This window comes from Manacus vitellinus, unplaced genomic scaffold, assembly GCF_001715985.3.
Source record: "Manacus vitellinus isolate BGI_N305 unplaced genomic scaffold, ASM171598v3 scaffold_5_pilon, whole genome shotgun sequence".
Lineage (NCBI taxonomy): Eukaryota > Metazoa > Chordata > Aves > Passeriformes > Pipridae > Manacus > Manacus vitellinus.
Genome location: NW_021940682.1, coordinates 14741646 through 14813734, shown reverse-complemented (window position 1 = coordinate 14813734; position 72089 = coordinate 14741646). Strand labels below are relative to the sequence as shown.

Below are 72089 nucleotides of genomic sequence, written 5' to 3'. Positions count from 1 at the left end.
GTATAGCTGTATTCAGTGACCCTTTCACTCTCCTGGTCACTCCATCTCCCTTCTGTTTGGACTGTTGTAGGAAAGCATCACATTTCCAGCATCACATTGCTGGAAAGCACACTCATTCCAGCCCTGGAAAAAAGAGCAGCTTATGTTTCCAACACAAACCTTGCCCCTGAGGGCTTGGCTTGCTGTAGTCAGGTCATGCACTGACATTGGGCTTGCTTGAGCTGAAATGCCATGAGGGTTGACCTGAACACCATCATCAGAGAAGAATTAATACCAGGTTCAACAGAAACATCAAGAGCCCAGGCAGCTGGTGCATGGTCATTATGCTGGGAATGATGTTTTGGTGCCAGAAGGAGGTACTGCAGGATCTTCTTCAAGATCTTGACCTCACGTACACTAAATCTCATTCAAAAGGCAACATCTTCCATGATGTAATCCCGTTTAAAGAGCAGACAACACTGGGGTATCTCCAGGGGAGAAATGCATCAGACAGTAATGGACTGTGTGATCCATGAGCTCTAAGGCTGTTGCAAGAGCGTTAAGAAACAAATCTTAACTATGTTGAAAGGGTGTTATTGCACACCAAGGCACTGGTGTTTCTTGGGCATCCCATGCCTGCTCCTCCCAAACTGCCAGTCCTGCTCCACCTATGCCACTTGTTGAGATGTGCAACCTCAGACACCTTGCTGGTAGCACCTACAAAGCTGATAGAAGTAAAAACCTAACCCTGGCCTGCTGGTTCCATGCAGAGCTCCCAGCATAAATAAACATGCTTGTCTACAGATACTCATCACGTCTTTTTTTCCATGAAGCCTGCTAGGGCAGTAAAGAAACGCACAGGGAAAAAAAGCGGTTTTTAAAAATAACTTAAGAAAATTTATCACATATAGGTGGTCAAAATTCCAATGCTACTCACAAGGAATAGTTAAGTATCTCTGAAAACCTCTAAGAAATTAAGAACTGCCAAGAAATACATGCCTTTTAACTCATATACCTATGGTCAATTGTTGCCATAGTTATATCAGACAGCAATTCACACTCTGTCCTGAGCTCTCAGCTCCACTCCAGGCTCTGGGCGGACCTCTGAGATGACCAAGGCAGTCACAGCAAGTCATTTAGCAAGGAGTGCAACACTTCCCCTTCTCAAGAAAAAGGGCTGAATGAACAGAGGGGCCTTTGTTGCACCGGCCCCTGTGTTCCAATATGCACTGTTTGTGAGGACACCATGCAAATCTCAGAGCCAAAGCCTGCCCAGAAATGCAGAGACTGTCATTTCATTACTTCAGTCTGAGCAAGACTGATTTCATGCTACATTACCTTTCTACATGCTGTAGATGTAATTCTAAATACCTGTGCCGTTTGCTCTGCACTACGTGCTACACACGTGTTGGAAAGTAGGTTATTTTGCTGACAGTTTTGAGAAGGCTGTAGTTACAGCAGTGCTCCCGTTTGAGTAGCACCTAGTGAATAGGGTACAATATATGATCAAACAGCCTTGGCAATCCCTTTTCATTAGTGGGAGTAAATGTTTGACACTGCATCAATCTTCTGCTCCCTCTCCTCTTCCTCTAGGAGTGCCAAGTCATTTTAAAGACGCATTAAATTGCCAGAAGACTCCTAAAGAAAGCCAGTCAGCTCGCTGCTCGTTTGGATAAAGTTAATTACAGTGAAAATTAAAATCTACGGTTCTTGATTGGTGTTGTTGAGACTTACAGAATCACATTGTCCTTGGGGAGCTGCCTGCCAGCTCTCCTTCCTCCCTCCCTCTTCCTTTCTTTGTTGTTCTTTGTAATTGTTTTGTCACCTTTGCTGAAGGTATCTGACCAGGGGCTGAGCTGCCAGGGGCGTGATGTGCTGCTGCCGTGCACTGCTGACTGAGAGCAATGTGGAAATGCCCAGCCTTCATCACCATTGGCATGGCATCTTGTCTCAGTTGCTGCCTTGAGATAGGACAGGGGGATTTTACAAGGAGAGAGAGAAAGTATGTCCTGGGACTGATGGTAGTGCACGGAAGGGGAAGGAAGAGCCTCCACAGACATCAGTGTTGCTTATGAGCCACACTTGCATAGGTGGCTTCTGGCCAGTCCCAGGACTGCTCTGGAAGAGTGGTCTAGCTACAGACTTCATTATTTATTTATTATGGTACTTTTTTATTTTTTTATGGTACCTAACACCTGCATTTCCCCAGCCAAGGTTTCCATTCATAAGAACAAGATCAATTACAAATGATTAATAAAAAGGACTTGTGATGCCAAAGAATGCTGACTGTCATGTGGACTAGTAGTGTGTGCTCTCTCACTGTTTCTTTAGCATCTCTCCCAGGTGGAATCGAAGCATTCTGGGGAAATGCTTGGAGGGGAGGAGAGAGAATAAGCTTGCTCTGTGCTGACATGGTGTCCTCGGCCCTTTCCTGGACTGCTGAGGCCAATGCGCTCAGCATCAGGGTACTTTTAGAGAGGGCTGGTGTGAGAGGTGTCAGAAAGGTGAAAGCAATACAGCACTGCAGAGAGACATGAAGGCCCCAGCATATGTGTCTGATGCTGGACCTTAGCAATGCCTAGATAAGTCAGAGAAAGTAAAATTTCCTCTGTTTTAAAAGCATAATAATTCAATACCTTCATAAAAGATCACAAAAAGATGACTGCTTATCAAGTGGAGAATACAAGAACACAGTCACAAATGCATTTTGGCTTAATTGGGTGAAAGAATGTTAATGACTGGTTTTGATTGAACAGCAAGAATAATTGATTTAAAAAACACATAGAACATTCAAAATTCTGGAGCAGAAATTTCTGAAAAATTAATAGCTGGGCATATCCCTTAAAACTCCTGACCAGGGCTGGCTGTCTTAGGAGCATATGGGATTTGTCATCCCATCTATGGAGTTTAGGATACTGGGTCATACGAAGAAAATGGGGATCAGTGTGCTGACACATATGTAACATATCTGGTGGATTTACACATTCTGAGAAAGTTAGTTTAAAGTATATTCTTGACTTAATACAGCCTTGCCCAGAAGTGCCATTCTTTTTATTTAAGGCTATTGCATGGAGGTGGCATGCAGACATTAGCTGCCTGAAAGCTCTTCATCTCTGCATTTCCCTGAGCCATATCTAAACTCTGACTCTTATGAGGTAACTCCATGCCATGAAGAGAAGGTATGTGCCTCAATGTGTATGTGTATGAGAGTGGGGCTGCTCAGGGCCAGGTGGTAAGAAGGCGAGAAAGAAAAAACAATACTAAATTCAGAATCAATTTCATGCTGCCTAAAGCCAAGCTTGTTTTCCAATGGATAAGAACACATCAGGGGATACAGAATATTTGTTTGGCATGTGTCTCCAACCAGTAGATAAAGGCAGAGCTGCTCAGAATCACTGTATTGTAGATTTTCAAAGGGAAAAGCAATGTCTAAAAGTGCAAGGAGAGAGCAACACAAGATTTCTTTAAAGGGAACTTAAAGCAACCAACATGAAAGCAAGTACTTAAACTAAAAGCAGTTTCCTCTGCCAACTGGCTTGCTCTTTTCTCCTTGAAATTCCATTCAGAGACTTAAAAATCACTGCTGACATTTTGCAGAACATCTCCACTCCCCTTCTTGCCCACCGTGGCCCTCCCTTGTGCATTAGGACATGTAAGAATTAAACTGACACAAAAAAAAATAGCACCTTGAGCAGCTTCCAGGCACTTCAGGGGCTGTATCCTGACATGGTGACTTTAAACTGTGCGTAGTGGAGGGAGGAAACAACTCGGCAGTAACGAAAAGCCATTGGAATAGAGGGTGATTGCTGACTCAGAAATGATTTTGTGCATGCAGGGACAGAGGTGACAGCCAGAAATGCTACACGAACTTGACCGAGTGGTCACACCAGGCCTGCTCTTGAGGAGCAGGTTTTTGCTGTGTCTGTCTGTTCTTTTTCTTGGTATTTGACTTCTAGCACCGAATTCTGTAGACTCCTCCACTGCTTACTCTGACTGAAAGTGTTCCTGGAGTAAAGCCGTTTAATGAGCCTCTGTCCTGTCTTCTTTGCTCCTTTCTCTGAGGGTTCATGCCCTGAGCGGACTAAAACCAAGCAGTTATCCACCTTACCAAGCCCCCCTGGGACACAGCCCTACACACTGTGGCGAGCATCCTGACTAGCATAGTTATCTTGCTCCTGCTTTGCTGGAGATGACCTGATGTCAGCCCACAGAAGCAATGTAGACACCCCCTCGTCTTCTCCAGGTAGGATAACCCATATAGGCAGCAACATATTGGGCTTTTGGTAAGCCTGGACTAAGAGGGTCCTTGGTACCTATGGCTACCCCTTCATTTCAGGTGTGGCCTTAGGGGCTTTAAAATCATCCCGGGCTTATAAAATCAGAGACTCAAAGGGAGCTGCTGTTCCCTAGTCAATGAAGCTGGCTTGTGAATGGGAGCCTTTCACTCTGTGCTTCCTCTCTCCCCCTGCGAGAAGTGAAGATGATAATAAAATGTGAACATCAAACCTTGCTTTGTGGAGTTCTTTGATCCACAGATGGAAGGTTATATAAATGCAAAGTGCTATCATTATTTATAAGGAACACACAGTCTACAGCTCCTTGCAATCTGGTGCGGTGGAAATAAACAGGAAGGCACAAATTTAGCATGATGACTTCACTGCTGGATCTAATAAGATGCAAAGACAGGCTGGGAAGATGTAAGTTTGTTTGAACACATGATGCTGTTTTACCAGTAATTGACAAATACAAATTATGAAAAAAGAATCTGATGTGCTGGATTCACAGGTGGTGAGAACTGATCTGACCCCTCTTAGTGCAGCAATCTCTGAGAGTTTGCATCAGTTTCATTTCCCCTGTTATCAAAGCCTTACTTCCAGAGAAATCTATGTTTTAGAAGCTGACTGCTTTCCTTCCAGGTATAAATTAATGTGGTTAAAATGACTGTCTTAAACCTGCTGACTTAAAATGCTGGTATTTTGTGCAGTTGCAACAGGAATGCATTTTAACTAATAGCAGGCTGACAGCTTCAGAAACTGAAATCCAGGAGTTATGCTTAAGAGGAACAGGTGGGAAGACAGCTGTTCATCTTCTGCTAGAAATGAAAGAGCCAATTCCTGAGCTTCTGCCTGGCTTTAGGGAGTATCTCTCCCCCTCTGTCTGTCTGGTGCTGTGGGATCCCTCTTTTCCCTGTTTTGACCTTTTTTTTTTTGTTTCCAGTGTGTAGGCGCAATACAGGAAAGGAAATACGAGCTCTCTGGCAATGTGCCTCAGCTCTTCTTTGGGGGTATGCCAAGCTGGTGGAGGAGGGGACCAAAGGCTCACCTCTTGGTTCCTCTGGGACCCAGATGCTGCTGAGATTTCTCATACCTGGTGATCGGTAATTTGGTGCAGAGACTGAAGGGTGAAGGCTATGGGTCGCCTCGCTGGCTTTGCTTTGGATGCTGTGAAATCCCTATTAGGCAACCGGGAAGGTAATGCTGCCCAGAGTGTTCTGTGGCCCACCTGTCTCCCTCCTCACTGCTCTGGACAGAACCACTCCCAGCAGTGCAACCCAGGCTGCTCAAATCACCTGCCCCAGGGAGGCTCTGGCTGAGGGCTCCCTCTCCCTGCAGAGCTCTTTCTAAGCCCCAAATCAAATTAAAACACAATGCTCTTTGCTCAGTGCTGCCCAGGGATCGGGAGCTGCACAGGCTGGGTTTGGAGCTGTAAGTGGACTTTGGCAGCTGCTGTGAGTTGACCTGGTTATGGGGCTGTTTTACAGCGCGATCACACCAAGCCCATTTGGACCAGCGCTGCCTGGAGAGACAAGGTGAAACAGAGGCAGGCACATTCCCAGCATGGCAGTATTTTAGCATCTGTCTCCAACCCCCCACAGAGCACATTCAGGGATTTTAGGCAGCAAGTCAAAGTACAGGGGCTAAGGGACCTTGGTTTTCATAGCATATCTTTGCTTAGGATTGAGAGACAAATGACAGGTAAGAGGGACCTGCTCAGGCTTACCAATTGGCCAGGCAGGCAGTGGCTATCTTATTTTAAAATCTTGTTCTCTAACGCTGTACTGTTTGCCCTTTGGACATTAGGCAAAGCCTTGCTATCTGCACGCTTTTCTGAGCACCTGCCTTACTCCCTCCTGTTGCAGGGATTTACTTGTGTTGAGCTCTGCAGAACCAGGCAACCACTGATGCTCACCACTGCCACCAAGGGCTCTGGCTGGAGCTGAGACTGGGAGGAGGAGATGCCTTTACCTGTCTCATCCACCCCTCCAAACGGAGGTGCAGGAATGAGTTTTCATGCTAGGCTTCCACAGGTGGGAGAAAGAGTAGGAAGTTCAGCAAAATTTGTAACTTTGCCTGCTGTTATCAACACTGAGAGAGGGAATGCATTCAGAGACGGATTGAACATCAGGTTTGCTCAAGGAATGTCATAGATGCAGAATGAGGTATTTCCCAGAAACTGAGGAACACTTGGACTCAGGGCATTTGAAGGACTTCTGACCAGCCCCACATATCTTCTATGCCAAGGCCACTCATATAAGGGATAAGTAGTGGCATGCTTGGACTATGCTTGAGCTGGATGGATACTACGGGTTTTGTGAAGTGATACTCTTGTCTTTTATGGAAGTGTATGTTCTCTGGATTTTGTGTTGTACTCTGGAGGAACAAATGAGTCATATATCCAGAAAACAGACACTTTGCTTAGTGCTTTGATGCGCAGTGTTTCGGGATATATTATGTGGAAAAAAACCTTGTCTGATCTTTCAATGTTCATTCTTTATCTCTCCCCCTGTGTCTCCTGTTCAGTGAATAAGTACTAATACTTTTCCTGAGTATAGGACTGTCAGTATTCCTCAGAGTTTCTCATATATTATGTGCTTTGCACTGTACATACGTTGCATTTCCTGTGGTGGTGTTTTTGCTTCTTCAAGCCCTTTCGATGGGCAGATAGATACTACAATTTCAGTGAAACATGAGCTCTTGTCTCTTATGGCCTCCTGGATGGCTTCCGAAGTCATTGCTCTGGTTAACTTCTCCACTTCCCTCAGTGCTGAATGATGCCACAGTACTTGGGCTGGGAAAGGACATTGCCGGCTATAGCTGCCTGGAGATATCTTTGTGTACAACAGAAAGGATCTGCCAAAAGGTCCTCCCTTAATCCAGAAGTGGATGTCTGTAATGGCAGAGACCAGAGCAGGGTGCTGAGTGCCTCTTATGGGTGAGGGATAACCTGGGCTATACCTATTATATATTCACCCCACTATCCATAAATCCCGTTTCCAGCTCAGTGTTCTCAAACAACCACATGCTTTTTCAAAAGGAGAGAGTATATATAACACAATGGGCAGAATCACAAATACTTCTGCTGTTCTGTGAGAGCTGTGATGTGACTGGAAAGTGTGTACAAAGTGAGTATAGCAGTCCTCTCCTGCTGTTATATTTTTGTTTGCTGTTCAGCTGGACTGAAATCTGGGAACATCATCAAGCAGAGGAGGGTGGAAGTGTCACAGAAGCTACTTTCATGCTTCATTGGGCATCAGCTTGTGGAGAAGCACCTGTGGAAAGTGGTATCTAGCATGCTTTTGCCTGCTTGCTTGCTTGTTCTTGCCAACAAGCAGCAAGTTGAAATGAGCAATATCTGCATTCGGAATTGCTTCTTGTTGCCAGTTAGCAGGTCCAGCAATAGAGGGGACTGGGAAAAAGTGGAATATATCTCCATGTCCTCTGGTGTACACAACAGTTGAATATGCAGCAGGGTAAGCAAACCCGTGGAACAGCTTTTGTATTGTTATATCTGGGCAAACTGCTTTATTATATGCTAAGAGCAGGCTTGTAGACACATGGCATCAGTTGTAGCACCTTGCACTGGGGCCAATTAACCCAGAATGCCACATGATGCTCCTCCAGAAGCATGTTCTGGGCAACTTTCCCTGGAGTCCAGGAGTCTCAACAAGCCATTTCTGCAGTGGGATGACAATTGTAAGGTTGCTAGTATTGGCACAGTCAGAAGAGGGGTGCGTTTTACTGCTGCAACATTATGTAACTACCTTCGCCTCACAGGATGAATCCCTGAAGAAGTTCTGGTGAAGTCAGTGGCTTTATAGGAATTGCCCATAGCGTCAATTCAGAGGAGGAATGACCCTCTTCCTCTGTTGGGAGGGGACACCCTTGTTTAGAAGTGGTAGTGGCATGGCAACCTCCCACAGCAGATGGGGATGACAGCAGCTCATCTGTGTCAGGCAGGGCCAGTGGTTGCCTTCTCTGGGTTTGTAGCCATCTCTAGTGGAGATTCTCAGTCTGGGTTATTCTCCGTCTGCTACTACCAGTGAAAGCCTCTTGGTCAAGCAGCGGTGCCTCTTCCCCTCCCTCTCCACCCCTCATATCCCTCTTTGTTAACTGCATCCATTCAATCTTTTTCAGTTATCTGCTAATCTCCTCACAGTCACTGTTGAGCCAAGATAAACATATATTCTTTAATTTTTCCCTTGTAAATCAACTCTTCTGCCCCTTTCATCATGTTTTACTGCTCTTCTCTGAACTCTGTTCACTTTAGGCACATGTTTCTGTCTGTAGGATACTAAAAGCAGAATATAACCCCTCAGCTCTGGGTGTTGTGTGGCTGGAAAGGGCTATTACCTCCTGCAACACCTCAGGGACATGAAGGTGACCTGCTGATGAAGGACCTGTAAACTGCTGGTTGTCAGCTCTGGCTGTTGCTAGTCAGGCAGCTACCTTCATCCTCCTGTGCTAGCCGGTGCTCTCAGCCTAAGAGGTCTCCTTTCTCCACCTGAGGCAGTTCACTACAGACAGAGCAAAACTGCTTTGCCCACTGCTGCTGCACAAGGTTTTCACCAGAGCCTGTCGCAGCACTGGTGCTCAGCCCTGTCCCACTGCCAGCGCTGGCAAGGGAGGCTGCAAGAGAGAACAAGCCTGCATTTCATAGCAGTGACTGGCTGTGGAGGCAAGTTCCTCCAGCTTTTTGTCATTGTCATAATTCATGGCCAGCTTGCATATGAATTTATTATGTGTCACTGCCAAGCCTCCTTCAGTTTCACTGTTTTCTGAATTTTCCTTCCTCCCTTTAAATATCTGTTGTGAATCACTTATTTTTTCCCCATTCCACATTCCCTTGCATTTTCTTTTTCATTTCAGAACAGTCTCTCAGGGTGTGTTGGTCTTCCTTCCACCTCCTGCTTTTCTGCTACTTGCAACAGCTGTCACTTCAGGACCTAAAGAGCAGAAATACAAGTAAGGGAGAATCCCCGAGAGAGCAGTAAGACATGGCCAAAGTAATGAAGCTAAAAGGCTGGCTTTGTACACTGGGCAGCATCAGCACAGGGTGCAGCCTTGGCTCCTGAGGTACCATCACGGTCTGTTGATGATGGGATTGTAATGATGTCTCTTTCTGTGGGGCTGCTCCACTGTAGCTTGTCTGCTTAAGCTCTGTGAAATGCTTTTCTTCATAAAAATAAATGTTTCTAGTTAAAGGCCTTTGTGAGAGGACACAGAAATTCTACCAAGTCAGTTGCACTGTTTGAACCATATCTTTAGAGAAATCCAGGGCAAGGGGTTGGAGGTGCTGGGCAGCTGTTTGAAAGCTTAGTGTTCTGACTAAATGCATCTGCTGATGATGTTTTGACAGCTTTCAAAATAAGATGGCGCTTGCAAATATCCTTGTCTCTTAATGCAAAATCTTTATGGATGGCTGTATCTGAAGGAAATATTCCCTGCAGGTTATGGTTGCAAATGATTGCTGATTTGTGAAACTCACGCTCCTGATAAAAAGTGGTGGGTAGGTGGGGCTCTTTCAAGTCTTTCTCCATGGAAATTTGAAACGATTCATTTTGTAGTCCAAATGTTTGTCCCTGAGCCTTCCGCTACATTACAGCTGCATTCCAGCTAATGCCAGCAAACTCCCACCAGTGCCTCCTGGGCACAAGGTCTCCCAGCCAACATAAAAAAATATCATGTCTGCTGCCTTCAGAGGGTTTAAGTTGTGCTGCCTGGCAGGTGACACCACACCTGAGACACAGCTGGTGTAGTGATTTAACACCAGCTGGCAAATAGGCACCATGCAGCCCCTTGCTTACCCCTCCCCAGGTGAGATGGAAAATCAGAAAGAAAAGATAAACCTTGTGGGTTGAAATAAGAACAATTTAATAACTGGGGGGAAAATAATAATACTACTAATAAATACTTATAATACCAGTACTAATTGTAATGAAAAGGAGAGAGGAATAAACTCCAAGAGAAACAAGTGATGCACAACCCAATTGCTCACTACCTGCTGATCGAAGCACAGACCTTCCCTGAGCAGCCATCAGCCCCTCTTGGCCAACTTGCCCCACTATATATACTGAGCACGATGTTCTGTGGTATGGAATACTTCTTTGGCCAGTTCAGATCAGCTGTCCTGGTCGTGCTCCCCCTGAGCTGCTTGTGCAGCTCCTCACTGTCAGATCTTGGGAAACTGAAAAATCTTTGGCTTACAGTAAGCGCTACTTAGCAACAACTAGAACATCAGTGTGTTATCAACATTACTCTCATACTAAATCCAAAATACAGCAGTGTACCACCTACTAGGAAGAAAATTAACTCTATCCCAGCTGAAACCAGGACACTGTCCTTTGGAGAGGGAACAGTACAGCTGCCTCTGAGATCAGGATGTCTCCAAGTTAGTGTCATGGTCAACAGGCTGATGAAATAAGAGATGAACAGTGCCTGAAAAAGTGGTATAGTGGGAAAAGTAGGAGGAATTGCTTATTGGCAGTCACAGCAGCTGTCAGGTGTCATACACAGGACTGAGCTCCACAGACCAGACTAGTGTTGAAGTAATGTGAGGTAGTTTATCTTTGAACTGGTGTCCTCCTGCAGGACTCTTAGTACCTTGATGGGCCCTCACTGGCAATGTAAATGGACATGTGTGCAACAGGCAATGCACACATGCAAAATTACACACCTGCAAAACTATGACCACGTATGCTCATATGTGAGGCATTGCACAACTGATCAGATTGTTGATGGAAAGTAGAGGTCTCTGCTCCACTGTTTCCATTACACACCAAAGAGGTGTCTGCAACGCTTGGGTGACTTGATACTCTTCTGTGATCTCAAGGATTTGGGTCATATTAAGCAACTTGCCTCAGTAAGTGACAGTAAGCAGGGCAGGCTTTGTGGGAAGATAGTTTTGAGTAGCAGAGCCTGTACAGGACAACACATATTACAGTTTCTGGTGCTCTAACTATTCTGTACATTTTTAGAAATGCAAAATGAGACTTTAAGATTTTATCAAAGCACTTATTTGTGCTTTATAAAGAGTCAAGATAGAGCTGTATTTTGTGTTTTGTGGCTATACACTAATTATTTGCTACTTATTTGCAATGCTGCTGTGGATACCTTTGCTGTTGTCCCAGGTACTCTTCAAAGGCAACATCAAAGATGGGACCTGGCCATTGAAGCACCAGCACATCCTTAAAATGGCCCTGAGGATTCTCCCATTTTTCTGATGACAGTGATATTGCATATTAGATCATGTGCTGTACCCACAGTCCTATTAGCAGAATGGGGCTTAATTTGTTTCTCTTGGCAGCAAGTCAGAGCTACCAGAGTGCCAGAGTTAATGCTAAGCTAATGCCGAGTTCCCCACTCTGTCTGTGACAAAGTACCTAGTTGCTACTGAATTTCCAGAGAAAGATGAAAAAAATGTGATGAGTAGGGGGAGAAAAGATGAAGAGAAAAGGAAATGTAGCTCATATTTCCTGCATGAAGTTCAGATCACTGCATTTGAAAAAATAAATCTACCTGCTACAAAAGCATGCAATCCCCTGTGAAATGAGGTATGTATGTGTGTGGCTCCACATTCCTGGGTTGGTTTAAGAGATTTCTCTCTAGCATCAGTGCCTAGCACACATTGGTAACAGGTTAGGCATGTCCTTTCCTTTCAGAACTGGAGCTGTCTGGGGAAGACTGAATGGAATAATTGATTTTTTTATCAGACACAATAATTGAGGAATAGTGGAAAAGGAAAGCTCAGAGGAAGAAGCGCCTGGGAATTGTGGTAATACAAAGGTGAGGAATCCCTTGGGGACAGATCATATCAACTGAAGTGAAAGAAATATATAGGCTTTTCTGTCCTTCTGGCCTCTTGTAGTAGCAAAATGAAGAGGAGAGCAGGGAGTAAGAAGGGAAGAATAAAGCCAGCTTCTTCTCTCATTCATTCCACTTTCACTTTAACCCTCTGCTGTCTTGTGCAATTGAAAGCAAACTGGGATGTCCTGCCCCTTTTCCTCTAATCGATGGGTTAGGAAACTGTAATGATCCTGAAGAAAATAGCAGTTCAGCATGTTCAAGGCTGATGGGGAAAAGGCAGACCTGGTGAGCCTGGATTTGGGGTTTGGAGGATGCCAGTTGAAGAATGTCTAGTAAGAATAAGCTCATGCCACCTCCTGAGAAGCATTTGAAGAAAGTTTGGATGGTCTGCACCAAGCAAAAAAACCTCACAAGCCTAGATAAATGTCTACAAAACATCAGGAAAACTTAGCAAAAGCAACTGTCAATTTGCCTGTGCTCTGCTGCCTACAAAACCCTTCTAGTGATTTATGGCACCTTACAGTATCCCAGATCATAAAGATGCATTGCCTTCCCTTGGGGAAACTTGTCACACCAAGCAGCACACTATCATTGCCTGGAAAAGTTTTCTAAGACTTTATAAATTAATTTCTTTCTTTATCCCTTCTTATGTTTCTCTTCCAGTAATTTTGCTGTCCCTCTTTTTGTCTGCTTGTCAGCAATTATCCTACTTATTTTTAGCCATTGCTTAGTGAACTGATACAAACTTTGCTCTTTCCAGCTTTTCTTGTAATTAGATGTCTCTGTTCAGGTAATCAATTATATATTACTGTGTCAATATCTTTTGAGTATTGAAGTGTCCAGAACAGAAAACAATAGTTTAGGTGTGATGTCCATAGAGAAAGAAGAACATGGCTTGCTGCTGCATAATGTACACAGTGCTTCTGTGCACAAACGAGGGGGTTGCATTGTCTTGCCAAAGTCATATGCAATTTGCCCTCTATTATAGCCCTTAATGTTCCAGTGTTGCAGTCCTCTAGTTCCCATTAAGCACCTGTGGTTTGGGTTATTTTCCTCCTCCCTCCCTGATCTCCTCAGATAATTTTTTTTTTTTTTTTTTTTTTTTTTGCCAAGCTTAATGTTTCATTTGGGTAATTTCTTCGTGTTGTTCCAATTTCTCCAGCTCCCAGTTTGTTATTTCTCCTCCTTGGCTGCCTTTGAAAGCAAACTCTCACATCCTCTCTGCTCTTTCCTCCAAACTGTTCCAGATCTTTAATGAAGATATTATTAAAACCAGAATAAACAATGGAACAATAACAGTCTTGCTGCAACACCCCTCCTGATGCTCCCCTTACTGGGCACATACCACCAGGCATGGCTTGCAGCCAGTACTCATGCTTTGTCATGCCCACATCTATGCCCTTGTGAATTTGTTTTGCCACTGTAAGAATTCGCAAGTTTCTCTACAAAATTCTCACCTTACCAAGGTGGGAAGAATTGCATCTGGTGCATTTCCTTTCTCCATCATAATAATTTTAGCAAGTGTGTCAGGAAAGCAAGCCAGCATGATGTGCTCAATCATTTCCCATCACTCTTAGACCACAGTGCTACTGTATTCCTTGTTTGGCAGTCCACTCACTTTGCTTGTGCTCCTTAGCTTTGCTTCAGAGCATTTATCTCCAAAACTTTTCCCTGTTCCCCACAGACCAATATACATCCTTAACCTATGGTGTATGCAACCTTTTGCAGTTCCCTTCCAAGCTCATTGCAGTTTATAGGACCAGAGCCTCAGCTGCTATAAATTGTTATAGCTCCACAGAAATCAATTGAGCTATGTGATTTGTTCATCAGCTGGACATCTGGCTGGGATTTTATGGAAGACCATTTGCGTGGACTGCAAATAGGGCACTAAAGATCCCCAGGGCCAAGTGAGCTTGGGGAATGTGGGAGGGTAAAAAAAAAAAGAGATATTGTAGAATAAGTCAGCTCTAGCAGCCAAAAGACCTGGAGGAGAGCCAGATGAGACAGAAAAAGCCATCAGCATGGACTTCTGTACTCTGAAAATGCCATTAATGTACTTGCCGCAGATGTCTCTCAGCTCCTTATTTTGATGGTCCACCTAATTCTTACACAAGTTCTTTTTCTTAGTATTGGGTCACCTCCCATTCTCTTGTATTTCAACAGTATCTTTCCTCATGTAGCAAGACTCTTACTGTACAAGGTGCTGTAAATGCACAAAAAGACCAAAAACTTATCCTAGAAATCTGCACACCATTTGCCACCAGTAGATGCAGTCTGGGAGCAGAATACTACTATCAAAAAAGAGCATGGGCAGCTTGATAAGCTGTGGTCCTGGTCCTTAAATGCTGGAAAAGTTGCCTCTGTGGGCCTCTCCTTTCCAAAGAGAAAAATGGGAAGCAGGAAAACACACCAAAGGGAGAATGGTCTGAGAAGATGTCAGGGCTGCCTGGTGCATAACCCAGCTGCTATTTGTGAAATCCCATGGCCACTCTCCTAGTGATCCATAAATCACTCAGGTTGTCCCAGCTGGGCCACAATAACTCACTGCATACCTTCCCTTAGCTCAAGACAAAGTGCCCTTGCTGAGCCCTTGCAGGTAGAGGTCTGAGCAGATCTCAGTGCCCTCCAGTTTGCTGCCAGCCCCATGTGCCATCAGACAGCTGCTGGTGACCCTGAGTAGAAACTCTTGCCCTGGAAAGGGGCCTTTGCTGCTCACCTCTAAGAAATAGTTTGCCCTTGAGATGGAGAAAAGCTGAGGCTTCTAGCAATCATTAGGAAAGCACTGAGGCATATAAGCTGTTGGGTTGTCGGTCATTTGGGCAGTCCCCAAGAGGCTTTTGTGTGGATGGGAGGGTGAGAAATGTGCCTTACACAACATGTGTAAATGGTAACCAATTTTTCTTTTTTTTTCTCCTTTTTTTTTTTTTCTCCTGAGTGCAAAAGGCCTATAAAACAATTAGAGCTTAAAATTGGACTCCTGGCAGAGAACGAGAGAGGGAGTTTATGCCTTGTTAAGTGTAATCAGTCTGGTGATAAGGGGACAATTTCAGCTGTGTGAGATATAATTACATCATAAACTCCACATTACAAACAGGGCAAGCAGAGGTGAAAAGGTAAAGAGGGAATAAACTATGAAGTCCTTTGGTGGACGTGGCAGAGGAGACTTTTCTGGACTCTATTTCCCAGAGAAATTTCTCCAGCTGGACTGGGAGCTGTGAGCTTGCAGGAAGGGCATGCTGGCACCTCAGGGCTAGTGCCTGCCATCATTCTGCTGGGCAGCTGGATAGAGTGCCTTGCCATGGCCACACCTGAGGTTTCACATCTGCCAGCTGGAGCGGAATCTTACTTTGGGCAAGTTAAATATTAATAATGTTTCAGAAAACAGACAAACATTTCTTTGTGGCCTGAAGCTGGAGGAGACCATCTGCAGCTTCGCTGCCAGCTCAATGTAGAATGACAGCCAGCTTCAAAGAAAAGGGAGGCACAAATAACCCTCTTAGGTGGTGGTGGTACACCTAAGGCTGAGGATGCACAGTCTGTTCACAGGAACAGGAGCTACTGCACAGCTCAGCACCAAGCTGGAAAGGACATGGCTGCCTGAACAGAGTATGCTGCTCTGGAGCCCACTGCTCACAGGCCCTAAAACTCAAAGAGGATCCTCAAGCTGTTCCATCAAAAGAATTGTACTGCAGAGCTCAGCACCAGTTTGTCCCTTTCCCAGGTTACATGTGGTAGCAGTGGGAAAGGGTCTCCCACCTCCATGCAGGACATCATATTGGACATAAGGAAGGGACCAGGCTTGCCCTGGGTATTGACTCTGGCTAGCCCCATCAGGGGACAAATCTCAGAAATGCTCCTCAGAGCACATGTGGCTGCTTGGGTCTGTCCAGGAAAAAATGAGAGACATAAATCTGGTTTAACACTAGCTACTTTAGGTAAATACTTCTAGAAGTGATGTTTTGAAAGGAGGAAAACAGAGTAATGAAAGAGAAGCAGCACATTGGGGGAATGTGGGTTCATTAGAGAAGTTTTTGGAAATGCAAGATTTCTCAGATCCGGTACTTAAATTATTGACAAAAGATTAAAATAATGTTGGGAAATTCTTCTTTCATGGTTTTCTCTCTCAAAAATAGATGGGCATTTTTTAAAAAGTTGTTTCGGAAACCCTGCTCCCCATTTCTGGTTTTATAGCTAAAGACCTGCTTTATAGTCTAGAAAACTGTGTCCGGGTCTGGGATCAAGAGTTCTAGTCTTTTCTTGTCACTGGCATGCTTCATGGTATTAGATAAATCACTTAACCTTTCTGTGACATACTTCCCTGTCTGTAAAATGAGGTTGATAATCATATTTGCTTACTTAACAAAAGTGTTAGAAGAATGAATTATCACTGTTTTTATAACCATTTATATCTCGCTCTGGGGCAAAGACTGCTTTTTTTTTCCCCCGTGCTCATGCAGCAGCACAGGAGTCATGCTCTGTAATGGGTCTTCATAAGTTCTATTATGATATAGAAAGATAAAAATTAAATATAGCTTTTGACAGTGCAGCAAACAGGGTTTGCAAGTATGAAAAATATAATGAGTTATGTTAAAAGAGCAAGGGCTCCTTTTTTGGTGCTGAAGGAATGATCAATTAAGTGTAATGATAGCATCCTGAAATATAACCCTACCTCAAAGTGGGCAGTGTAACCCTCCTCTGGCAGCCACTCTTCTGTAAAGGACAGAGAAAAATGACTAATGTTTATACAGATCCATGAATAGATTATTATTATTTAGAGTACTTGAAGAATTTGGACAAGATCAAGTTGCAATAGGAGCTTTACAAGGCCAAAGCTGGACACAGTCCTCACCCTAAAGAGCTTGAGAATAAAAGAGACATAGCATGAACTTGAGACAAACCATGTCAAGAAAAGTAGAGATATGTATGTTCAAGGACACATAACAACCACCAGAGATGGGGATTCCCAGGCTGACATTATTTTAAGTCGTTTATGTCACTGCTTCCATGTGACTATGGTTCATGTGCTGTTCCTGTGCTGCAGGTCAGCTTTATTCATACAGGCTTGGTATTCTTACTAGGAACAGGCAAAAAAAAGCAGACTGGCCAATCTGGAGAATTAGCAACCATGCAGACAACTGAGGAAGGAGGGAGTTTGAACTGGCTTTTGGAGTGGGGACCGTCACCAGCAACAGTCAGTGCAGCCTTGGCTAGTGCCTGATGCTGTTGCTATGGAAGAGACTTTCATGCATCAATCAGGACTGAGTCAGTCATAAGTAAGGAGCTCAGCACTTACTGACATATTACATTTAGAAGGACTAATTACTCCCTGGTGCTGTCTACAAGGAAAGACTTAAGCTGCAAGTAACAACACAGTTTCATGGAATGGCAATGAAGCAGCTTGGATTAAACCCTGCTGTGAATCATTACTGCCACAGCTTTAGCATCAGACTGATCACAAATACTCTGTGTGAAGTCTGGGGCTGACGTCATCAGGCATCTTCCTCAGACATCCCCCTTATGGAACTGGCTCAGTACTTTCTACTCATGCATGACTTCTTGGACCGGCACAGAGGGAGTAAGCAAGGTTCCTAGTTTATGGGCAGAGAACTACAGCAGAGGTAGATTGAGGCTATGTCTGTGCTTTGGGACACAGAAGTGATTCCTAGCTCCTGGCTGTGCCAAGAGCAGAACTCACAGAGAATTGCTGCTCTCGTGCCTAGGCCACTTTGCCACCCTCCCTTGCCTTTGAGGAGGATAGTTTCTGTCATTTTCCTGATTGAGCGGGGTCATAATTTCCATGAGTTGTAGGGACCCTTCTCAGTTTGCCTTTCCAGAGGGTTTAAGGAAGGTTCACCACATTGGAGGATGGGCCCTCTGCCTTCCCTGCCAAAGTCACCAGGGATGAGATGAACAGTTGGGTCTGTGAGAGAAACACTAACCAGAGAGGACCTCATGGAGTACTGGTTAAGCCTCGTGCGGTCTGAATGTGATCACCCCTGGACTGTGAGCCATCGTGAGACTTGTAGGACAATCCTTGGCATTTTTCTGATAGACAGCCTTGTGGTAATAGGCTATGTACCATCAGCATTTCTTGGCTGGAGAAAAGAAAACAAAGAGCAGGCTGGCAGAGGTAACCAGTACATTAGGGCAGACTGTTGTGGGATGCACAGATCGTGAAGGAGGGTTGGGAAGTCCTCAACATCACAATCACTGTCAGCATCACAACTGCATCCCAAGGCACAATGCTGGGTCAGCCCACAGGATCTTCTCGTTGCCAGGGTCACTGTGGACAGCCTGGTGACTGCAGGAGAACATGGCCTCCATGAGAGCATGATGAACCCTATCCATGTCTTTCACTGTCAGTAGGAGAGTGTGGGGGTGGAAGTGAAGTGTGAGGCTGTGTAGGGAAGAAGGGGAGATGGTGAGCAGTGATTGCTCAGGTTTTCTGCAGTGCTGCCTGATCCTGAGGCAGGCTCCAGCTGCCAGATGAGGAGGACCAGGTGCTACAAGACTGCATGGGTTCTCCAGTCATGCCATCCATGTACAAAGTATGCCTGTCTGCAGAAAATTTGGAGGGAAACAGTTTTGTTTGCATGCTTGAAAAAAAATCCCCAAACCCAAAGCCAGTGAAAGTGCACTGTATTTTTGTCCCCAGTATTCCTTACCCAGCCTGGGTACACCTCTGCTTGGCATGGTAGGGATGCCCCTGGGACAGTGCTTGCATCAGTATTGGAGACCCCTCCCACGTGTGCTCCCTGTGCTGTCCTTTTCTGTGGGGGAAGAAACAAAGAAATCTCTTTATACACCAAAGAAATCTGACAGTAATTGGAAAAGAGCTCAAAAAGTTGAAACCTACCATCAATGTAGGAAAGGATGAAAGAGAGAAATTGTGGCACTCAGTCCCAACACCACTATTTCTTGGCAGTAGATGAGTGCCTGTACATCTCAGATAACTTCCCAGAGAAGGTAAGTGCAACCAGAGCTCAGGGGAGAGGAGCAAGGAGCTTGGAGGCAAAGGCCCCATCCTTCTGCTGACCCCTGAGGGAAAACTGATGTCCTTGCCACCCAAACTGGCACATCTGACCAGCTTGTCTCTCCATGCTTTCCAAATGGCCTTGGCAGTGGATGGAGACCTCTGTCTCTCCATCCTGCTATCTCAGATGAAATCCTTGTCTGCAGGAGGCAATACCTCCAGTAGCAGGGCTGAATCTGACCACAATGCCACTGCTTTGTTCCCTGTGCTGCTACGTGATGGTGAGAAATCATGTGTGGGTTCCATCAATCCCAACTGGACAAGCAGCCCAACAGTCATCTTTTCCCAATTTCTAAGTACTTAGTCACATTATCTGAGCATACCTAGTAGCCACCTAATATGTGTGTCCAGGCTTTTCATGCTTGGAAAAGGAAATATTTGACATACTGCTTTGACTGTAACTGTTAAAAGGAGTCTGCCTTTGGATTGAAGCAAAACCCTAAGAAATCCTTAGAAAATCTCCCAGCAGTGTCAGAAAAGTGACAAGCGACTGAAGCAAGGGCTTAATAATGGAGTGACTCTTCCAATCAATTGGTGTGAGTTAATTAATTAATTGCTGCAGTTGCAATGACATTCCCTCTGGCTGAGTAATCGGGGAAATCAGCCACCTGAGGCTCTTAGGGAGTTAATTGCCTTAAACTTTGTTAAAGCAGAATGATAATACCATTTAAAAAATGCTATCAATGCACATTTCTTGTCTTTTGGGACCTTGCAAACCAATTCTTCATTTTGCAGAGCCAAACCTTTAGAGTTTTACTTGGAACAACTGAGTAATGGAGACAGATGAGGTGGAGAAACACAGAGCACAACTGTGAAATACAAGTTCTCTATCATCTGAAACAGGAGCCATGCTGATGAATTTGAAATACCCTGAATCACTCTCCAAACTTTCAGTGTCCATCCAGACTCCTGTCCTTTCTTAAATGTTTTGTCCAGCAGGGAGTGGAGCTTTCTTACTCTCTTGGAGTCATGCTTCTCTTTTAAGCCTTGTATGAAAACCCTTTTCTTTTGTTCAACCTGATTTTATTTTAAAGAAGTGTTGGCAGAAATAAGAGAACTATTCTGGGAAGAGCAGAAACCCTCCTCCCTCCCTTTTCACAGTTACCTATTTCTCAGGTTGAAGCTGAGTTTCTCTGTGCTTTAGACCTCCCTTCCAAGTGAGCCCTTTGAGACCTTTGGGGGACAGTTGGTCTTCAGTCAGTGGAAGTGGATATTTTTGGCTGAAGCCCCTGCAGACATCTTTTTAAGGAGGCAAAGTGGAGGCCTTTGAAAGATGTCAAGCTGTCCTGATACAAAACTAGCCCTGTCCCAGCAGCGGCAAAATCACTGTCAGATGAGCGAAGTCTCAGCCTGTCGTGTGTCTGGGTGTCTGCCTCTTAGACTGGCTGTCACTTCTGCTCTCCCTGCAAACCCTGCTTGTTTGTCTGTGGCTCCAACATGCAGTGTGCTCCAGGCAGCCACCTTTGCTTCTCCTGCCTGGGGCTCCCATCTGTACCCTGCAAGGTTTTGACTTTCTGCTGAGTGATGGAGCAGGAGAAAGAAAATTCCTGCTTGGACTTCAGCACTCTGAGAACTCCCTAGCCAGGGCCTGCTAGAAAACTCCACCTTTTGTTGATATTTCTGATTGGAAACAACCCACAAAAAGTGAGCTGGAATAAAGAAAGCAAAGGAAGGAAACAGATTTGTCCGTCCAGTGTTCATCATATGAGAGACAGTGAGTGCATGTAGAAGATATGGGCATTGAGAACTTGATATCAGTTCCCATAATTTTTATCACAGTGGTTTATAGTGGTTATTTCTTTCTTTTCCTCATAAAACTCTTTGAGTCCTGCTGCTGCAGCATAATCTTAGGGTTTGTTAAAAATGAAGAAAGAGCCTAGCACTTCAGATGACAGAGGAAAGCTAAAAATTGTTAGCCCTACAGCCTCAGAAAAGGGAAAAAAACCTAGAGACTCATGTTATAAATGATACTTTTAAACATTCCAGAGATTTTATAGGGCCATAATAATAATTTTCTTACTGCTTGAGATTAGCAAAACTAGTATTTCCTTCCTTTACCAGGATTAAGGATTCCAGGTCTCGGCGGTCCTTTTGAGGAGATGACTAGGGGATGGGTGTCTCACATCTCCCCGCTGCAGCCCTTTCACAGGCTCCCAGTGAGGAATGCTACAGTTCTTAGATGCAAACCGCCGTTTTCTGCCTTCTATCTTATCTATCAGTCACTTCGTGTGTGAGCTCATACACATATTATTAAATATAAATACAAACCCCAGGCACACATTTTTATCCTTAAGTAATAAAACCTAATGGAAGAATTTACAGTCATGGGTTATAAAGCAATAATAGTTGTAAAATCATTTAACAGGGTTCAAATACAGGTGAAAGGAGAAGTTCAGAAGTTCAGCGTCTAAATACGTATCCTAGCAGTTTCCTATGACAAACAGCAAATCCCCTATTGACATACTACCAGTAACAAAAGCCCAGAATTACTCTCAGCCCTCCACTTGTATTTTTGAGTAGATGGCTTGTTCAGCTTTATTACTTTTTGAGCATACTTTCTACAGGTCAAGTTATTCAGTGGGTAGAAGTGAGGACAGGCTGAAAAGGTCACTGCATAGTCAACAAGAATCCAATTTCTGTACAGTGCCACTCCAACCCCATGAAGAGGGAATAAACTTTGTACTTTAAACATAATACACATGATAAATCACAGGTGGAAACCATTGGAATTACCTGGAGAAAATTCCTGGTACAAGCAGGCCTGGGCACTATTTTTATTGGCCCCTCCAAGAAGACTTAGATGCTATTGTCATTAAAATGTTTACATGTGCTTATATTGCAGTTTCTGCCATTTCTAGCAAGGCAGCACTTTCTAGTGACTACTGCTTACTACATGTAGCTATTGCAGGCTGAGCAACAACTTTGCTAAATGTCTTCACCATGCCAAAGCATAAAACACGTGCTCTGTCCTGAAGAGATCGAGTGTGTTTTATTGGTGCAAGAATGAAAGCAACTAAAATCTACACCCCAGGAATCACATGAAGCATGTCAGGTGGCTGACTCTAAACTTCAGGTCCCTCTTGCTGTGTTGTGCCAGCCCAAAGCACCGAGACAGGAATGAGGTAAGAACCCCATAGCTGTTGTTAGCTCTGCTTCTGCTGCTGCAATACTTAACATCCCACCTGAACTTTGCCCTAATGATGGAGGCAGATAATAAGCTATAAGGTTGCTCCCTGGATAAGAAGATAACTTTGCCCTATGCTTCATTTCGTAATTATTTTTTCGAAAACAAATTATTAGAAGGTGTGAGATGTACTAAACAGATTGTACCTTCTCTCAATAAAAAAGGACTCAATTTCTTCAGCAAGCTAGTGGAAAGAAGATAGCTTTGATACATGCAACACAAGAACTTTAGCATTTCATGGTCTTTGGCACTTTTTAACTTCATTAACCTTGGCAATCTAAACTACTTCCAGAGAATCAAGGCCACACTCCCAAACAAGCCCCTATTACTGGCATATGTGAAGAAATATTGTCACTTCCTTCAGACCAATCAAACACTCATGTTTATCCTGAGAATTTAAGAGGTTCTCTATCATAATAGTGTGCATAAAACATGTCTAAACACCCCGTGCTCTTATTGAAACATGCTGCCATTTTGTTGTTGTGATATTTCCACACCCTGGGATGCCTGGGGTGCTGAAGCAGGCAGCCAAACAGCCTGGCCAAAATGAGGATGGTATCTGTGTTTTTCTTGCTTTTCCATGTGGCCAGGCTGTTCTTTTAGGGGTTTGTTTGAAAAAAACATCAGAGAAAGCTTTAGTTCTTGTGGCAGTAAACACATTAGCAGTTTTACTTTCTTTTGCCTGTTTCACTCCCTCTGTCTTTTATCTGTCTTTCTTATGCTCTCTGCTGTTTCTTTCTTCCTTTAGTCCTAACTCCTGGTGTGATTTACTTTTTCTCTGCCCAGCTATTTCCTCAAGGACAGGTTACAGAAAGTAAGCACGAGGTCACTGGCTGGAAAAAAAGGGCATCTCTGTGGATTGCCCCTGTACTGCACCCAACAGAGACCTCTTCTGAGAGTTTATGCAGTCTTGTCTGCAAAGAAATGGTACTAGACACAGAGCAAGCTTGAAAGGCCAGTTCTTTGGAAGGCAGGGAAAGTCAGCATTTTGTCTGTCTGAAAGGCCTTGATCCCTCCCTCCATCTGTTGTCCTCCATTACATGCCAGTGCACCTGGCTGCAACACCTTTGAACATTGTTTGAAGAGGATCACCAGCTGAGAGACTCATAGATCAAGAATCACTGCCTGTCTGGGATGTGAGACTGATGGGTTGGGCTTTTGGTGCAGCAGGGTAAATCTAGACAGTTTACTGGGAAAAGTTCCCAAGCCCATTTTTCAGGGTTCAAGTGGACTGAACCATGCTGGTACTGACAGAACTGCGTCCTTGCGAAGCAACAGAGTACCTGGCCCTGCATTTGTCAGGGATGTGGTTAACCCCAAAGCTACTTGCTTCTTAATTATCCACCTGTGGTTTTCCCCTCTTCTTCTCATATATGCCTTTACCCTCCTTCAGTAAAGTTTTGCAGCTGACTACAAGATTTGTCAGTGTAGTCAGATGCCCTGAGACTGGACCCCGGGAGAAGAAGACAAGCAAAACCAACCAAAATTTTCATCCCCCTGGGATTTTCAGGTAGCCTTATTTCCCCAGGTGAAGAGTTCCACTTTATAACATCACTTCATGAGACAACTCAGACAAAACAGTTCCTCCAGCTTCATATACAGCCAAGAAGAAGCACCGCATGCACAATGGCTCATGCAGTCAGGGCACATGTTTACAGAACAAATTTAGCATCGACTGAAGCAGATTAACAATTGGTTGCAGAATTTTATACATCCTCATTGTCCCCTAGGACATCATGAGTCAGTGAGCAAGCTGTTGAAGCACAAGAGATCAGACCTTACCAGCCCAGCAGTAGCTCTCATCACTGTGGGCGTCAGAACCTGCAGGTGGAGATCAGTGATGCACACTGGGGCTACTGACGTTGGTGTTAGGACTTGATGGGGCTTTAGTTCCTAGCCTGACAGATGTCAAAGAAGGGGGACAACAGACTGGCAAGGAGAAAACAAGAAAGCCTTATGGGTGGGAGAGCAGATATCTAATCCCCTCATCTCCAACGCTCTTTGTGGCAGATTCCCAAGGAAGCAATTTGCAATGGGTCAGTTTAACCTACAAAAATTAGTAATCAGGAAAGACTCTGCATGGGGTGGTTTAGAACAACTAAAATATGGAGCCCATGTTTTTACCTGACCTGCTGAAAGAGCCTGAAGTTGTATCTAATAATTGAAATTAAGTGCCAGCCACAGCACCTTCAGGGGTCCTGGTATACTGATGAGTTAAAAATACCAGGTAGATGAATGCAAATAACATCACATTTATAGCAAATGCTAAGAATATAGTGCTGTTTCTAAGGTAATTGAAAAAATCACCTCTTTCTTTATTAAGGAAGGCAACATTTTCTTATTGTGTAGACACAGAAGTTGGAAAAGTTGGTTAGTTGTTCATGCTAAGTTGAACTAACCATGCTGTTACTTTGTCTAAAAAGAGTGGTAATGTTTCACACTTGTACCTGAAATGGCATAGCAGTAGATTCCATTGTGGCACTTGAGGGTTAAACCTTTTTATGGGTCACCTTATTTTCCCTTATTTAGCTCCATGCTCCATTTCAGCCCCACCGACACCCAGACCAGGTTATGACCTCCCTCAAATAATGTCTTGGAACTTGGCAGCTCTTAGGAACTGTAGTTGGTAATTGTGAATGAGATAAGCTGGTTGGGAGGCTAATTGCTGCTAAATGACTTGATTGTCTCATGCAGACAGCAGGAAGGTCTCTCTGCTCCCATCCCACGTGTACAGTGCAGAACTGGGGTCATGTAGAGGTGGCTGATTAAAAAAAGTAAATGCAAAGGCTGCTGGCCTGCCTAGACAATCAGATACCTGTTTCCAGTATATGTGGCTAACTGGCCTTCTTCAACTATTTAATAGGCTGGTGCTTCTCAGAGGGTTTGGGAAGTGCTTTCCCTCAGGAAAAGGGAAATGGACATGGACACCAGGCACTGCCTCCAGCTCAGCCATGATCCCCAGCCTCTATGGAAATCTACATTGTTTATATTTTGCAACCTTTATTTCCCAATACCCTGGCACCGCTGAGGAGCTTTAAGTGCAGCTTTGTGTAGAGTGTGTGGTATGTGCAGGTCACTGCTAAATTGCACTTTCTCCTTAGCACCTGCTCTGCCAGCTGGGCTGATGGAGAAGCTGGGATTCTCCTGAGCTGGTCCCAGGTAGTAAAGCCTGTGCCATGAGAAATTGATGAAATGAGCTTCCTGTTCCCCATTTGCTCACCTGATGGGCAGAGCAGGGTCGTGCTGTCAGCTACAGGAGCAGACATCTCCTGAGGAAGCAGAGAGGCAACTAGCTGTCCAGTTCCATGCACTGGCTTGTGTGTGACCTCTTTCACTATAGGGAAGTGGCAAGAAGTGGCAGGACCAGAGCAAGGCTCTAAGGAAAGGTCACATCTTGTAAGTGGTGCTGCTCAGGGAATGTAAAAGCAAGGACTGGTGGGATGTGTGTCACACATAATGCTATTCTTGGTAGTGCTCAGAGTGTGCGACCTTGCGCCAGACTTCTCTGATGACTGTCAGTCCCCTCCAAGCATTTTGCCTCACCATATGAGGTATTTTGGAACACCATATGTCAAGAGCTAGGAGGACTCTGTGTTTGGCATGTGTTTCTTGGTGTGTGATGAGACACAGATGTGTTGCATGAAATTTCTGCTTACACTGAGGGGCAAATACCAGACTGAACAGCCCTTCACATGGCAGGAAGCTCAAGATGTGGGGCAACACATGGTAAAATATTTCTTTTGCAAAGGAAAATTCCATCACTCATGAGACTGTGGTTTTGTTTTATTTCTCTGTGGCATTTTTGACTGACATGTGAGCATTGCCACTGCAGTGGGCAATGCAACCATTGCTTAGAGCAAGTGTTAAAGTTATTACGTTTTTTAGTTCAATTTTGCCACAAAGGAAAAAAAAGTGATGTAATAAGTAAGATAAATCTTTAGTCTATATTAGGATAAATGGGACAATGCTTAGATTAAACTCTGTTACTGAAGCAGCATTGATTCCAGGTGGAAGTTGCAGAGCTCAGCAATAGGAAGGCAGCCGTGATGCCTTCGGTTAATGAACACATTCCTGCTGTCATCAGCCCAGGCGCTGCCTTTACACTGCCCAACTAATAAGAGAGAACAATGTTGCTTTGAGTTTTTAATATAGTCTCCACCTAATGTGTTGCTTCCATCTGAGTTTGGCTTTGAGCATCAGGTATTTTTTCAGCCTCAGAAGAGAACTCTGGGACTTTGAAGCCATTCCTCCTTGGGAAAAAGAAGCCATTAGCAGAGATTTGTGTGGGAGTTTGCATGCACACAGGGTGGTGGCATTCTGCTCATTGTGATGCTGTGAGATGTGGCAAGATAAATCATTTTAATCACAGAGCCAGTGGAGAACGTTTCTTTTCCCCCTTAGATTTCTAGATGACCCAGGTGTAACAGTGAAAAAAATAATCCCTTGAAAGGACATGTAGCTGTTTCAGTGGCAAGATTTAATATACCATAGGGTGGAAATATATGGGAAGCATCCGTCAATGTGTCAGCATTTTAAAATGAGGAGAGGGAAAAATAAAGAAAACAGCCAACAAAGAAACCCCCAAGTGGGCAAAATGGAGTTTGTTTAAGAAAGACTATCCAGAAAGGACATTGCTTTGCTTTTACTTGTATTTCTCAAGCCATAAACTTGCTTTAATGTCCCCTTGTTCTATGCTAACTTCTCAATGCTCCCAGGAGACTTGGCCTGAAACGCTAATTTGCAGCTGGGAAATTCTGTAACCTTTGTAGGAGACCCTGAAAGCACCTCAACCTGTTTCAGATACTTTGACTACTACCCAGTGAAATAGCGGATGCCCCATCTCTGGAAGTGTTCAAGGGTAGGCTGGATGGGGCTCTGAGCAACTTGGTCTAGTGGGAGGTGTCCCTGCCCATGGCAGAGGGTTTTGGACTAGATGATCTTTAAAGACTCTTCCAACCCAAGCCATTCCATGATTCTTTGATTATTTTCTTAGGTGTGGCAGCTCTCTGTGGAGAAAAGCTGAGCTGAAGCAGTGCTGTGTAAGAAGGCAGAGAGCAGTGGGTGATGGTCCATGTCCTTACCTCCCGTGCCTCTGTGGGGAGCCCAAGCACTTGACAAATGCTGTCCTCCATTTTCAGGGATTCTTGCCTACATAGTGGTACCAGAGTGAGATCACTGTGAAAGTAACTCAATCCAAATTGTGTAAAATGCTTCCAAGTTTGTGTAGCCAGCTGACTTCCTTGGTGGATGCACACTGCCTTTCTGTAGCAAAGAGCTGGTGAGGAGAAACTCCTTCTAACATGCCCGCCACTCCCTCTCCCAATTTGGAGCTTGACTCTCTGGTGAAAGGATTCCTTGAACAGGGTGATGATGTCCGATTAAAGTGAATACAAACCTGTTAAGAAGAAGTAAGATCCCTTGGGGATCAGCCAAGGAAAAGGACTTGGTTTCCATTCAGAAGTTACCGTGATCTAGACACCACCAGAAAGTTTTTGTCTTGTCTTCTATTTAAGTAGAAAAACTCATCATTGTCAATAGAGAAACTCTGAGGCCTGCCTAACCTTCCCAGAGTTTTTTCGAATCGAACTTTATTGGCACATGTGTCTCAAAATTGATGGCACATAAAGGGAGAGATTTTATTTAGTCCAAGAACAGGTGGGAGGGGAGTAAGAAAGGATGCATGTGTGACACAGGCATGCACAGATAGTGTCCAGGCAGCCCTCTGTGGGTTATCTGGGAATTCTCCCCCCACTCCTCCCCACCAAGGGTAGGGTGCTTTTGGTGAGGTGCAGCTCCTGGGCTAGTGTGCCCAAGTAGCTTGCAGGCTGAAACTGGTGGAGTCTCACCAGGTTATTGCTCTACATTGGCCCAAACTAAGCATACCTTGACTGTCATGCCAGCTTGCTGTGAGGTGACGTTTAGCATGACTAGTGACAGTGCTTCGTGCTGCATAAAAATGTTGGCATGCCATTTGGCTATTTTGGAGCTGGAAGAACAGGTTCTGTCCCTGGGAGATGTAAATCTGTTTGATTTATTTAGCTTTTAATTTTTTTTTTACACTGGGATCTTGTAATGAGTTTAGTGAGTTAAAATCAGATTATCAAGGGTGGCTCTTCACTGCCAGCAAAACAGAAAAAAAATTAATCAAGAGTTTCTTGTCACCTGCTAGAAAATACTTTCCATCACCCCTAGGGAACTGTGCCTACTGGAGACTGTGAGTGATTCTGGAAGCAGCAGGCAGGGAAATCACTTATTTTATTAGCTATATTTTGCAGCCCAGTATGTTTGTACAGTAAATAATATTTTGCATAAAGTCACTGGCTGATGCTGTGCTTTTTATCATGGACTGCTATTTTTTACAGCTGCTCTTTTAAGTGTCAGCACTGAGCATTTTTTTGTGTCATCATCTGTGCTTACACTGCTATGTGTGGCAATATAACTGTTCCAAAGCTTTGTACTGTGACAGGGGTGTCACAGTTATTTGGGAGAGATGGAACCACACTTTGAACATTTTTCACCTTTTTGCAAGGCCACATTTATGGTGTTTGTAAAATTCTGTGCGATTTTATGGCGTTTCTAAAATAACGTCATTTTATGGCAGTTGGGAAGTGCTGTGATTTCAATGAAAAGTGGACTACACTGGTTTCAATGAGAGAATTTTCCAATGCCACTGAGGGATAAAAAAACACCCCCAAACTTTCTGAGCATAACAGAAAACTTTTTGAGGACAGCAGCAATTAAAGTGTTTTCTGCCTTTAGCATTTAAGTGATTATTCTTCTTGTGGTAAATAGTATTTGCTACTTTGTATGACATGTATGAGAAAAGAGTACAGAAAGAAAAGAATTTTAATAAAGGAGAACCTCAAGGAAATTACACATTTATAGTCACACCCATATGTAAAGGAGTAATCATGTTCAAAGGCTGCCAAGTCCCTAATGCTGATAATGGTAAAATTTAGTTCTGTGCAAAGGGCCAGAGAAGGAGCTGTGGGGCTTGTCTCTGCTCAGTATCCTCCATGTTAATTTGTCCCTATTTGCAGGATGTTAATGCTCCTGTTTGTCAGAATTAAACAGGAATGTCATTAAATACTGCAGTCATTTTTATTCTTTGCAGCTGTGTAACCTTCAATAACTATGGACAACTCCCCCCACCTCACCTCCCCTTCTTGCAGGCTTCACTCTTAGCCATAATTGGAGAAAAATCCAGAGAGGGGCTGGAGGTGAGGTTTGTTAGAGCTGCTAATTAGCTGATGCCGTCACATCAGAAATACAATCCAATTCCTTGGAGGACTCCAGGGCCTCTTCTCTCCAGCTTGGAGACAGATGCCAAATTTACCCTCAGAAAATAGGGGCAGATGATTAGTGCTGACACTCTCCAGTTCTGTCACTGAACTGTCTGGCACAGGGTGGTTGGTTTAAGGATCTTGGCTGGAATTAAATTTTTCTGTCAAGGTTGCTTTTCTTTTATTCTTATTTTATTTTATTAAAAAGATTCCCAGACTAATTCAACTGAATGGGAAATTTGATGAGGGAAATTTCCTTTCCAGGGTTTCTCATTCTGGGAGGAAGGGAAAAACAACAGCAGCTTTGCTGACAATAAAATTCAATTAGAGTTGAACTAACATTGATTGTTGTGATTTCATTTGAGTTTATCTTTTAATTAAGCTATCCTCATCTGATTTTTAATCTTTTTAAAAATATTTCCCCCCCCCCTTTTTTACATGAGATTCAGGACCAGGTGTTCTGTGACTCTGAATGAAAATGCATAGTGCTATATCCCTTATTTACCATGCTGGATGGTGAAGACAGCCTTCTAAGGTAAATACTGTTAGGATATGTATACTGAGGACAGTATCCAGACCATGCCTGATATAGGTAGGCATTGTGAAGCCATAGTTTTGTGGTCACATTTTGGCTGCCTGAATTAGTCAATCTCCCTATAGACTCTCTGGAGAGATTTACAGAATCACAGAACATGATGAGCTGGAAGGCACCCACAAAGATCATTGTATCCAATCCATAGTCCTGCATAGGACTATCCCCAAGAATTACACCATGTGCCTGAGAGCATTGTCCAAATGCTTCTTGAACTCTGTCATGTTTGGTGCTGTGACCAGTTCCCTGGGGAGCCTGTTCCAGTGCCCAACCACCCTCTGGGTGAAGAACCTTTTTCTAATATCCAACCTAAACCTCCCCTGACACAACTTCAGGCCATTCCCTTGAGTCTTACCACAGAGAAGAGATCAGTTCCTGCCCCTCCTCTTTCCCTCATGAGGAAGTTGTAGCCTGTGCTGAGGTCTCCCCTCAGTCTCCTCTTCTCCAGGCTGAAGAGACCAAGTGCCCTCAGCCACTCCTCATACGGCTTCACCTCAAGGCCCTTCACCATCTTTGTTGCCCTCCTTTGGACATTCTCTAAGAGCTTAATATCTTTCCTGAATTGTGGTGCCCAAAGTTGCCACAATATTCAAGGTGAGGCCGCCCCAGTGCAGAGCAGAGTAGGACAATCCCCTCCCTCAACCGGCTGGTGATGCTGTGCCTGATGCCCCCCAGGACACAGCTGGCCCTTCTGGCTGCCAGGGCACACTGCTGAGGTATACTTGAAGTCCAAAAGCCCTGCTACTTAAACATAATCCTTCTCAGAGATGCAAGCAGTCAGCAGTGATGAGAGTATTTGACACCACCAGCTCTGAGGGTGTGATCTTTGCCACTGCTGCAATTCCCAGGTGAAAAGACACAGCTGGACCTGACACCTGTTGATCACAGCTTCTGTTCACCAGGATGTGCACCCTGAGTTTTCTCTGCCTTGAGGAAGATGGAATGCACAGCTTTGGTATGGGGTAAGAGGTAATCCCTTTTCAGACTGGGTCATGGTGTGGGCAGGAATGCATAGGCTGTGGAGATGGAAGGAGAGCAAAAAATCAAAGAGCCCAAGCAGGATCTAGTGGTCTCCTGGGAGAAGCAGAACTGGGTTTATCCTCCCTGATCACATCCTCTCCATGGAAAATGAAGACACAAGATGAATTTTGGTTCTAGTAAATACTTATACTGAGTAAGAAGCAGTTACTGTGTCACAGTGCAATAAGACGTTTCCTGGGCTAGTGCTGTGTGCTGCAACAGATCCTACAAGAGCTGAGAAGATTTGGCTTCCCAGAAGAGGAGGTATGAATTTTCGTAGCTCCTTCAGCACTATTGTTCATTGTATCGAGTACAAATTTAACTTTATTAAAGCAGCTTTTCTAAGGTAGCTCAGCCAGACACAGAAAATATGAGACTCTACCACATGCTGTTGTTTTCGTAAGGACAGCAGCTTTAATATTGGAAAGCAATAAATTGCCCAAAATGATAATAAGTCCTGGAATGCTGTGCTAATGCTGGTCTGCACTTGAGCAACTCCCTGTGCAATATCAACAGGCCTCTGGCTGCAGTTTTCTTCAGTGAGTAGGTGCATTAGAGGTGTTTTTTTCCAGCATACATCGATCTCTGGTTCTGCCAAAGATGATTGATATTTTCCTGTTGCTAACAACAGGGACTGAACCAGACTCCCACAGCCAGACTCACCATCCTTCCTGGAGCCATTCCTAGTCCCCAGTAACAGAGAGCTGAGCAGTGGATTTCTTCAAGATATAGATCAGAAGGTAGTGTTCACCACATAACGCTCCACATATTTAATGACTGTTCATAGGAAATTGCTTATTTCATGTGTAGTTTGTGGGTTTCAAGAATCAGCAAAGACTTGTGATGCCTGGGGACCGTTTTGGATATTTGGGGGTTGAAGGTGGATCTGCTTTTTGCATAAGACACCTTGTATCCACCTCAGTCAGTCAGTTCTCACAGAGTCTGGGTGAAATTAAGTAGACTTGTGAGTACTCAGGAAGGTGGGTGCTTTGTACAGGATGAGGTAATATTATGATTTTTTTGTTCTGAAATAGGCACAGCAAGGAGATTTGGACTAAATATTTTACACAGAGGAGGAAAAGGAAAATCTTGATCCTGAAGGGTTTCTGGTGGCTGGGGAGGCACCACAACTCTCACTTGGTACAGCTCTCACAACTTCACATCACAAGATGATGCCAAGGACAGAGAGACTGCTATTGAGAAATGGCAGGATGTTGGGTTATTTCCTTGAACTGGATGAATACACAGGAATAACCTGATAAACACAACACAACATCAATGTGGAATAGCATATGCTCAGAACATCCAGTGCTGATCATCTGAGTACTCACTGATACTGAGCTGGGTGTTCATTTGGAGTTTGATCCAGTGTGGCTGTTTTTGTGTTCTTTTGCTCCCGTTTTCTATGAAATAAGCAGTTTTATCAGTGGAATTTATCTTTTGGTCCAGTAGACTCTAAACAGTTTAATTCAAGAAATTCACACACACATGTATACAGCCACATTTACAAACACACATACACTCATTAGATATGGCTATCTACATATTATTCTATTGCTGCTTCTTAGTAACATATGATTAGGTAATAAAATGCCTCCTAGTCTGGTTAGTTTTTTTCCATCAGTTAATGTAAGTTTATAGCTTTCTGTTCTGCATGGCACAAAGGATTCTTGCTCTCCTCACCACACACCCCTCTCCAGTGATGCTCCACACAATACCACAGGCAAAAGCTGAGTAAATAAAAAGCCATTAGGGTAGCTAAATTGGGCACTGAAAAGGGTAAGAAACCTCAAAAGGGTGCAGTGAAATCTAGCTCTGCCCCCTTTCATGTTTTTATTGTGTCAGTGTCCTTAATTTAATGATTGCATCATGCTTTTTAACCTGCAGGATCAGATTTCATTGGATACACAGGATGGCAGGACTCACTGAAAAACAGCCTTCAGTAGAACTTGTTTATTCTCTTTTTTATTAATTGTGTGCTTTCAGGCCCCCTTAGCTGCTGCCTGTTCTGGTGGTAAAATTATTCCCAGCCTACCGGGCTCTCTATGGGGATGTCTGAGCCCCATAGACTCACATCCTGCAAGGTAAGCATTCCTTATTTTGCAGACAAGAACTGAGGCACGGGCTGGCAAGAGCTGGGGGCGCTCCTGAACTTGGCACATCACCGTCAGATTTTGGGGATCTTATTTTTGCAGGCGGGCACTGCCAACTAGTGCTATAGTGTGATCCAGCCAAGCCAGACATGTGGAAAAGGCACCTTGCATAAGTGAAATCTGTAGTTTAAGCCACTAGCTGAGCATCCCATAGGAACAAGTAGAGCCAAATCTGCCCCTCACCTTGCCTCAGATCAGCTCTTTGTTCCTGTGCAATTCACTGCTATCCACCCATCCCAGCTCCATGAACCCACCGGCATCTACTCCAATCACACCTCCCTGGCTCCCCAGCTGAGTCTCGTCACCCAGCCAACCTCTTTGGCCTGTGCCAGTCTTTGTCCTATTTCCTGCTCCATCCATCCCACCTTCCCTATGGAATGTTCCTCCAGTACTAGGCTTGCTCCACTGACCTGATCCTGTGATTGAGGTGGTGGGGCACTCAAAAATCAGGGAAAAAGGGCCTTAGTGGCTTTCATGAGAGTATGGGCCACATGTTGTTCACAGCAAGACAAGAACTGAACTTGTGGGAGGAATTCATGCTGAACCATCAGAATAAGCACCCCTAGGGAGCATCGACTCCACAAGAAATGTAATTGCTATAATCTGAAGGACACAGAATAAACCTGTGCAAACCAATACTTTTCAAAGACTTATACTTTGGCCAGATGACAGTAGTTGGTGACAATTATGGAAAAGAGCAACATTAACAGAAAAGGCCACCTCTATGCTAGATTTCAAGCTCCTGCTCCAAGTGCTGTTCTCAAAAGGGTACCGAAATTTTGTCACTGTGAATAAAAAGTTCCATTTCGCCAGCCTCAGGGACTGAATTGCTTAGATTTAAGGCATTGGCCTAAGGCAGACAGATAACACAGAGAAATGTCAAATTTTGAAAGTTAAAATTTTTTAAAATTCAAAATGTCTGAGAGCAGGGGGATTGCACTGTGGAGTGCTGTAAAATGCCATCAATAAAAGATTTTTCAAACACTGGCAATGCAGGCTCAAATTTAAGACCCCTTGGTGGGGACCTGCTTTTCCTTAACTATAAGAAAGATAATCTTGAGAGTCATATGATAGACTCTGAACATCAAACACTTATCTGCTCCTGCTGCAGGCAAATGAAGGAGAAAGCCCCTCCTGGGTAGGTCTCTACATCAGCAAGCATTTTATGGCAGTGAGGAGGTGTTTTGCTCTGCCAGGTGCCCCTAGAAAGAGGGTGCACCTATTCCTGCTTGGGAAATCCTGACAGCATTGTATGGGACAGCCCTAAGTTCAGAGTAGTAAAAAGAGATTAGGTGAGGGAATAAAGCAAAAGTAGCAGTGGCATTAGTCCTGTTAATGCATGGGGGAGACAAAAGAAAAGAGGTAGGGAATAGCAAGGCTTCAGAGAGTGGAAAATTAGTGACAGACAAGGTTGATATTGCTGAGAGTCCTAAAAGCTTTCCTAGCTTCAGTAGTCACAAACAAAGTAAAGGCTACCATCCTAGAGTCAGGACTGTGCTTCCTGCAGAGAAGCAGAAGAAGTGTTAAATTGGCTTTTCCTATTGTTGAGAACAGACAAAATGGTTCTTTTCTGCTACGGAAGCATTCAAAACCATTAAAAACTGACAAGGCCTGGGGTCTGTAAGGCTGTAAATAGCAGCATCTATATTTAATCAAAGATGATGAAGGCTTCAGTGAATTTCTGTCCTGTAAGCTCAGCATCAGCTGTGTGACAAAGACAAAGAATGCAATGGCAAAGAACATGACTACGAGAGTTTCAAAATGCAGAAAAAAGGGGTAACTACTACAAATTCTTGGCACGTGGTTGCTGGCTGGTACTTTTTAATTCTTAAACAAGCTGCAGATTGTTCAGGTGGCTGACATGTACTGCTTGATATGCTGGTTCCAGAAAGGATTGCAGTGCTAATGCAAGCTACCCCATGAGGGGACATTCTCTCCTTGAAATGCCCATGACATTATTATATATATATATATATATAATGGCTGTTGGAGTAGTGAATTATCTACTGCTTTGAGACAGACTTTTTTTCTGCAGCTGATTAAAAAGAAAATCTGTTTGAGTTTCCTTTTGAAGCATTTAATCTAAACCCACCTTGTGACTATGACACCAAGTTCATTTTTGATCAAACTGAAGTCCTTTCAGAATCTCCAGTTCTGAAGAGCTGAAATTAAAGGCATTTTTCCTTCCCACCCTCTCCATTCTGCTGAGCTTCAGGAGATCAAGGGGTGAGTTTTTATTGTTAGCCACTTGAAAACAAAACTGTTATATGCACGTATCTTTGGATAGACACTGTAAATGATGGATTTCAGCAAAAGCAAGAACATGTCCTGGAAGAGGGGTAAAGCTGTCCCAGGAACAGAACAGGTTTGCATGAGGGCACAAGAAGGGAGGAAGTGCCACAAGAGCCCTTCTTGGGAGAGCCAAACTATCCTGGTTGGATAAAAGCCCACCTGAATTAATTCATAGACAATTATATTTTGAATTAAACTCTTATTTACACCCAGTGTTTTGCTTTGATCTCCCTGAGATGCACAGACATGGGCTCATTTGGTCCCTGAGCTAGAACTGATAGCGTTTTCTCATAACAAAAATAAACCAAACTACCCAGGGGAAAAAAGGAGCAGAGCAAGAAAATAGAAGTAGGCCCTTAGGTGAGACCTATAATCCAGGCCAAGGGGCCATGTGAGGTAACAGAGGAAGGACATTTTGCCGTCACCTAGTAGAGTCAGGTCAGGGCACAGAGTGGGAAGAGCACTGAGAGCTTGGTCGAAAAGCATGAAGAACCAGATGTTTGGCTGCTTTAAATCAGAGCTTTTTTTGACCCGAGGTCTAGTGTATACCTGTTTGGAATTGCAGAGCAGGCAGCACCCTCTCTGCATGCTCTCTTTCTGACTGTGATCAGAACACGTGGCAATCACAGGGGTAAAAAAAAAAAAAAAAAGAAAAAAAAAGAAACCTCTAAAAGTAAACAACCCCCTCCAAACTCCAGCTCTTTTTTCTAGCCATCCCCAACAGAACAACAGCAGCAACCATAACAGAAAAGCTTTCTAGATGCCCCTGGGCTCTCTAACTGTCTTTTAGTGAAAAGTCAGTGTGAAAATGGAAATCAGGGCTGTAAGCCAGGGGGAGAAATTGTTCAGGTCACAAGGGGTTTTAGGGAAGATTAAAGGTTGAAACTGTCGTATGGAAAATGTAAGTGGAATGTCATGGGAAGTTGTGAGACTGTAGAGGGGTCTCCCCCAAGGGGGCTGTAAATCCTGTCATTTGAAATCAGGTGAGGAAAAACCTCTGAGCATCTACTACAGATAATGGCCTCTCATTTTTGTCAGGTACTGGGACAAGACGGGGCTCTCCTGTCACTCTTTTCCAAGAAGCTCTTAAGCTAATATGACCTGGTCCAGCAGATTGTGGTAACAGCCTTCCAGGATGTCCACTGACAGGGACCACGTAGCTCCACGCTGTCACCTCTCATTGCTACTTCTTTTCAGAAGTGATTCAGATCTGCCAAGGGAACAAAGTGTTAGCATGACTGGATTTGAGCCTGAACTGAATTCTCTGCCAAGCCCTTTGTATAGAGACGATAACCTCACATTTTTGTTTCAGATGTGGGATGACTCTGCTAAGAGGTGGTCAGGGTGTTTCTGGCTGGGACAAGTGTAGCACATGGTGGGAGGTCACATAGGCCAGTTCACTCCAAGGCAGTACAACTGGAGTCATATGCCAGCAGTGAGAAATCTGATATCTTTTTTTTCCAGCCAGTTGCTCAGGGAAAGCACAGACTATTACTCTGAAGTTAGGATGAAACTATGACTACGTTTCTATACTCAGGTCTTGCTAGTGTGTAGTCAGCTTCCTTAGATGACCTGTCCCTCAAGCAACCCTTTGTCAGGTTTAAGATACATTTTCCCAAAATAATCCTATATATCTGAAGGGCTGTGGAATTTAGGATGTCCCAAAGACTCGTGTGCCCAACCTGACATTTTCTGGAAGCATCAGAGGATAAAACAATGTGAAAGTAACATCCTAACGACCAACACAGCCATGAAAGAAGTGGAACTTCCTTACTTCTTTCTTGGAAAATAAGTAGGGGATGCAGAGGAAGGGAAAGATGACACTATTAGAATGAGATATGATGAAAATCTAAAGACTAGGAGATGTTGGGGTATAAAAGGGTGCCAATGCCAGAAACTGCCTCACTTCATGTTAATTTGTTCTGGCTGCACCTCAGAATAAAAGCATGAAATTGGTGAAAAACATGGCAATAGTACTAAGTTTCTCTAGGATTTGACCAGCTGCATGTGGAAGAAAGTGCTACACACATCATGAAACCTAGATTTGCTTTCCAATGGGAAATTTTGAAATTTCATAAACAAACAAGAAAACCCAAGCAAAATTGTTCTGCATCAAAACAAACCTTCCAAATATTGAATCTGCTAGCAAAAAAGGAATTTCAAGACTTTGATTTTTCAATATGAAGTTACTTAAGCTCTGCTTTTCACATCTCTCATCCAAAACAGGGCTTCTAGAGGACTTTGGAAGCATGAAGCATCATATTCTGGGCAGGTGTCATGATGTGTAGGAACCCTGACTGTGACATTGTCAGACAGACATGGGAGTGGGCAGAAAGTAGGCAGTAACTCTGGAAAGCCGCTTGGTTTCTATTAAAAGTCTGATGGAATTAAAATGCTTCATATCCTGACCAACGAAAATGTTCAGGTGATGATCTCAGAATCCTCCTCCAGGCTACACAAATATTCCCACAGGATAAGCTGTAGCAATGCAGGTGCTGGCTTGCATCCCTGGTCTGTTGTGCAAAGGGTCATGCCCCTTAGCTTTAGATGATTACGATGCCCGTGTCTGTTTCCAGATAATCACTGCATAGGGCCTTTTCACATCCCAGAAACTGCACTAATGTGTGAACTGCGCCTAACTTAGAAACCTTAATATGATCATTTTTTCTTCTTAAAAGCGAACCCAAAGTCCTTGACTTGGGTGTGAGTAGCTACAATGCAGTCATCTAAAGTTGCATGAGGTGAACACTACAACTGATTTGTGTTGATTTTAATCAGTTAGATGCATAAACTCTTCGTTGGAGCTGAAGTTTAGCCCTGTATCTGACTTGACTGTCCTTCAGATGACAGATAAAATGACAGGGATGAAGATGATGCATAGTTCAGATCTAAGCAGGTATGGGAAAAAGGTCTTACATAAGACTTATAAAAGGAAGGACACAATACATCTAAGTTCTGCTGAGCAGTTGTGGCCTGAAGAAGTGAAACTCATACAGGATAGGAGTTATCTTTCCCCCTGCAATGATCAGCTACTTCCTAGCTTACAGGTCTTCCAAACCTAAAGTGCTTGGAAGGCTGGTACCATCCAGACGAGAAGAAAGCTGTGACCCACTATGTAACTAACAATTAGTGGCTATAGGAAGGCACAAGACCTGACCGCTGCAGTCTGGCTGGAGGTATTTCTAAAGTAAGCAATCTATTCAGAGGCATTAACCCACCTGCACTCCCATGTGCACAGGACAGCCTGCCCAGCAGACCACTGGGTCACAATTTGCTTTTCTCTTGGACCTGTCATGAATGGCCACCCTTACAAGTGATATTTCTGGGAAGAAGACCACATTTTAATGGCTTTGTTTAGTAGCTTCCACTCTGTCAGTGTGCAGTTTGTGCTGTGGACACAAGACAGAAGGTGGTGCAACCAGTACTTTCCAGCAGTGAAAGTCAGTGGAGGTATTAGCGGAAGCAGGATTGGACCCTGAATAAGCAGGGGAAAAAAAAGCACCATATGCTGGAAGGAGATGAGTATTATGTAAATAATAAGGCACAGAGACATTTTGTAAGTGGGCAGGCCGATCTCATTATTTATCTACAATTAAACTAAACTGTGGGGTCATATCATCCTATTACAGCTAGCAGATTAAACTCAGGCTGTCTCTTTTTGTTATTGTTTCTGATGGGGTTTTGGAGCTTTCTTAATTCAGGTCAAAAAATGAGAAGCTTCTTCATAAGCATTTTAATTAACCAGCTGAAGAATTCTCTTGCCCCCAGAGACTCACAGTACCAAATCCAGAGCTCAGACTGTCATATTTCAGCTCAAATTGTGCTTGTGCCCTCTTATTCAAGTCAAAAACACAGGTAGCAAATCAAACCCACCCTCCTCCCTCATTGACTACTTGGGAAAAAAAAAAGTATCTTGAAAGTTTGATTTTTGACCTAAACATGTTCTTTGCAATCTCCAGTCCATGAGGACCAGAATGTATGAGGAAAGCGACCCAAATCTGCAGAGAAAAGCCCTTTTGGCTGGACCTTGGGGCTGTGCGCACTTTATCACAGGCATCTTTCCTTCCCCAAGCCATCATCAGTGCGATAGGGTCATCCAGCATTGTCTCATGGTTGAGTAAAACTCCAGTCCTTTTGCAGGGCTGCTTGGTGCACTGTCCACCCGGGGAGAGGTGCTCAGTTGAATGGTTGGGTTCCTTGGGAGCGTGCTGCTCCTCAGGCAGATGAGGAGCTCCTTCCTGGTCTTTGGTGGCTCTTGCCCACATTCTCTAGGTTGCAGCAACTTTTAGTAGCAGTCCTGCAGCATGCTGACCTTGCACCACAGCCACCCATCATCCCAGCAGGTTTGTTCGGGGAGAGGAGTCGCACACCTCAAAAATGGGTGTGGGGGAGGAAGGCAGGCCCCCAAAGTCCCCCACTCCCCCGCATCCTCCTCTATGTGGAGCTGGCGCAGATCCTGCTCCTTTCCAACTTGTGGGGTAGTGACGAGCCGTAAGGGGGGAGGACATTGAAGACCAAGTACGGTTTTGGGAAGGACAGCAGCTCCATGTGGTGGGGAGAGAAGGAGAACGCGCTGGGCAGCCAGGCAGTTGTCAGCTGTCCTTGCAGCGGTGAGTAGTATCCCATAGCAGGAAAGGAAGCAGAGAGCTTTCTTGGCATCAAGCTTGGAGCCTTTCAAGAATAAAAACGTAGTTTCAGGTGAATCAATATGGACTTTTATTTAGATACAATTTACAGTCAACCTTATTTGTTTCCCTGGTGCTCAGTAATTAAGAAGAAAAGTTTAGAAGTTCCTAAAGTTCCTAAAAGTTTAGACTTCCTAAAATCTGGTTGTGTGCTGTCACCCAGGGAGTAAGGCAAAATACCCTTTTTTCTAGCCATGAAAAAGCTTCTGTCAGGAAAAGAGCCTGTGTGCCAACCACATAATATTAATAGTCCTGGACATGGCAAGGGTCAAGGGCAAAAAGTGGTGGTCAGCCTTACAAGACTGGATGTTTTAAAGAGATACTGTCTGTTAAGAAACATGGCTTTGTGGCTGCAAATGTCTTATTTTCTTCTCTTCAAAAAATTTCTGATGATAAAGACAGTTGAATTAAAGTATGATTTATGGAGAAGTGATTTACAAGCAAAATGGGGAAAGACTACCCTGCAAGACACCTCATAGCATATTTACAAAATGGGTTTAATATTATGAAGAAATGTGTTATTTGACCAGATTTGCTGGGATTTCTTGTCATCATATTGCCATTTTTGTTTTTTCTAGTTCTCCTTCTCTGGGATAGTCCCATGTGAAGTGATTACCTGATGAAGGATAGCTGTCTCTCCCTCGGTGGCTTTATACATAGTGTTCAATACTTACTGTGAAATCTGACTTAGGAGCAGGAATGAAATCAACTTCTGTAAGATGCTGAAGGCCACCAAAGTTGCCAAATTTTTCATGTTTCCTCCACTTTGCTCGCTGATTCTGGAACCAGATCTGGATAGAGGTAAGAAAGAAAAGGCACAGAAATTAACAGAATATGAAGGAGAAACTGCTCACAGCCAACTACTTTCCCTACTCTCTAAATGATCGTCATAAAACATTGACATCCAGCTCAGCAGAACCAGGGGTTGAATCTAATGGAATATAGTGGGTTTGATGCAGCACCTTTCACACTCTGCATAGCATGTGGGATCTCTGGACTATCATGACAGACTCTTTTCTACCACAGCTCACAGAAGATCTAGAATCACCCTAATCAAGGAAAGACACTGTTGCAGCTCTTACAAGCCTCTCCTGTGAAAGCAGATCCTTCTGTGGTCAAAGCTGTGCAGCAGTCAAGGCCCATGACATTCTGTTTTCCCTGTTTTCCCCAGGAGGTGTGATGTGTTGCATGACAGGTCTATTTTTCGCTGGTTCCACATGAATAGACTGAGAAAAGATCTACCTAGATGCTTTGCTGGGCTGCAATAAAAATGTGCCACCAGTGGAGATGCAGTAACAGGGTTCTTCCTATATCTAACTGGTAGCATTTTGAAATTCACATAAGGGAACTAAGCAAAAGACCCAAGGGGATCACTCAGCAATCTATGTTGTCTGCCATCTCTTTTGCCTGAAAAACAGACAAATAATTTTCTCAGGGGAGTTTCTTTCATCTATTAGCTGATTTGACCAGTCTGACTTCTGGAAGAGGCACACATGTATTTATTTTGAAGCAGCAGTAATGCACCTTGCTGCATTGTTGTGAAAAGTAGAATTCCACTTCCACTGTAGTTTCTATCTGGCTGAGGGACTGGCTGTTTGAATGTAAGCAATAGGGTCACATGAACACAAAGTGTTAGTGATCAAAATCAGATGCAACTGGATATAAATATGTATGTATTTTAAACCAAATAATGAGCAGCTCAATTATTTCTGCATCTCTTGCCCAGGAAGTAATGGGAATGTCAGGAGCCCTCTGCTGTATTACTGATAGTTAGGAATACCTGAGGTCATTGAAATGACAGTTTTATTTATCTGAGTTTGCATGTGTTTGAGAACTGCTTAGTCTGCATGAACTGCTCCATTTCCTTTCTACCATGTAGGAGTTATGTGGTGGAATAGCACCACTTAACACTGACAAAGTGATTGAGAGAAATAGGGGGCTGAAGACAACATTCAGCCTCTGAAGTGCTCCTTAAAGTCTGCACACGGGATAAAATTCTCACTTACATTTTTTTACTAAAGTCAAAACTTTCAGTCGTTCTCAGACCAAATTGGTCTTTTCTGCCCAACCGGCTCTGCAACACACTTACCTGTAACATGGTTTCTCAATGCCCACTTTTCCAGTGTTCCTGAGCTATGGCACTGAGACAGAGCACAATACTCCCATGTGTGTTCACAAAAGTCACACCAGGGGCAAATGCCTCCTTAACCCTGACAGAGATTTCACAAGACTCATTTACAAGGACTAAAATAGAATGCAGAGGGAGGGTGATATGCCCCATATTGTAGGAATGGCCTCCATTTGTTTTACTAATTATGTAGTTCAAATTCATCTTTTTGTCAGTAAATGGTTCCTATGACATATCACCTTTGAAATGTTGCCGTGGGACACCTGTTGCAGACCTAGTTTTTTGTCTACTAGCACATGCCATTTGATCTGCTCTGTTTTCTTAATCCAAGCAGGTTGTGGGACCAAGGTAAGATCTTCACAGTGCCATGTCATCAATGATATCAATTACCTTAATAAACCAAATACACAGAATCATTGAACAGTAGACTGATTTGAATTGGAAGGGACCTTCAAAAGATGATCTAGTTCCAACCCCTCTGCTGTGGGCAGGGACATCTTTCACTAGACCAGGTTGCTCAAAGCCCCATCCAACCTGACTTTGAACACTTCCAGTGATGGGACACCCACAACTTCTCTGGGCAACCTATTCCAGTGTCTTGCCAATCTCACTATAAAGAATGTCTTTCTTATCTTCCTAAATCAATCTTCTTTCAGTTTAAAATTGTCACTGATAATCTCATCATAAAAAGATGACTTTGGCAGCATCTTTTTTTCCATAAGCCAGTGTACTCTTCATTAACAGAGACTCATATCATCTTTTTCACAGTTTTGCAAAAAATCAGTGTTTGGCTGACAGGTTTCCCTGTTTACCCTTTAAGTACTGACACAACGTTACATTTCTTCAAGGCCCTTGGAACATCCCTTGTGCTCCAGGACTGATTTAATGTTAACACTGATGATCCAAAGTGCTTCTCAAGCAGCTTTTTAAGAACTACTGAAGGTAAGTCACTTAGATGTCTATATTTACAACTGTAGCAGCTGCTGTTCAACATTGTCCTTACAGAAAGTGTTACCACCTTACCTGACATATGTCCAAAGATAGAGCAGAAATTATGACTGAACATCTTTCCTATTTAGGCCGTATCCTTGACAGTCCTACTGTTTCAGTAAAATAACAGATCAATATAATTGATTACTTTTGGGTTTGTTTTTTTGTTCTTAATCGACTTTTATTGAGTTTTTGATCTAGAGTTTTTCTGACCAAAACTCTGGCCTGTAACCTCCTGCTCTGCTTATTCATTTTTTTAAATTTCTTGTTTCTAATGTTTACTCATCCAGCATTCTTCATTTTCTCTTGCATGTAGGCATGCACACATGCAGTGATGCAATTTCATCTATTCACTTAAGCTGTTTCACAGCAGTCATATCTTTTTTATTGGTTGGAGGACACAAGCTTTTTCACAGTTATAAAATGTTTTATTTGGTTATCTGATTGTTGTTCGCATTTTTTCCCCAGTTAAATTACCTTTCTGAGGTGATTTGACTTATATTGCTTTAGCTTTGTGAAAACTATTATTTCAAAGTACCAAGAGCACATGTGAATTCTCAGCATGCTATTTGGTTTATATGTGATAAATGCAATCAATCAAAATTATAACAGCTTGTAACTCGCACCTAAGTTACTACTAATTTTTGCTTCTGTGGCTGATTTCCCTTTAGCAGCTAAGATGAAGTCAAACACAGAATTTCCTGTGTTGTGTGTAACCCTATCTGAACTGGTTATTTGTCATCTTTAATTCATACGTCGTGGACTTTTTACTTCCTTCGTTTACATTTCAGGTTGATGTTTCCCATAATAACTCATTTTTGTTTTTCCCCATACAGATTATAAATAATTTTTTAAAACAGAAAAGTGCCCTTTTCTTTCCTGTGATTCGTTGTTCTGTTGGGAACACTGGCTGGTAGCCCGGCTCGTGCCTTATGCCATTGGAAATGCATTGTTGGTGCATTGATATCACTAGTAGGCATATTGTGGCTATGCAGTTCCAATTCTCCCTGTCACCTAACTATGAAGCAATATCATCATGGTTAGTCAACAGCCTCAGGCATGTCATAGTCAATAAACTGCTTCCTGTTGAACTTTGATTGTTAGAGTGGGATATGTGCATAGAAGTGCATCAATGATTCTACAATTATGGCAAGAAACTACCTTGTGCAAAAATCATCTCAACAGTGCCTGATAAACAACACCAAATGTCAATACACAGGGATATGTACATTTTAATGTAGCAGATCTCATATGCAGTAAACATCTGGGGTCAATTTTTAGCTCAGTCAGCAAGACTATATTACAACTGAGGGAAACTGGATTACTTTCTGTGCACTGAAATTACAACCGGGACATTTATAGCCTGTGATACCAAAATACAGAACACTAAAGAAAGCATTTTCATTTGGGCAGCTATTTCCACATTTTTTGAGACCCTGTGGAAGATGGATGTGGATGACAGTTTGTACTGGATGAATATTAGCCCGTAAACGGTTGATAAATGACTAATAAATATTTTCATAAATGGCCGCTCTGTCGCTACAGAGTCCGACAGGTTGCTCATAACCATCTGTAACTCCTATTTGCTATGCATTTAGTACACTTAGAGCTCCTGCTAACCCTTTGATTAATCCCATTTGGTTAGTCACAGTTGGGTGACAAATACTTCTTCCCTATTTGTAAAAGGAGAACAGTGATACTGGCCTTGTCTGTAAGGTAAGAGAGAGGTCACGTAATTCATTAGCATTGTCACCCAGGCATAAGCTATTAAGAATGTACTCTGAATAATGAATTGCTGCAGTGAACATAGCCTTTAGGAGAAACAATATACCTGAACTCTGGCTTCTGGGAGGTTTATCTTTGCTGCCAGTTGATTGCGAATATGGACATCTGGGTAGTGAGTCACTTGGAAAATCCTCTCCAGTTCCTGGAGCTGCTCAGCTGTGAACGTTGTCCGGATTCTCCGTTTCCCTTTCCTCTCAACTGTGAAAACAAAGAAAGGTCTATTGCTTTTTACAGGAACAACCTGTAGGACTACAAGAAGATTCAAAGAGCACATTGCACAGGATTACATTGATGGTTCTTGAATATCTCCTGTGAGGGAGATTCCACAGCCTCTCTGGGCAACTGATTGCAGTGCTCAATTACCCATCCCTATCTTTTCCTGTCATACTGATCTTACCAAGCTTTCCTCCAGCTCTGATGTATTATTTTATTGCATTGTCACTCTACAAATTTGGATGAATTTTCTCCTCCCAACAAGATCAAAGAGTTTCCAAAATGTGTGAATGTTGTGGAGGGAAGTTGACCATTACAGACTGACTCACCACTGTTCTCTTCCCATACCATTCCTTCAGCAGTAGGGATAGCCAGCATTTTGACTTTGCAGTTATAAAGAAAAGGTATTTTTCTGACTATACCATTGTGGTGTGTGGACTTTCTAAACAAGCTTAGCCTTCATAACTTAACCTTAAAACAAGGCCTTAAAACCCATGGGGAAGTTTCGGTGTTGTGAATTCCTCAGGGGACTCATAGACTGCTCCATTCCTTCACCTGCTGTGGTGTGACCACGCTAAAGACGTCCCTCAGCACTTCTATACTGTTTTGAAAATGCCCTCCTACACCAGGTATTTTATTTAGACCATGAACTTTGTGTGACACTTGGTGTAAGTTAAAATAAGGTCTAGGTTGCTCTGAAATGATGCTGAAGGGCTGATGTCTTCCAAGGAGGGGAAAAGAGCAGCAGAAGTGAGCTCTGAGGCAGCTGATCTGCGGAATGTGGAGTGCAGTCTTGCCCCAAGGCTGGAATCCTCTCTGATGCACCAGTGGAATATCTTCCAACTGACACTGAATGACCAGCACAAAAAGCCATGCTCCAAGTGCAGTGAGTCACAGGGTTTCTTCTACTGAGCTTGGAAAACTGCAGCCTGATAGGAGCATAAAAATTCCGATATCATTAGTGGCTATGATGAGTTTGCTATTCAGTGACCTGGAGCAATTGTCAATGAAACCTTGTTGCTCAAAAAAATGACTGCTTTGAATAACTGCTTTTGGTCTTCCATGGTCTGATGACAACTACCAATTCATACTATGTAAGTAGATGCATACCCTTCCTAATGGGAACAGTTAAACAGCAGTCCCTCAAAGCAACTTTGTGCTTTCTTTTCGCCCCTTTTTGTTCATCTATTAGCATATGCTTTTCCTTTTGAAGGCTAAAACTGTGAAAAGGTAACTAAATGCCTTGGCCAATATAAATTGGGCTCTGTGCCAACCAGAAAAAGGCATCTTTCATCTCTAATCAAAACTTCATCATGACTCTGTTAACATAGAAAATAAGGAATAAAAATTCTGTCCATTGACTTGGTGGGAAAGAGTCTGGGACACGATACCACTGCGAATATTTCATAATTTCTAAACCTTTTGGGTACTTTGAAAGGAAACCAGTCATGCAAGAATAACTGAGGAGTGTCATTTATCATAAACACTGTCAATACTACCTTGTCTCAGAAACAGCCTAATAAAGCTGATGTCCAACACAGTTAAATCCATGTCATTAGGCTTTCCACCAGACTATCAAAGTACTACTCATTAAACTGCAGCACTTGCTTCAGCCCCCAGAGAAAAATGTTATTTACATTGAATCTTGCTGGCACTATTGGAGCAGAGATTTGAGATGAGAAATATTTTTGTGCGTTTATACTGAAGGTATGAATGGGCACTGTCTCCTAAGAAGCCCTGATTACATCTACTTCAACCTTTCCAAAAGATGTCTGTAAGGGGGTTTATTGCTGCATCCAATAAAGGGAGATATCAGTGCTGACAGTATGAATCTCAGGACACTACATCCCCTGTAGATATGATAGGGTTCATGGCTCATCATGGTGTTTCTTGTCTGGAAGATTTTCACCTCACACATCTATGTGGGGACTGCCCTCCATATCCTCCAGGGAGATACTCCAGAGAGGTAAGATTGAGTACCAAAATGGTATTTTGTCAAGTATATTGTGTTCTATCATACAGTAGTGAATCTCTCTGCTGTATTTGTATCAATATGATTTATGGTATCTACACTGCTCTACTACAGGGCAATTCATGTAGTAGATCCCCACAACAAGTGAAGTTTACCCTAACCTTGTCACAGCCTCAGAAATTTGATGCCTCCCTGAGATGTCCTGTATGTCTCTCTGAACACTGAACTGAGTTCCTGCCTCTATCCAGGGTAGAAGACTGGCTCTACAAACCTGGGAGAAGCTGCAGTCTATCTTCAGCATTTCCAGAATGAAGCAAGAAATCCTGCCTACATCCTGGAAGTTTCTGAATTAGAAAAAAATTACCCCCCCCACTAGATGAACTGGATTATAATTTCATGACTCTGCAAAGCAAGAAAGAAACTGTCTACATTTTAAACCATAAGATGTCACATCAAATAATAATAAAAAGGTGTATTTTAGTATTCTATCAGAATACAAAATATAATGATTTAGTCCCTTCTGTCTCATACCTTAACCAGACTTGGTTAAAAGAATTGGGGTGACTGAACTGAACCATGATGGGATTGAAGCAAATGCCAAAGACTAGCTGGATCAGACCTCATTGTGACAGGCACCATGCAAACAGCAACCATTAGTTCTTGTCTTAGGCAGGACACTTGGTACAGAGTTTATTGGATTAATCGACCTAGACAAATTCAAGAAATCAGTTGTCACAAACAATGCTATACCATGTCTGCAGGGCTCAGGTGTGGAATAAACTCAGTAGTGAAGATCACGAGTGTAGAAGGAGCTGCAAAATCTTTGCTGCAAAGAGTACATGAGAATGAGAAGGCAAAGGCTGTGCACAGCTGGTGTAAATTTGGGAAGCAACTTTTAGCTGAGCTGGGACACCTTATGGTACTTGAGAGACAGATCCATTGCCTTGAACCAGACAGTATTTTAAGCTGCTGGAAGTGGGATGGGCAAGGCGTCTGTCTGTCAGATAATGGCTTACTATATTCTGTGCCATTACCACCTAAGAAGCATCCAGGACTAGAGAGCATGGCTTGAGAGAGAACTGGTTCAAGAGTTTCTTGTGTCTGAGATCAGTTTCTTTGGTGTGAAAATGACCCGGATAACTTGGTGATGGGCAAAAGAAACTCCCTATCAGTCCTCTCTGATATCCTTCACGTTTTTCCTTCTTGAAAGGTGAACTGTTTTACAAACAAAACTCTTACATAAGGGAAGGGTCTACACAGTGCTCAGAAGTGTCAATCCTACTGAAATCAGACTTTTCAAAGCCAAAATTCATCAAATTGAACAAAATACAGTAACATGAGGTCAGTTATGGGCCAGTAGAGACTGAAGGACAAGCTTTGATTTCAACTAGAAATAGAATTAAATTGATAACAAAATAGAACCCTGTGAATTAATCAAAGCTTTTGCCAGTAGGAAATCCAGAAAAGTGCATTTTTCTACAGGTAATCAGTCATTCTATTTTTATTTTTTTTAAACTATTAAGAAATAAAAAAAAATCTTGGACTCTGTGTTAACATCTGCTCTTGCAAGATGAAACTTTCTCTGACTGTAGCTGTGATACTTCCCTTTGCCTTGGGACCTTAGCTTAGAGATCCCATAGCAAACAACAGCATTCAGAATTACAGTCTAATAAAGAATGTGGGTGGAAGATATAAGACTAGAAAGTGTTGGAAGTGTAACATTGGCTTTTCAAATGTGGCTATAGAGTCTCTGGGGAAATAAGACTCTGTCTGAGTTTCCTGAGCTATTTTTTTATGTAAAAGCTGGGGATATTCAAGTGCGCTTTTATGCTCTGTGAAAGTCATTTGCAGGTTAGCTGACTGCTGAAACCAAGCCTGAAAATACCAGGTAGCTAAATATGTCAGCCTTCTCAGATGCTTAGAGATACAGCTGTCTATACATTGCCTTGCTGTTGACATTGGAAGGGCCAGATTCTCCAAGCTGATAAAGCAGTATAGCTCCTTTAAATTCAGTAGCAGGCTCATTTGTCCTCTGCAGATCTGCTTTCTTACTAGGTCAGACTTGGAGCAAGTTGGGACATTTGAACTTTGTAGAAACAGAGATTCGTCTTGAAGGTGCAGAGTGGAAGGATGAGGTCAATGGCTACAAGTTGCAGCAAAGAAAATTCTGATTACAGACTAGAAAAAAAATATTTTCATCATGAAGATAGTCTGACGTGGGCCTGGAGAAGCTGTGATGTCTCAGTGCTTGGAGACATTCTGAACTTGACTGGACAAAGGCCTAAGCAATCTGATTTAAGCTGGCTTTGCATAGATTTGGGGTTGGACAAGGTGGCCTCCAGAGGTCTCACCCAACTTACTTTTTTATGTGATCTCTGACCTACCAATACCCACATAGGGTAAAACCACCCCGTCATTTCTTCCCTAAAAGAGTAAGGGAGTTTAAGTCTTTAATACTATGCACAGCTCAAAGAGTCTGATTTGCAATTGCTTGTATACACAGTTTTAGCTTAACATATAATGGCTTATTTTCACTGTCCTGTATAACACAGTTTCAAGATATTAGAAGTAGGAGCAAATCAATACTGAATACTGAATACTGAATGCTTGTACATGTCTGCTAACATTCACAGTTTGCTAAGTAGAAGTTGTGCAGCTGCAACAATGCCATACTTGGGGCAAATTTCTTCTGGGCTATAATCTGTAGTAGGCAGATAGCCTATGGTACACCTTGCACTGCTGTTTCTCAGCTGCCCTGCATATCTGAACCAGCTAGAAAAATGCTGTCTCAGGGAGATCTCTGCAATTGCATTCCCCATTTGCACTTACCCCTTTAGCAGGCTAAGACTGTTTCAAGCCTTCTTGGTCTCATTACATGGGTGCATACACTGGAGGGATAAGGAATTAAAAACCCAGGAGAAAGGCTGGAAGTCAGTGCTGGCACATATTTACTTTGTAGGAGGTAAACTGGATAGGTGAAAACTGGTGCAATCCTATTTGTCATTTCTGGACAGGCACTCTCTCATAGTATGGGATAGCCAGATCCAAAGATTTTGTTTCTTCTTTGACAAGGAGAAAACAGTTACATAAGCAAGCAAGTGGCTTTAGCTACGCATCCTCAGAAATGCATTTTTGTCTGTGCAACAAAGTTGACGGTATCACTTGTTTCTCAGAAGCAAATTCAGGTGTGTTGAAAAAGAGTCTCATTATATCTGGTTAAGTTTTGTTTTCTCCTTCTTGCCTTTGAAAAAGATGTTCCTCTCTCTTCTCTTCAATTAGATATATGGGTCTCCAAGCTAGTTCCTTCCTGTGGCTTTTCTGTGGTTATCTTATGGTGACATTCTGCCCATGACAGACAGCCCCATAGAAAAAAACACAGTTGCAACTCTATCAAAGGGTTATTACACAGTACTGATGGTATCAGGACAAAATGTTGTGTACAGAGATGTGCCCATGGCATTCCCTCTCCTAGTTAAAGAGGTGGCTTATGGCTTTCAAAAGAGCTTGTGCTGCAATATTTAGCTGGGACTATTGCAGTGTGGCTAATCTTTATTAAAGTGGTTTTTCAGCCTTTGTTGAGAAGCACTAGCATAGCCAGCGAGACTGATCCTAATTGGATAGGTACAATGTGCTCCAGATAAAGCCTCCTGCTAGTGAAATGTAGCATTTAGCACCCAGCTGCTGACTGTTCAGGCATTGCCAAAGTTAAGAGAGAGAAGCACAACTTGAACTTTTAAAGTCTTGACTTCCTCCCTTCAGTCCACAACTCCTTGACAGAAAGTTGCTTCCGCCTTGGTGTTGAGGGCAGTGCCTTAATCACTTGACAGCAAAACTGAAATGCAGAGAGGTACAGACTTCAGGTAGTGTGAGCAGCAATGCTAAAAATATCAGGCCAGAAACCTGTTTAGGCAAGCTGAACAGTGGTGGCCAAGGGAGTTTCTTAGTCTACTTGTCAAAGGAGTTGGCAAGGAGTAGACAGTATGTATGAAACCATTCATGCGAACAGTTTGTTGTGGAGGATTGTGCTCACCATCAGCCTGAGCCCCTGGTGAATTTAACCTTTCTCGTCTGCCAGCAAAGTGATGACAGTGTTTACAAGTGCTGCTGCCTGAAATGGTGTTGTGCATAACTCTGGCACAGCCAGTGGTCAGCAGAACATCTGAAGGATGAAGCATGCAGGCCGTGGCTCGAGGGGCCTCAGCTGACAGGGGTGTGTGGCAGTTTCCACCATCTGAATATCAGAGAATCATAGAATCGTTAAGGTTGGAAAAGACCTCTAAGATCATGGAGTCCAACCATCAGGTCTGTACCTAGGCTGAAGAGCCTGCACCTTCTTGAACTCCTTCAGGCCAAAGTAGATGTGGGGTACATGTGTACGTTCCCCATTCTGCTAAATCTCAAACTTGAAATGTACTTTCAGTGAATGTTTAGCCATAGTCAAACTTCATCTTGAAAGAAGTGGCCATTGGTTCTCAACAAGGAAAAGAGGTTCTCCACCACTCTTTCCACACTGTCTGGTCCAACATCTTTGTGAAAAACCAGCCATTTGACCAGGGAGGAAGCTGAGCTTATTGCAGGTTTCACAGAGAGCCTGTTTTCTACTTTATTCCTGCTCTTTGGGGTTCTTTGTACCTGCAAACATCTAGACATCAATCAGGCATGCTTATTTACATCCCTGCCTCAGAGTCTTTCCTCCAAGAAAGCATAACTCCATCATTATTTTGGTATGTAGTTTCTGCTGTTTCCCCTTTAAGCATAAAGGCCTTGCTAATAGAGTAAGTAAAACACCTGCCCTCAATTTCAAAGAACAATAATTAAAAGTACCATATCCCGGGGACGTAATGAAAAGTTCTAGGACAATTTAAGTGAAGCCAAGTATTCATTAAGACCTTTGAAATAAACTTATCAAGATGTGCCATCAGCTTTACAAGTGGTCACGTTACACAGATTTGACCAGCAGGAACAAATTAACCTCTGAGTCCTGTATAAGGTACCCTTTGGATTCAAAATTCCCAGAAAAGAAGAGACTGCTTGAGGAAAGCATTGAATGCTAATATTTGCTTTAACTAAATAAAAGTCCAACCCCCAAACCCATGAAGAAACAACACAAATGAAATTTATGATAGTCCCCCAGCTGCTGACAGCTTTGCTTTATTCAGTGCTTACTTGTATCAGTGAGACTTTTATTTTTGAAGGGCAGGAGTAAAGGATTAAGGTTTTGTCCTTTCATTTAATATCCAGGGTGTCCTTATAAACAGCCAGTCTTCAAAGAGGGAGAAAAAAAGGACCAGCCTTTAACAATACCTCAGGTAAACTCACCAAAACAAGGTCAATGGTCTGGGGCATTTCTAAATGTATATAGAAGAACACTGCACTTCAGAGACACAGGGCTGCAGGGACTATTCACACAGATAAACAAAAGACTGGTAAGACAACTAATGGCAGCCAAACTATATATATAGGCATTCATTTTTTTTCCCTCTTGCTTTTCCTTTTTGTTTAGAATCCTTCTTTTTGTTCTGCAGGACAGTGGGATGCTTGTGCCCTTTCTCGCAGTCCCATTGGCATATTCTGGGCAGCTGATATTTATCTGGGACTGTGATTATACAGTGCTTCATTATCTCTTTGGTGTTTCAAAAATGCATTAAGATAAGTCAGCATATTGGGGAAAAGACTGTTTTGTGAGAGATAAACCATGCTGTTTCACAGGGGTACATGGATTTGACCATATTGTTTGCAAATGAACAGTACAAGTGAATTTATGACTTCAGAGAAAACATGAACACTAAGCTAAAGATGTCTGCAACTGGCATCAGTACAGAGGGAACATGATTTACACTGGAATTTCTCCAGAACTGAGATTATCTCTATACTTTCCATTGTCTTTATCGTAATTGCCATCAGAATTTGTCAATATGCTTTGGGATCACAGATGCTACCATAATAATAAAACAATTAGATTAATAAAAAGATCCCTGAGCTCCCAGTCAGCATTGTGCAGAGGATTTTCACTATGGAAATATTTAGGTGACGTTGACTCACTGTGGCAGCTTCCTTTACAGCGAATAATGAAGACATGAGCTGCAGTAAATAACACGAGTCCCTGAACCACCTAGGCTTCACAGCCAGAACCTCTCAGTTTCTGGTGGAATTAGGAGCTAGTTCTGTTTATTGAAGCGTGATCTATCCTGTCCTTGAATTATTGCTCAGAGAAGGTATCCCACAAGACCAGATAACCACCAGTGTCTTAAAGTGATGCTGCTGTCTGGCTTCTCCAAGGCACTGATTGTTCCCTTGCTTGAGTAGAAGACTGGAATCATTACCCATGTGCAATGCTGGGCACATTGACCCACTGTTTTTGGATGTAAATATTTACAGTGCACACACACACACACACAGATGTGTACAATCGGACCCAGTATGTGTAAAAGACATTGCAAAATAATTGTCCATAAGGATTTGAACTAGGCTGGGATCTTGTACATGGCATTCTCCATCAGGAGCTGCCACAGGTCAGGTAGGCATGGGGATACATTGTTGTCTCAGGCTCCAATGCTTGACTGTTGTGAACTGGTCAAGTCCCAAGGACATCAGAGTGAGAAAAGAGAACTAATTAAAAGGAAAGTGGGTGCTCAGGATTTGGGTGTTTACATACTGTTGAGATGCCGAGCGACCGCCACAAGAGTTTGCCCTTGCTTTAGCAGCACTGGTGGTTGCAAATACCAAAGTGGCTGCAATTACTCATCCCACAGAGAGCTGGCCCAAGTAGAGTCTGTACTGGCAGCTCAAAGGCCTCCTTTAGAATGATCTCCTTCTAAAACAGGTTTTATCAATGCTGTTTCCCAAGAATCCAGGTTTTTTGAAAAAGTTCTGCTGAGCTTTCATGAAGAAAGCCACACAGGTGAAACCACTCCACATTGAGGACGAAGGCTCCCAAATTCAAATGAGGGCTTAGCAAAACCAAATGCCACTGTCAGCATGTCTCTAGTATATGAGAGCTCTTCTCTTTTTTTTGCTTACAATGCAGTCTCTAAGTTCAAAGTACAAGAGGCATTGCTCCCTGCAAATGGTTTGTGATAAGGGCATAAATCTATTTAGCTTAAATGACACTGCATTTCTAAACCGCTTAGTGGCAGAAGCCATTTTTGTGGGAAAAACAAATTTTTAGGGACACTTCATTGTTACAGGGTTTCCTGGAAATATGCTCCAAATTCATGCTCTGGGTCATGGTCAGGGTGCTCTTGTTATCTCAGACCACCTGCCCATGAGGGGGGCTACTGTCATAGCCTCCTCCTCACTTTTCTCACTCTATCAAAAAAATCACCAAAGTCCAGCCCTCCTTCCTCCAAGGTGATTGTATAGTGTTACTGATTTCTTCTGTTCCCTGACAATTAAACAGATGTGTATGCCTAGACAGAGCCCAGTGCCTTTCCTCACAAATGATGTAGGTGTTTTATATAGATAGAGGTAGGCTGAGAGAGGGAGGTGAGGGAGCACCCTGCCAAGGGCTTCTGATGTCTTTCACACCAGGAAGGTTTCCTGCTGCTGAGGCTGGTGCCGTTCCCCTGGGTGGTTGTGGGCATCCTCGGTGTGGTTGTGAGGGAGATCCTAGGGACACTTCCATGGCATATGCTATGGGCATTTGGCACTGCGCAGGTGTCTTGTCAGAGGACCTGTAACCAATCTCTAGCTACCATGCCAAAAGTGCGTCTGAAGCACCCCAGAGTCAATAGACATGTAAAGAGAAGTTAATTTGCTATCAGCTTGAGCTGTGAGGATTATAGACTGCTTACAGAGATGATGCAGTCTGCCCGTCCTGCAGGTACTGCTGCTGATTTCATCAAGGAAAGGTGACACCAGCCACAGCCAGGGGCAAGAGAAAAAGATCCACCAGCATTTTCCCCTAATGTTAAGTGGAAGAAGAAGGTTGAAGCTTAAGATGCTGTAAAGACCAGCATTAAAACTGGGCCTCCAGCTCTCTGCTAAGAATGACAAAGTGCATGAACAGGATCCGAAACATCATCGCTTGTGCACTGTGGGGAAAATGCCAATCCAGTTCTTTAGGATCATCCCTCCTTCATCAGCCAGTTTCTATCAAAGGCTCAATAACTGCGGGAACCAGTAGCCTAGAAAATGGCAGATCATTAAACCTCTGCTTGGTTTCAAAACTCCACCGCCTCCAGGGAACAGATGGATTTTGTTTAAAATGCCTTTGAAATATAAGTTGTCATTGAAAGGGTCTGCTCATCTTGGCTCAGTTTTGTGCAGATAATTACATGCTTCCTCCCCTGCTTTACTGATGAGGCTGATACAGACCATGGTGCTGGTCAATGAGGCTAAGTGCCAAGTTGGGGCAGCCACCTCCCACCTCTGGTGTGATACTTGTAGCTGGGGACTCCCTCACACATGAAATATGGTATTTTTATACTCAGAGGCAACTCTGACTGTCAGATACATACAGCCCTGGCTTTTCTGTGAGGAGGCAACAGGATTTTACCCTGCTACCATCGGCTGAGTGCAGCTTACAGGGCAGAGGGAGGCTAAAATACCCAGTTATCTTACAAGGCTTCTCTCTGCATCAAGATTGATGTCTGCCTTGTGCAGGAGGAGGAGATGACAGCAGCTTGTCACAAGACTGATGTATACCTTAGCATCAGCAGCAGAAACAAAGCTTTTATTTTAAATGTATTTCACAGAAAGAGTTGTTTCCACTGCCAGCTTGCAGAGTATGGAGCAGGGATGATGTGTGGATCTCCGGGAAGCCAGATGAGTAACCCCGCATCTGTGGTAACATGAGCCCACTAGTAGTTTTCAACTGACTTAAATGAAACTCCTTTTTTTTTTTCTGGAGTAAATAATAACAAATTGTACAGGAAACACCTTTCTGCTGCTACTGAAAACCTGTTTTCTGGAGTGTAGTATAAACATCTGTGTTTACCTTTCCTCAAATTCAAAGAACTTAAAGCAATTTTTGTCACATGTTACTAATAAATTGCTGCCTGAATGTTAGGAACTTGTCTTGTTCAGGTACCATATATCCTGCTTAGCCTAAAGTCTCTGTGCAACATATTGGAAAAGGCTATTTGTACTACCTAGTGCTTTGGCTGAAAGATAGACTGCTGTTTGTTGACACATCCTGCCAGATCTATGCACATGAACAGTTTGCCTGTGTGCATGCTGATGACCTCTCCATCACCCGTACAGTGGGTCCAAGGTGTACAGAACACATTGAGCTGATTAGGCACATTCAGCAGCCAGTCTCCCTATGTTGTGCAATGCACATTTACCAGCAAACGGGCGTTGCACAACCCTGGGAGTAAGGCTGCCCAACATGGTAACTCAGTAGATTGTCACCCCAAGCAGGAGGGCAATAAACACCCAAAGCAGTCCCTATCACTAACATTGGTAGGGCTGGCAGGCCTGAGGTAGACCTTTAGCTCAAAAGGTGGCTCTCCAAGTTTTTGATGGCAAGAGTGAAGAGTTACCATCCCTGTGACTCATCCAGGAGCTATAACCATCTACTGTGACTCAGCCAGTGGAAACATTCTGTGACGTCTGTTGCCAGGTATTGCCATGTACATAATTGTAAAATAACAAGCGTGGTTTTTGGGTACTCTAAGAGAAAGTTTGGATATAGAGGCACTCACCATGAAGTGGATGGTCCACTGGGAAATCACACAGCTGATCTTCCTCTTCTTCATGTTTTCTCTTGCCTTCCAGGTGTTCACGTCCTATGTCCTCACCCAGGAGGGACACTGGGCTGTCTCTAGGTCTTCTGCAGTGAGTTGCCTGCACTCTCTTTGCTCTGGCAATGGGTGTAGCACATGTGGTGGAGAGAAGCATTTTGGCTGAAGGTAAGTCACATTCTAACTGACTCCTGCTGCTGGAATCTGTGAAGGACACAGCACAAGACAGCTTTGAGTAAAGCAACCACCGTTCAGCGCAGCTTCTAGTTTGTGTGAAGAAAGTGGCCTAGATACTGTACCATTCTAACCAGATCATATTTAAAATGGCCTTAATCCTTCTGTGCATCAATGCCAAGATTCCCCCATGTTGCAGGGACAGGATCCTGGTGAATTTGACCACTAAATCTAGCCTGTTCTCTGCTTCCTTCCACCTTGAAACTTTCAATGGTCCTCATGGGAGATTTTTAAAAAAAGGACTGTAGAAATAAGGAGACGTGATCAAAGGATCAAGAAACTTCAGCTTCTCTGTCAGTATCCAAATTAGTGGTTGCCTGTTCTGAAGAACTCAGAAATACAGTAGGTATGGAGTTGCTCTGAAAATCTGATGGCAAGATTGCTGTGGAATTTGCTGGATGCCAAATGCTTTTAAAAATATGGTCCTTCCTTAAATCTCCCTGTAAGTGCATCTACCCTATAGGAAAATGGGCCAATGAATAGGATAAAGGTTAGTGTCTTCCCCAAATAAGGTCCATCTGTCCTTTCTTCTCCATCCTTTTTTCTTCATCCAGCTGCCTGCTGCTCTGATTTAGGCACTGGACAATTCTAAAGGCAGCCTTTGCCCAGGCTCTCAACATTTCCCATCTGCCTTTGTGACAGGTGACACTGGTGATACTTGGAAGGTACTGACAGCCAACTCATCTTCATGAAAGCACCTGTACACTCTTGTTGACAGGACAAACAAGAGAAGTACATATTGGCCCATTTTCATGAAGTGCAGCTGTAATGTTAACTTAGATTTGAGCATGGATGTTATAAACAATCTCTAAGGTAACCTCAGCAGTAACCAATGATGACGTGCTAGGACACCTGACCCTGAGTGGTTAGGAAATTGGTCACAGAAGCCACAATCTTTCTTCAGCCACAGCACTGCCTTACTACTAACAGCATTATCTCAGTGTGTAGCAGGGGCACCTCAAAGATCTTCCAGATTAGTTTTCTGCCCTCATGAATATGGTATGAGTTCTTACTCTTCCTTGTAAATGGACCTTGCAAAGCCATGCACTGAAATATAACATACTGGGAGGCTTTGTGGTTCAAGGTAGTGGTTGTCTGTGGCTGTTGGCATCCCAAGAGAGGTATATCAAATACTCCCACTCTCCACCCTCCTTCTTTTCTATATTAAAGCCTTGCCACAAACCCCAATGCTGAATGCTTTATATGCTGTCTTTGGTAGTTGCAATCAAAGCTTAGGTTTGACTCTTTAGAGACAAGACAATTGTGTCTATACTGCTTTAATGGCAAATCTAGAATTTGCTCTAGTTTTCCTCCATGCCTGGATTTCTTTGCTTGGAAAGGCAGACTAAGAGGCAACACATAAACATAATATACCCATTGGGGAATTTTAGTTCTATGGTTTGCGAGACCCTGAAGCAATTGTGACAGTACAGGTTTGTCTGCTATTACTGCCAAAGAACATTAAAATCTTGATGCTATAAAGGACTGCACTCCTGAGCAGTCACACACACCTACATTCTGGGGTTTGTGGCACTTGTGGCTGGTCCCCTCTCCCCTCTCATATCTAAACGGCAGCAGATGTGAACCATTACAGGTAGTACTGGAAGAAACTTCACTTTTTAATATACATTTTACAGATATATTTTACATATTTAAGTTGTCATATCTGGCGTTGGCAAAGCATCTAACTTTTTAGACTTGTTGGAAGTTAATTTTCTGAGCAAATAACAAGTTCTGTTTGTAACCAGCTTAGGAGCAATAATAAATATAACATCTGGAAACAAAGCACCCAATTCCAATTCTGCTCTCAGTAAAAGCCCACACAATAGGAATTTTATAGAGGATTGACACTGACATGAAGTTATAAGAGCTCTGAAAATTAGCCAAAGCCTCATGTAAATACAGGATGGTTGTTCAAATGTTATCTATACAAACCATCACCAATCTTCTAAACACAATTACATATGTCCAGCCATGCAGACTTTAAAAACCTGGTATGAGGTTCACCTCTGTGTTTGAGGCATATTGTGCAAAATGGGATTAATTTAATTCCTTTAGTATCAACTAACTTTGAGTTTTCTGGTGAGAAAACAAGTGAGGTTTTGACCAATATTTCTGGGATAAAGAAGAAGAATAGACCTGGGACTGGTCACAAGCATGGGGCTTCAGTTAAATGATTTGCTCAAGAACTCAGAGGATATCAGTGTTGGCCTAGGTTCTTAGCGCCCAGGATTTCTATCTTGGTACCCCATCCCTAAATTAAGGACTACTTGCATTCCTTTGCTAAATGTGATGCTGTGAAAATTAATATGTTACAGAATTGATGATGCTTATATCCTACAGTAATGCAAAATGTAAGGGTACGCAAGCAAGGTGCTCTTATGGGGAGTTATTAAAGATTTCTAAGAGTGACATTATCATTTTCTTAATTATAGAAGACTTTTAACGTGTCTTCGTCCTTCATATACAACTTGCCTCCCCAAAATTTTTCTCTGAGATGTTCACATACCCCAGTGAGAGGGGTAAGAGCATAACTTATGTATGAGCACGGATAGAGTAATTACAGACCGAAGTAGGGAGAAGAGGGAGAGAAGGGAAAACAGTTATAGATAGATGGGAAGATGCCAATGTTTTTGTGAGTTGGTGAAAAGGAGGTGGAAAATCTGTTGTTTGAGACTGAAGAAGCAAATTAGAAGGGCATGAACCTTAAGGAGAGGCTGAATAAATCAAGGAAGTTTTCTGGAGGATAAGACTGAAGGTAGATATTACCAAGTTTAAAGCACATAGCTCAGAGTTAGGATCTCTAAGGTCTAGTCAAGTTTTCATTGCAACCTTCTCTCGTGCTTGTTGTCCTGACCAACTAAGGAGATTGTTGGAAGTCGTGACTCTTTAGGCAGGGAGCTCTGAAAAATACCCATGAACTGACATGGGGTAAAACTTCCCTCAGGGAATGCAGTTTTGTTTTGTTTTGTTTTGTTTTGTTTTGTTTTTTTCAGGGATGGCAATAACATTTCAGCCTAGCACAACGTGAGATATCTGTTGCTGTCACACATAGAAATGACTTTGACTTGTGGCTCAAAATGGTCTCTTTCAGTTGTATAGAAAAGAATGGAAAATTTCAGGGAAGATAGTAGGGTTTCACTTTGGAAGCAATAGGTTATTTCAGATGACGTAAGTTCCATTTAAGCCTCACTTTTTTTTTTACCCAGGTGTATCTGATGTATTGTTTTTCCTTAGAATAGGTGGGGTGATTTAGTGGTATTGGCCGGGTGGTATCTGTTCAGTTAGATTCCTTCAGCTTGTTTCCTCTTTTGTGATAAAGCTGGGTGGAGTACTGCTAAAAGTGAACAATCACAATATTGACATTTGTATGTGAAGCAATGGTCGTATTCCTATTAATTTGCATATCTTTAACATAATGGAGCATAACACAGGCAGAATGACAAAATTACTGTATCTGTTACTGCTTTTACTGTTAATTCCTCATCCCAAGCTCTCCCTGACTTGATAAAGGACCTCCTGCAGGCAAAATCTCACTGGTAGAAACATCATTTCAGATGTACTTTTAAGTACATTGAAATCATGTTCCTAGGAATTTCAGAAGAATGACTTTTTTCTGAAATAAACCTGATATTCTTCTCTGTTTTAGATGAAAGAGTTAGCACTAGGGAGGAGATCAGCCCTTGCTAGGTGTTTATTTGGGTCCCTTGCAAAGGCCATGGTTACCCCTTCTAGCTATTCTGACAAAAGTATGAGAGGAAAAGCATAGACTGCATACTAAAATGTCTCCTTGTTCATTATTTGTTTTTTTTAACTTGGTAAGAGTCTTTCAAAGATTTCAGTGGGTTTCAACAACTGAAGCTCCAGATTGTCCAATAGTTGTGCTTATACAGTGAACTCCCTAATGTCTAATACTGCAACTGGGAAGCCAAATGCTTCAGAGAAGACTGCACACTCCTTACTCCAAGTCCCACTGGAATTACACTCACAAAAAATGTGAACTTAGAAGTCAGGCCCAGAGATCTCCTCATATATGATCAAGTCCTGCCCCAGCTTCCTATGAGAGGCTGGCACTGTACATCACAACATCCTTTTTGTCAGAGACTCATAGAATAATTTAAGTTAGATGCAACTTCTAGAAATCATCTGGTCCAGCATTCATGAGTTTCCTTGGGAAGCTTTGCCTATGCCCCTCATTTAGAATCATGAGTTGGAAAAGGCCTCTAAGATCATTGAGTCTGAACATTAGACCACTGAGTCCAATAATTTCTGACATTCTGCATCTTCTGTTTCTCTGGTCCTACCCATCTCCTTGGCTCATAATGGTCAGATTTAGACTTCAGGTGTGATCTTGTAGTCTGTCTACATCAGATGATGATTCTTCGGCCTCAGTATTTAACTTACAGTAGCCACGAGTATGTATGTAGTGCCATACAGTTCTCATATGCCATATAGATCTTCCTTCCTCTCATATAGATCATGGCTTTGGACAGATACATACCACAGGGGATGTGGGAAATGTTCTTAAAATCCATAGTAAGATATAACTCAGCCCTGACCTTTAGTACTTCCTTCTTTGCTGCAACCGAACTCTTATGAGAAAGCAGCTGAACTTGTGTCCCATCTGGAATTTCCAACAAATTCCCTAGCTCATTTCAGTTCCCCGACCTTGGCCAGCACCGAGCCATACTAGATATGGCTGACTATTTACACAAGTTGTTTAATGCCATTGTTATATGGCATGAAGTTAAACAACTTTGATGAAATACGGCAATTATCCCTAGATGTACAGCACAGGGTATTGCACTTCTGAAATAAATAAAACTTACCTGAATAAATCACATTTCTGTTCAGAAAGCAAAGGGTAATAAGCTTAGGTATCTCTTTGATGTTAGTAAGAAACAAACAGTGAAAAAGTTTCTTATTCGTTCTCTTTTTTAAACATCCTCGATCAATTGCAAAAGCAAAGTACAACATTTTTGAAGATTTCTACATCTTTCCTGTTTTCTCACCTCCAGTAACAGTCAAGTGAATCTTCAAGTGTGTATACTCTTCTCATTAGGTAACATTTAACATTGTCTTAAGTATTTTAATCCAACCTTGCTTTCTAGCAGGGGTGAGAAGAGTCATTATATTCCCTTGGTACAGCTAAGTCTCTCTCTGTCTAGGTGACAAAGCAAAGTTAAAGGCAAGGCCTGGTGGTTCTGCTTACATTGCTTTCAAGGTGAAAAACTGACTGTATGCTCAGGTGGAGCAATTTGGGTTGAGGCTGCACTGGAAGGCAGTAATACAATCCTAGGAACCTACCGTGTCCTGCATACAGATTTGTCAGACCTCGTGCTTGGAGCAGCGCGCTTAGCCAAGACACGGAGTGAAACTGGGCTTCAACATATTGATCCTGAAACGGACTTCATATAAAAAAGTCCTGTCTCTGTCGTGCTTCTCTGTTCCCAGAGAAGAGTCTCATGTACTTAAAATGCAATTCTATGGTCTGTGTTATGAACAAGCACTGACTGAGTTTTCAGTGATGTTATCTGTCTCACTTTGGATCCAGTGGCACAAAGTGACTGCTGTGGGCCCTCAAGAAAGGACTTTCAGCTCACAAAAACTCGCTCCTACAGCTCACACCAGCATTTCTCCCCCTTCACAATGTGGCACCTGTGTTCCTTTGGCACACAAGCCCCACTGCATTTGCACCAGCATCAGCTTGTCCTTGTCCACCCCTACAAACTACCAAGCTTTTGCTTGTATCAGGACCAGTTGTCCAGTTCCAATCTGTAAAGGCAGCTTTAGGAAACCTCTGAGCACTCTAGTTCTCCAACAGTACCAGTGGTGAAACAGCCAAGCAACACTTGCCCTGGCCTTCAGCAATCTTGTCTATCTTTGAAACAGCCCTTTCTTTGGGCAGGAGGCAGTACCTCAGATGACCTTGAGAGGTTCCATCCAACCTCAATTACCCTATGGTTCTGTGAAAAATCAGCAGCACGCTATCCCTTTTCCCCATACATAAGTTTCCATGGAAAGCTGCAGCTACTGGCAAAAAGGCAGCAGTCAGATACTGAGCCCCAGTGCCTGGGGCTTCCCCAGCTGTGAGATGTGTGGTGAACTGACTGTCCCATGGTCAAGAGACAAGTCTGTACAGAGTAAGTGAAGTTATCCTGTGTCAGAGATAAACAAAAAATCTTGTGCAAAGCATAGCAGTGTCAGGGAGCTCTAGTCCAGCCGGTGACTAATGTTACACTAATGAGTACTTTCCTTCCCCACTTAGGTCTTGTTTGCTTTCCAGTCCAGGTCAGTATCCAGTTTAGACATAAAAGGAGATGAAACTATGTGAATAGACAATGGTTAATTGGACTGCCAGGTTTTTGGAAAAAGACTCTCTCCCTTACTAATGGGTGGTTCATTCAGTGTCCTCGGAAATGGGGTGCTGAGCCATGAAATGGGGTGCTGAACCCATATTACAGAAAATAAAGTGTAGCATTTAGCTTTGTTGAAAGCAGTTGAGTGAGAGGTGAGTGAAAATTTTCTGTCAAAACTACAGGTCATTTTTCATTTGAGTGGATGTGTTTGTATACATAAAACATATCCTTTTCATGGAAGATGTAGATTAAAAAAGAAGAAGATATATTAAATCCAGAAAATGTTGGGCATTGGTCTTTGTTTAAGGAAAAAAAAGAGACTATCTCTCTTGTTGACTGCTTCAGTGGGGGTAAATGTTCACTCAAGGCCAAACTCAGCTAAACTGAGAAAACTGAAGTCAAAAAGGCTAATGCAGTTGCTGCTTTGCTCAGATTAAAGTCATGAAAGTTTTCTACTAGCTGCTTTTATTTAGTTCATGAAAGAACCTAGTGTCCATGATGATAAGCAGAAATGATTAAACATATATACTTTCTCTTTTCTTATTTCAGCAACTGAGTTCTAAAACTGCTTAGCTACCATCACCCTTACAGACCATTTCTCCTGCTTGGGATGAGTGGTCAGATTTATCAGGAAAGGGTGCTGGTATGAGATTTGGCTGTAATTCCAGAAAACAGTCAACTCTTGATATAAGTGAAACTCCAAAAATTCCATTAAATTTTAGCAGTTTTAGGCTAGTTTCCTGAATTTGAATACCTGTCCTTACTTATGACAGGCATTTATTTGTCTATCTTTTTTTAATAAAATGAGTACTGTTTTTTAAAGGGAAAGACACGAGGCTGTTGTATTTGTTTACAACAGGCACTTCTCACTGTTATTGAAGACAGCTACCTGCAATAGGTGTTCAGGTTGCATATTCACCTCTCCAATGACAGTGGGGCTTTACAATGCACAAAACCACAGAGCCCAGTCTACTGTGAGGTTGAAAGCAAATTATTTTTTAAAGATTATTTCTGTATATGTAATGAATGATTTGTACCTGATTAAGGAAATGTCAGATTCCTACAAAAGCTAAGGAATAAAAATTCTACATAATCAAACACGACAGCTCTAGAGGTTAGTAAGAAAGGAGAATTTTCATTAAGTGTTATAACTGGTACTTACCAACAGCCAGTGGTGACCCTGCTTTTACGGATGGAGATCTCTCAATGTAGTTCCTTCTCTTCCTGGTTTCACTGCTTAGGACAGTGCTGGCAGAAGGTTTCTTTAAGATTTCCTCAATGGAAAAGGACAGGCTGGGCTTCCCCTGTCCAGCACACCCCCGGGGGTCCATCGTATTCCTGCCAAAGTGGCTGTGGGGCAGAGAGTCCTCTCCTGCTCTCCTGGCTCTCGGAGCACCCTGAGGAACATGCAGCTGGGATGGTGCGTGTCTCTCCCCACCCATGCCCGGGTGACCTGCTGGAGCACTGGGAGGAGAGACGAAGGCAACCCACAAGTAAGCACACACACCTGCTCCCCTCTGCTAATCAGGCCGGAACCAAGACCTGCACTCCTGTGTCTGGGGAAGACAGCATTAGAAGTGGGGGTTAAAAGCCTTACCAACCCCACCCACTGCCAAGCATTTCCCCTGCCACTCAGATTTAGAGCTCTGAACAATCACATGGCCATTCCAGGAGGAGGTGTGCTCCTTGCAGACCCAGGTGAAAAATGCCCCGGGAAGGGTTGCTTCTTGCTGGTAAATCCTGTCAGTGGGGCAGTTATCTTCCTTTTACGCTTTAAGGCTGAAACCTGCAAAAAAGCCCACTGGATTTGTACCATGATAAAGTTAAGAAATAATTGGCATGACAAATATTTATCCCTTGTGTCACTTACTAGCAAGAGAGACAACCTGTAAACTTCTCTTGCATACAACTAGGTGTCACATATGAAAATCTCCCTCACAGCAATTGCCAGGTTATTCTTCAGCCATCTCTCCCAACCATCAACTTTGGTTCAGATTCTCTTTTCTTCTACTTTGGAAACCCTTTGAACTTTCCAAGCAGGTGCTTTTCAACGTCATCCAATCTTATCAGTCAGAAAGAAAAAAAAGAGATGGCCCTTGCAACATATGTAGGAATCAGAATTAGGGCCCTCTACCTCCCACCTATGCAGATAAAACATTATTTCATTTCTATCCTGAGCTATGAGGCAAGCCATCTTGATAATCATCCCACCAGTTGCTTATGCCTCCCAATTAGGCATCCACTGCAGGGGGAGAAGATTTCCTGGTTAATGCTGGTGAATACCAGTGATTCCTCTCCTGAGCCACTTCTATCTTCTCGTTAATTTTTATTTTGAGAAGAATGTGTGGTTAAATACACTCCTGTTCTTTCCCACTCCCTCCCCCCAGTGGCTTTTTTGCCTTCTTTGGGGGTTGCCCCTCACCTTTTAAATTACTAAAGTTGCCTATCTCTCTCCTGTTGGTTCTCCTCTGCACCTTCCTTATCGGGCTCTTATAATTGTATTGGCAGGCCCTGCCTTATTTGTCCAGTGAACTGACAATTCTTGAGCTGATATCCCATCATATGACCTTTTCATGGAGTGGAAACCAAAATTACTGTGTAACCAGGGGGCAATAAACCACACCTGATAAGATGAAAGGCTTTCGGCTTTTTCCAGATTCTAGATACTGGAAAAACAGTGGGGGTGGTGGGGAAAAGAACAATAGAAGAGGTTAAAAATGGTGCAGTCAGTCGTGATGAAGAATATTTAATTATCTGATTTTATTAATCAAGCTTCTCCCCAGGCAACAGGGTAGAAAAGCAAGCATCTTTCAGAATGGTGACATTCATGGGGTAGAGTGGGAAGTGTTTTTCTTGGTTCCTTTTGCATCCCTCTGCCGTTTTTATAAAGGAGGATCTTGTGCCTTCATGGTTGTGTGACGAGGTGGCAGCTGTTTGTGTGGGTGCAAAAGGTCTTGTGGTCCTCTCCATTAAGCAGGGAACACCTTCTTGTTTCAACCAATGCCTCTTTGGCCAAGCTTTGTCCTCTCCAACTTTGCTGCTGGTGTCTGTAATCCTGGCTGGGCACACGAAAAAGGATGTCTTCCCCTTCTTTGCTTAGGCAGAATGAGAGAGTGGGTAACTTATGGGATGAGAATTAGGTAAGTGTGCTATCTGTATACAGAGGGAAGGGAAAGACAGGTGCTCTGAATCTGCACCCTGGATTAAAACTGCCTATTGAATAATAGGTTTCCCCTTTTTTCCTTGTGATTCCTGATTCAAAGCCCATTAAAAAGCACCAGGAGAAACCTGGTGTATTCTTTTGCAAATGCCTTACTTTCCCTACCGTGTTTGCCTGAGGCACTAAAAAGGGAGCCACTCTTCTTGGTTTTACTGGCCTCCTACAGAGCAAGGGCTTCAAATCTTACTCACTTCTCAGATGTCTTGAGAGTCCTTGACCCAGCCTTCAGTGTACTAATTTAGTATACATGACAATGCCTGAACTTCCTGATGTTTACTGTGCTACCTATTACCTGGAAGTTTCAGGCACAGGAAAACTAGCTCTAGGGACCCCTGTTTCTTAAGTCTCCGTGCTGTCAGCTTTTCCAAAGGTGCAAGAGGGAAACTCGTGGATTTGTCTGCTTCAGTTGTTAAATGAAGCAAGGCCACATTTTCCTTTGCAGTGGAAAGCTTTGGCTTTGGTTTGTTATCAAAACTTATGTGTTCAAGGGGCTAATTTCCTCCTGCAGGGGGAGGAGGATTTGACAGGAAAGTCTGATAGGTCCCAATACTCCTAATGAGACGACTCATATCTTTGGGTAAATTAGCTGGGTAAATTAGCAAAGAGAGTCCCAGGGCAAAAAATACACCTCCTATCTCTTGTCCTTGCCCCAGCTCCACTTTTGCTGCATTAAACAGACACTGTTTTCAAAGGAAGAAACTTAGCCTTCTGACAGAAATACATGTCCTTTCTTGTTGAAAAATTTCTGAAGTAAAGAGAGTTGAGACAGACAGACCCCAAGTTTTCATCTCAGTGATTAAATGATCACACTGGCAACACATAGCCAGCATATCCCCATGTTCAGAGTGTGTGTGCTGCCTGTCTCCACTGCCACCAACTTGCTCTGGGCAGGCACCTGCTGAGACAATCCTGTAGTCCCATGTCACAAAATCAAATTGTGCATGTTTGTATAACTATTCTGTCTCAGTCTGCAACTTTAAACCTCCCTGCTGCTCACAGCGACAAGTTGATTTTCTCTGCATGTTTAAATTAGATGCTCACATGCAAATTTACAACTTGAAAGCATCTTTGTGAAGGCTTTATTTTTGTTCTGTCTCTTTATATTGTTCTTTTTTATTAAAACTGAAGGCAATGCCAACTGAGAAATATATTTTTCTTCTTCTACATGGGAAAACAAAACAAGCACTAAAGTAGGAAACAGGATAAACTCTTGAAAGGGGATTTGAAAGCAGCAGTGTAAGGTTGCAGAAATCCCATGTTTTGTGTACAGAAGTTTCTCCAGAAAAAAATGTAGTTTTGATGTCAAAATGTTTAAGTAGTACCAAAAGACTTGAACGTTTTAGTATTTTTAATACAAAACTAGAAAACCAGTGATAAATACTATTTCATTAACTAAAAAAAAAAAATAAACACTGTCTTTAGAATGACTGCTAGTTTGGAATTTCTTTGCTTTGTATTATGTTAAAATAAAGATGAGTGGCAAAAAATAGACGCTTGAAATGCAAATGAACGTTTTGCAAATTAAAATAGTTCACCTGACCCCCTTTTTCAAATGATTGAGTTGCTGAAATGTAACAAACTATTTATGTTCAAAACAAGAAATTATTTACTTTTAAATTACCAGAAAATGAAGAAGTTATTTTTCTGCCAAGTTCTAATATGATGACTTTTGCATGGTAGTTTGGGGATGTTTTTATATTTCTGTTTGACCTGGAAATGCAGATGACTCTCATTTGTTACAATTATTTGCTACCCATCTAATTTAGTCTATAAATTCCATGAGGCAGGAAACATATCTTCCTCTGGGATTGCTGAGCTCTGAAGGCAACTCTGTACAGCAGAAGGGAGCTGTCTAGAACAAAATCATACCGTGTTGATTGTCTCAGCTCATCCTCTCTTTGCCAAGCAGACCTAGAGGTCCACAAAACCTCTGAGATTTTTAAAATATCGAGTACTTTCAGAAAGTGAAAAACCCTGGATGTATAGACTTGAAATCAACTCGATATCAATACTTTGGAGTTTTTTGTCCAGTAGCACCTATCTCAAATTAGAAGAACTGTGTTTACGCTGTCAGTCATGGAGCAGGACTGTTCCTGCCCCACTGGTCTCTTTCACCGGATAAAGACAATAACAGGATGATATTCCACCTGGTGCCTCTGAAACATCTCCTTTAATCTCCCATTCTCAAATGTGACTCAGAGTCAGAGCTGTCCAGTGTTTATGCACAGCATGGATGCTGCAGCTCACACCACCTCACCTCCGAGGGCTTGTGCTCAGTCAGCTGTTCAGAGCAAGTCAATGAGCTCGGGCAGTCAGAGACACTGGCAGCTGCCTGTGACGGTGCAGCTGCAAATTGCCCACAGCACCCCTGGATCCTCATGTCCCTGTAGGTTGTCTTCCGTCCTTTATGCCTTACTGGACTCCAACAATCTCCCCAGTGACATCTGAACTGCTCTGGTTGTCTCGAAGTTCAACAGCTGGGAGTGATCTAGCATAAAGCCCATGCAGCCTGCTCCTGGAGTCCTTTTCACCTCAGATTTATTATCCCTGTTGTCTCTGCAGATTTCTCAACAAGCTCATAAATTAGAAATATTAATAAAAGGGATACTTTAGGTTTAAACTGATAACATTTATTATGATTTTTTTATGGCACAGTTATTATCAATTGACATTTAAAATGGCATCATAATCCATCAAAGTGAAATGGACTCAGAAAAATATTTCTCCCAAGCCAAAAATAATAGCAACAGCAGGATTGCAGGAGAGGAAGGACACAAACAGTTTGAGCCCAGGTCATTGATTTCATACTTTGGAGGAGTTTTTTAGCAACTTCATCCTCTGTTTAATCCATTCTTACATTTTGCAATGCTTCTTCTCCCCTGCTGGGCCCCTCATGCCCTTTGTAGAAGTTTTTCTATAAAAAATCTTTAGTTAATCCATGATGGGGAGCATTTTGCTTGGAACAGAGCAGGAGCTGTTATATGTGGGAAGGGCTGGAGACATCAAAGGTTGTCCTTTTCATAACAATTCAGACCTCTCTGAGCAGCAATTACCATGGAGAATTGTCCAGCATGGCTATAAACTAGCTTTATTCTCATACTGTTTGGCTGATAGAAAGTTAAAAATAAAGAAGGATGTGCTTAATGAGGTCCATACTTGAAAACATGGGGAGAACAACAATTCTTCCCCCACCTACTGAAGAAGGCTACAGAGTCCTTATGTACCAAAATAAACCAAATTCTCCAGTAAAAAAAGGGGGGGGGAAAGCCCCAGGAATCAATAACAGAGTAAACCAGAAAGTCCATGACCTGTAGCTCATTATTTCAAATTGGTTGTAGTTTGGTAGTGAATAAATGTCCATAGTGATGCATGAAAATGAACTTCCCATGACCCAGAATGGTTCATCATCACCCAGATGTGGAGAAGGCACTGAATCCTCCTTGGAATCACTAGGGCTATGCTGAACTGCTGCTGTTTTGTAGTGGCACCTGCTATTAAAGAATTAGGTCTTCACTGCATATTCCATTATGGAGTTGCCCAGCAGAAGATAATCTTTGAAACAGTGCCATGGCAAGCTGTCTCATTTCCCAGTGAGGAAGAGACTGGCTCTTCCAAACGGGCAATGCAAGCTATCCTCAGGTAAATGCCGGAGAGAAAAGTTCCTAGCATCCCTCGGGATACACTTCTCTCGCTATATTTAAATTAATCTAAATTCAAGAAGTTTAAATTAATTATCTAAAAGTTAGATGAATGGAGTACAGTACACACATCCCCCCCTCCCAAACTGACTATGCAATGCAGAGATTGAGAGTGTGAGACTGACTTTTTTTTTTTTTTTTGTCCTCTTTTTTTAATCACATGTGCACTGGACTGCTTTTTTCCTTGTGTTTATGTGAAGAAAAGGCACAGATGGACCAAGTGAGCATAGCACTCAAGCAGAAGTCAATGAGGTTTAGCTGACCATCAGTGAGTTGGCTGTATGGAAAACTCTCCTGTTATACTAATGGTGTGGAGCTATCAGTTGTTGTCTCATTCCTGAGAAGACTGAATTCTCAGTATTGCCTGGGTACAGTTTCATGGGAAGTAGCCTTCTCATGCTGGACAGATTTTGAGATTTCAAGAGATGCTCCCACACCAAACCAGAACAAAAAGTCAAGCTCTCAAGGACTCAAAAAAGAAATTTGGGTTTTCTTTAGTACATTAGTCTCAGTTCAATAAGAACATTCCATTTTGATCATAATAAAATGTTTTGTCTTGCTGTTGAATTTTCAAATTATTTTTCCACCATAATTAATTTATTTTTAAATAAAGTAGTAATCTCAGACAAGAAAAATTATCTTTTATAGACTATTGGAACAACATGTTTCAAGAATATGAAGAAATTTTTTAATTTTTTTTTTTAAATAGCAGCGAATCCAAACAACACCAGGGTGCTGATGTAGTGCTCTGTGTGTGCAGAGCAAATGCACCTTTGCTGCTGACCCAGTTTCCTGGTTTCATAGATGAAACTGGAAAATCAGCTGTTTGCAAAAAAAAAAACATTTAGGAAAAGTTGTATGATGTATGTTTGTCCTAATCCTTCTGTCTGTCCTGATTGACAGGAGGCATAGTTATATTGTCAAACTCACTTTATCCAAAGCCTTTTCCTTTATTCATGTAGCTACTTTTCTCAAATTCAGCAGTCTGTGAGGTATCCTCAGCAGTTACTACATAGATAATTTATGTGGGAATAAAGAAACTCTATACTGCATGTGCAAGAGGGTTTTTAGCTGTCTGGGATGGTCATGGTGTGTACAAGTTTGCCTTTCTCTAAAATTGCTTTGATTTCCACAAGGAAAAAGCACTACTGTGTTATAAAGTTCCCAACTGGCTCTGACATCTGCACAGATTTTAACCAGGCAACACCTTCCACATGACAGGCTTAGCAAACAGCATTGTGAAACAGTGCTTTAGTTGCCACTAATTAATTCAATGTTCAGGCTGACAGAGCCAGCATTAGAGGATCACTGCTTGAACCATTTCTGCCTCTCAAAGCCAAGCAGAAGAGGGCAGCATGTCCTGTGGGATAGCACTCCGGGGCTGCGGCAGCCCTGGTGGGGAAGCGGGAATTGTCTTACATCCTCCTCTTTAAGTCGAATCGTCGCCATGATAAAAAGATGTCACAGAATAAAAAGTGGTATTCTTATTCACCTGATTTG

General features: G+C 42.8%; 1 protein-coding gene and 1 long non-coding RNA gene across 3 annotated transcripts; one reads left to right on the top strand and one right to left on the bottom strand.

Annotated features, from left to right (window-relative positions):
* Positions 1-38461: 38461 nt before the first annotated feature.
* Positions 38462-47716, top strand: LOC108641007. Of its 2 annotated transcripts, XR_003916208.1 has the most exons (4): positions 38462-38515; positions 40883-41105; positions 43281-43374; positions 47641-47716. It is a non-coding gene; the product is annotated as an uncharacterized LOC108641007 (long non-coding RNA). The 2 variants fall into 2 exon arrangements; XR_001921661.1 differs by lacking the exon at positions 38462-38515 and having other exon boundaries at positions 40492-41105.
* ISX (intestine specific homeobox) lies at positions 40054-65002 on the bottom strand. Its single transcript, XM_018080266.2, has 5 exons — positions 64834-65002; positions 57040-57282; positions 45254-45405; positions 40979-41095; positions 40054-40290 (listed from the first exon to the last, which is right to left on the bottom strand). The coding sequence occupies exons 1-5, from the start codon at positions 65000-65002 to the stop codon at positions 40054-40056; spliced, it is 918 nt and encodes a 305-aa protein (XP_017935755.1).
* Between the last annotated feature and the right edge of the window lie 7087 nt (positions 65003-72089).

Bases quoted from the DNA above. Each gene is read 5' to 3' on its own strand.
- ISX (XM_018080266.2), bottom strand. From the start codon at position 65,002: ATGGACCCCCGGGGGTGTGCTGGACAGGGGAAGCCCAGCCTGTCCTTT. The intron at 57,283-64,833 runs GTAAGTACCAGT...TGTCCTTCACAG, and splicing joins AGGGTCACCACTGGCTGTTG to ATTCCAGCAGCAGGAGTCAG. The intron at 45,406-57,039 runs GTGAGTGCCTCT...TTGTTTTCACAG, and splicing joins AGTGGACCATCCACTTCATG to TTGAGAGGAAAGGGAAACGG.